Source organism: Dipteris shenzhenensis, chromosome 16 (assembly GCF_047967505.1).
Source record: "Dipteris shenzhenensis isolate YYH24624 ecotype China chromosome 16, Dip_SZ_1.0, whole genome shotgun sequence".
Taxonomy (NCBI): domain Eukaryota; kingdom Viridiplantae; phylum Streptophyta; class Polypodiopsida; order Gleicheniales; family Dipteridaceae; genus Dipteris; species Dipteris shenzhenensis.
Window position 1 is genome coordinate 3,908,306 of NC_141611.1, and position 72,089 is coordinate 3,980,394.

At 42.1% G+C, this 72,089-nt stretch overlaps 1 protein-coding gene across 1 annotated transcript; it reads left to right on the forward strand.

The window, feature by feature from the left end:
* The first annotated feature begins 7,802 nt into the window (after positions 1-7,802).
* Positions 7,803-38,073, forward strand: LOC147892427 (putative HVA22-like protein g). The gene is made up of 6 exons (XM_087387012.1): positions 7,803-7,919; positions 8,030-8,128; positions 9,526-9,582; positions 10,011-10,074; positions 23,445-23,657; positions 37,173-38,073. The coding sequence occupies exons 1-6, from the start codon at positions 7,888-7,890 to the stop codon at positions 37,521-37,523; spliced, it is 816 nt and encodes a 271-aa protein (XP_087243138.1). The 5' UTR covers positions 7,803-7,887; the 3' UTR covers positions 37,524-38,073.
* The last annotated feature ends 34,016 nt before the right edge of the window (positions 38,074-72,089 follow it).

Consider the following 72,089-nt stretch of genomic DNA (forward strand, 5'->3'; position numbering starts at 1 on the left):
GATCTTCTTTACTTCTGGATCCCAGAGACGATAGCCCATCTCTCCACTTTCACCATAACCTAGAAAGAACTAGACTTAGGATCTAGCTTCTTTCGAAGCTCTTTTGGCACATGTGCATATGCCTCACACCCAAATATACGCAAATGAGAGTAAGAGGGCTTCTTTCCACTCCATGCCTCTTCAGGAATACCACCATCCAAACTCTTACTAGGTGATCTATTGATCACATGCACTGCAGTCTCCATTGCCTCAGCCCAAAAACCATCAGAAAAACTTGCATTGGAAAGCATGCATTGCAACCTTTCTTGAATGGTACGGTTCATCTTTTCTGCAACTGGATTTTGCTCTGGAATACGAGGGGATGTGAGCTCCCTCTTAATCCCACGTGTATCACAGAAATGCTGAAAGTCATGAGAGAGATACTCTCCACCATTGTCAGTCCGTAGGCATTTAAGCGTTCTACCTGACTGATTCTCAACCAAGGCCAGCCATTTCTGAAATACCTGGAACACATCACTCTTCCGAGCTATAGCATAAGCCCACACTTTCCTAGTTGCATCATCAATGAATGTCACATAGTATTCAGCCCCGCCTAATGACCGTGTAGGCATGGGACCACATACGTCTGAATGCACCAAATCAAGCATTTCAAACTCTTTCTTTCCCCTTCTTTTATGGGCTGATTTAGTTTGCTTCCCATAGAGACAATGCTCACAAAATTCAAAATCAGAGAAACTCAAATGCGATACATAACCCAAACGGCATAAGAGTTTCATTCCATTTTGGCTCATGTGCCCCAACCTGCAATGCCACAAAGAAGTGCTTGGCTGCTCGGTTATTGCAACAACATGATCAAATACCCCTGATACATGTAAGGGATACAAAGTCCCACACTTGGCACCCCTAGCCAAAAGCATAGAGCTCTTTTGAATTTTCCAACTTTGAAAGCCAAAAGTGGTGTGAAAACCAGCATCATCTAGCTGACCCACTGAAATAAGACTCTTGGTCAGCTTAGGCACATGTCTCACATGTTTCAAAACAAATGCAGACCCATTTGCAAAAGAAAACTTTGTGTCACCTGCTCCCACTATGTCACATGCATAGTCATTTCCAAGATGCACACAACCTGTCTTTCCACTATCATAAGTGGAGAACCATTCCCTATGGGGAGTAACATGGAATGAAGCACCAGAATCCAAAATCCAATCCTGGTAATATGCATCATCTGAAGTGGTAAGCAACTCTGCAGATAAAGTAGACATGAAGAGAACATCATTGTCACTATCACGTGTGACTGCATTGATCTCCTCGATCTTCACTTTTCCTTTGTCCTCCCTTGGACTCTCTTCCTTTTGATTTGCACCCCAATTTGCATTCTTTTTCTTATCCTTTTGCTCTCTTTTCAGCTTGTAGCAATCCTTTTTCATATGGCCCTTCTTGCCACAATGGTAACACTCAATGTTCCGTGCCCTGGATTTGCTACATGACTTCACTCTTTCTTGGGACTTCCCCCTGAACTGTGATATGCCCCTTTGCACATTTAAGGCTGCATCCTGCTTGTTGCCATCCATAGACTTCCGTCTAATCTCCTCGGCCAACAAGCTACCCACAACATCATCAAATTTTAGTACTCCACCAGGTGCAGAGTTACTGATAGCTGTACGGAAGGTATCCCATGAGGATGGCAATGAACATAAGAGAAATATTGCCTTAGTCTCCGCATTAAAATTCATTTTCTGAGCCTGAAGCTGGCTGAAAATAATATTGAATTCATTCAAATGAGAAGCAATGGAGACCCCTTCCTTCATCTGCAGCTCAAACAACCTCTTCATGAGGTAAACTTTATTAGAGGCAGTTTCCTTTTCATAAGTGGCACACAGTTTCTTCCACAAATCTTCCGTAGTCTGCACATTTACTACTGTGAAATAAACTGACTCTGCAAGATGAAGTCTAATAGTAGACTTTGCTAATGCATCCAACTCATTCCAATCATCCTCAGACATATCCGCAGGCTTAGCTTCAATACCTGCCAAGGGTTTAATTTGCTTCTTTTGAATAAGCACATCCCTTATTTGTTCTTTCCACAAAGAAAAGTTTGTCCCATCAAACTTTTTAATGTTGAAAAATTCCTTTTCAGACATGGAAGAGGATGCCATGATGCGAATAAAGCAAAATCCCAAATGCTAGTGCCTGCAAGAGAGAATCACACCAAATACCAGGTGCACCCAAATGTGTATGCCACAATAGTGTGAAATATCACAAAAAATCAAAGCTCAAAACATCTGACTCATGTGCATATACTATGCATCCATATGAGCAAATCTGGCCCAAAAGAAAATGCCAATAAGTGCCAAATGACTCAAGCATAAACACAGTCCACTGGCATATGCATCAATTATATCTCATCCAACAGAGCATAGCACTATCAGTGCATCACCAACAATGTGTCAAAGCTGTCCCTCAGCATAAAATAGCATCCATGTGCAAAGCGTCCATAAAAAATAGCATCCCACAAGGTAATTTGGGCCTATCAGCGCATCCAACAAGGACCGCAATGCATCCAAATGGCCTATAAATCATCCATTACAACCCAATGCATACCACGAATGAGCGGACATTGTTCAAACTGCAACCAGAGTGATCTGCATAAGGTATGCTCAAGAAATCATAGTCCCATGGTAATGACCGCTACTGAAAATAGAACCTGAGATGCCTCAAAACATGGGCGCCATTGCATAATCGGACTCGGCAAGAAAATCTGCAAATATCTCTCTTCTGCCAGAACTCCAAAATCCCAACCGATGAGTGAGAAATGGGAGTCAACACTTATCCACTGCCATGTGGCATAAATCTAAGGTTTTAAAACCTTAGTATGAAAAATGCATAACAGAGAGACGAAATCGAATACACAGAGATTTATAACTCTGAAAATCCTCCACCGAATCATGCAAGAACTGATAGGTAGGGGTTTTTGGGCGTCCGGAACGCAATGGGACAGACGGTTTTGGAAACCGTGGTCTCAATCACTGGGTCCAACACATGGATTGAAAAACGTTTTTGGAAACAGAGCTGTTTGTAAACTCCACCGGAGTGCGAATGATGAGCAACATAGAAGTTTTAGGACCTCCTGAGTCCACCGGAACTGACAGATCTGCAAATGGTTGCTCCAAACTTGAGTTCTAACACTCGGGCAAAAAACGCAGGAACTGACACAGTGAGTCAGAAATCCACTGAAATGATCCCAGATTCAGGAATGAAGGTGTTTCCAGGCTCCTAAAGTAATGTGGACACCAAAAGCAAGCAAAAGTTGCCTCTACAAGTCAATACGGAGTCTCTGTCATCGAACGGAACAGGGAAAAGCTCAAAAAATGACTTTTTCTTTGAAAGCTCTTAACAGGCTCTCAAAACCACTTCGCAAAGCCAAAGTGACTTTTCCAAAGGTTCCTCCAAGGTCTCTGCACACTCGAATGCAAGTAAAGTCACCCACAAAGCTTCCCACAAAGCTTCTCCTTCCTCCCATAGAGCTGCTGAGCTTCCAAGCATTCACACACGCTCAGCTAGATCACTCGGGCTCTAATACCAGTTGAGAGTGCTCTCAACGGAAGCAAGAACGGAAGAAGGAGAGAGAGAGACAGAGAGCCACACAAGTTTTGGTGGGTGCAGAACCACCCTAATCTTCTTTTTCATTCCTTTATATATGTGTTTGAGTATTGTACATAACCGGGGTTAAGGCACAGTGACCTTTAACCCCCACAGTAATGGCTACTAATGCTCCAACTAAATCCCTCATGTTTATGGAAGATTTGTTATATAGGGAAGTTCATAGTACACTTTATTATCAATATTTTTGTCTATAGTAAAAGTATTGCTATTGATCATAGGGAACACTTAAAAAAAGTGTCCAATATCTTGAGACAAGCTAGTCTCTTTGTTAACAAAAGGTAGACCGCAGTGCACATGGCTAAGTTAGAATATGTGGGGTTCCTTATAACTCCTGGTGGGGTTGAAATGGATTAAAAGAAGTTGATGGCCATTTTAGTGTGGCCCATACTCAATAATGTGACAATGTTGTGATCATTCTTAGGGTTGTTAAGTTCTATGGAAGACATATTAGAACTTCTTTGATATTGTCTCACCATTAGTTAAGTTGATCACGGATAAATTACTTTTTGTTTGCAGAAGGAATTAACAAGAAAATTTGAATGTAGTCAAGGTAGCGATGGCTAATATACATGTATTCAAAGTAGTCAATCCCTAGAAACCATTTTCACACAAGTCATCATGCGGTAGGAGCAGTTCTACTACAAGAGGGAAGGATAGTTGCCTTTGAAAGCAAGAAGCTTTCTCTCTGTCAATGGAATTGGTCAACTCATGAAAAAGAGTTGTATGCTATTATTCATTCTTTAAAAGCATGGAGCATTATTTATATAGTTTAGAGTTTTATGTGGATGTCAATCATGATACTTCGAAGTATTTTTATACACAACCAAAATTGAGTGGCCAATAAGCTAGGTGGGTAGAACTCATGCAAGAATTCCATATGGAAATTCATAACCAAAGATGGAAGAAGAATAAAGTTGCTAATACATTGTCATGCATTATTCATAATATGAGTTTTATGGTATTAGAGAGTAATCTAACAATTGACATAAAGAAAAGTAAAAAAGAGGATGAATATGTTCAAAGCTTTTGGCCCAAGGCTATGTTATATATTATGTGAGCATATATTACAAACTACCTATTTGGGAATAGAGAAAAATCGGATTGTTGTTCTACTAATCTTTTATGCATTTATGCTTGATGATCTCTATCTTTCACAAATGATACCTTTAGTTACATTCTTAATTGGTTGATCCACATGTTCGCATTGTTCAAAGGACAATATGGGAAAAACCCCATTTGATATGCTTTCTTTTCTAGTACATTATTTTAGTTTCCTTGCTTGTATGAAATTTGATATTCTAACATGTCAAAAGTCCTCACTTTGTATGAAGGAACAAATGAATGAAAGAGACTAAAATACGTAAAAACTTATCCCTTCAAAGATGGTAAGTACAAATCTGTGTCTACTCTTCGTTATGCTCTTTGGACTTTAGCATCATGTGTGTATATGGGAACTTTTTTCGCTAAGACGATTAAGTACATGGCACATCAAATGATGTATGGCAATAGGCCCACCCCCAAAAGCAAGGATAAAAAAAGAGCAACATGTTATATTACCCATGTTGGAATTTTTTAAAGAGGGAATTATCTTAAATGGACATCGGGATGTGGTTTAATGTCATCTTCAAAATTGCCTATAAAAAAAGAAAAAGCCTTACTAATGACTTTAAAACCAACATCCATGAAAATTTGTTAATTATGAAATGTCACAGTTTTGAATTTCCACATATAAATATTTGTATACCAATTGCTAGATATTATTATTTGACACCATACAAAAACATCAAATATGGACAATGTATAGTGTCCAAATGCAGCTTATCAACAAGGATAGAGCATGTGGCCATTTCAAGAAAATATATTGGAATGTATGAGGCTTATTTCATACAAAATGCTCATAAAATAGCTCAATAAAAAGACATATAGAACATACGCTCAACATAAGGAGCAAAATAAAATAATAGTCAATGGAAAACCTTGACGTGTATAGCAAATTGAATGACATTAAATACATGGCTTTGATTACTAAGATTCTATGGTCTATCTTTTGGGTATTTTGTTGGCATCTCTCCGTGTGAATATATTAATGGTTTTAGAAAGAGGCTACAACGTTATTATTTCCAGATCATGACAAATCAACTCTCTAGATAATGAGCATGGGAAGTAATCATACACATAATAAATAAAGAGGTTATGATGTTATTATTTCCAAATCATGACAAATGAAATATAAATAATGGACAAGCACATGCACATCTTTACTACATGGTTACAAAAGATATGAACGTCCTCAAGATTTGGAGAAAAGTGAGAAAAAAGGAGGTGGTTTTACATGGCATATTTGTAGTGATTCTTTTACACTTATTTTGTGTACCCTGGTAGTCCCTTTCTAAATGAAATTATTGGTTTTATAGTAATGGTTGAGGTGTTGTAGAGGCTTAAAAGAGAAAATGGGATGGGGAATGGGCAAATTAAAGATTGTTGGCCAAAGGGAGATAATGTTATTGAAAAAGGGGAAGAAGGGGTTGAGAGTCTTGGGGGCATGGTGGGAAGGGATATAATGGTTAGATGGAAAGTGCTTCAGGGGCACTTTCTTGGGAGGGAAATTGCAAGAATGCGGCGAGCAGACGGAAGGCTACGAGCCTTATTTTTTGGCAGCTTTGTGTCGTCAAGGGTCGGAGGGAGGCGGCACGGGTGGTAATTATGGCTTTGCGGCATTGTGATTTTGGTTTTTACTAGCAGTGATAGTAATTTCGACACTAGGAGGTAGGTGTGCAGGCGTGTGCACAACAACTCAGTCCAGTGCACCACATGTTGGCGTGCTTCCCATAAATTTTGCCATGGGCTGCGTGTGCGACGTCTGCCTACCATGTCAGCTGCATCCGCGGCTCTGCTTTTGCTTTGCTGTCAAACTACATATGCTACTACTTTGCCTACCCTATTTTGGGCCAGGCATAGTCAAACTGCGAGCAGATGGGATTGCAATGCTCTTAGGAGGCAATGATATGATGTGGCACAATTAGATTGTGTAGGGGATTGTGAGATGAGTAGGCAATGTGATGTGGTATGGTGATGCAGCTCGCATGCATGAGTGCTGGCATATGTCAGGTAGGTGCCATTTGTCCAATGGTAATTTAGTCATGGGGCTTTTTCCTATTTCTTAATTATTGATGTGTCAATATTTCGTGTGAGAACTTTTGGTTTTTCACTTTTCGAATGGGACTTTTAACTTGATTGCGATTTAGAAGTTAGTTTGATCTAACAGTTCAAATTTATTTTATGTCTACCTCCATTCGTGATTGATAAAAGAATGGGAGAGGAAGGTGGGCTTGAGGGAAGGGGGTATTTGGGAGTGACCATTAGAAGGGTGTTGTGTAAAGCTTTTCTTAGAGCACCACAAGGCACCTCTCTAATTGAATTCTAGAAGGCTCTCAATTCGGAAAGGCAAACTCTCTCCTTGCATAGCATCCATTGCCTTTCCGAATTGAGAGCACCACAAGGCACCTCTCTATTTGAATTCTAGAAGGCTCTCAATTCGGAAAGGCAAACTCTCTCCTTGCATATCATCCATCATAAGGGCATCTCTCTCTCTCTCTCTCTCTCTCTCTCTCTCTCTCTCTGTGCAAGTCCCTACTAGTACATGTAGTACATATATATATGTGTGTGTGTGCGTGTGTGCTTTAAGGACAAGTTGAAAAGGTTGCTTTCTATGCCTTGTGTTGGAAGCTACTTTAGAATGTGCTTTAGAAGGCTTGTGAAAAGGTAACTTGTGCTCAAGGCTCACATGTCAAGGCACTTCATAAAATTCTCCTTCGTAATGAAATGATGAAAGCTGTGTTGAATTGGTGGAGAAGAGAGAGACGCCATCACCAACATATGACACGATGACACCATCCTAGAAGAAGAAGAAGAAGAAGAAGAAGAAGAAGAAGAAAAAGGCCAAAAGGCACTTGAAGAAAAATAAGCGCTTTTTCGAAAGAGGCTCCAACAACAAAACGGGGGGGAAACAAGCCGAGATGAGAAGTCAAGTATGAAAGGCGTAGATGGTGCCACGTGGGGTGTGATCGGACGGCGATGAAGCAGCTATGGGTCATGATTATCAACGTTTAAGGTAAGCTGTGGGATAACCGTAGAAGAGGTTTCTGTTGTTGTTGTTGTTGTTGTTGTTGTGTCATTCTTTCAGGGACGAATGATCTTCAACTGGTTTTCATCTCTCCCTCCAAGATGATGGGATCTTTCATCACCAGGGCCATCATGTATGTGGTGACTTCCTCTACCCTTTTTCCTTTCAACAACGTTTCCAATCTTTGTTTCCTGCCGTTCCTTTTAGTTTCTCAACAGTTTTTCTGCATCTTTGCCATTCTAGTATGGCTGTTGGATACGTTTATCCGGCGTACGAGTGCTTCAAGAGCGTGGAAAAGAACCGGCCTAATGTCGACCATCTCCGTTTCTGGTGCCAGTACTGGTAATTGCAACGCAACTCTTATAATCGACAATTTACCTCGTTTCGCTACTCTCTAGCACTTTTTCTGGCTTGTAAATCGAACGAGGGGTCACGGAAAAGCTTCGGGGAAACATGTGATCTTCCGATTAGATCTTTCGCTGTTGTGTCTTTTCTCATTGTGCAACACAGAAGACTACCATAGTTATAGTGTACACGGTAGAAGATTAGAAATGGTCTTGCCGGTCTTCGTTTGCTCAAAACATTGCCGGCTTCTACTTCTGTCTTTTGTAGTAGCGCCCTTCGTAGCTTCTTACGTACTCAGAAAAGATATGCTCTGAGATTATGACTGATCGGGATCTTAACATTTACGAGCTTTATTAGAATTTTTGAACTGACGGTTTTTTTTGGACGAACGATCGACAGCCTGCGCAGACCTGGTGAAGGTTAGCGCCGATGCACTATAGAGAGCGTTTTAGCAGGGATTCAGCCAAGTTCTTCTCCTTTTTGTTCCCATGTACTGCTAGTACAGAAGAAAGATGGCTCATTCCGTATTATGTGAGCAGGCTGGCTGGTTTCGTAGATATTCTGTGGTGCCGTTTGGACCCCCACAAACCGCACTGTCAGGCCCGCAGTTGCGTGTCTGATCGTATCAGTAGGCTATCAGTTTGATTTCCATATCCTATACTCGTACGTATGACTGAGAGGCCGGAGGCGTTTGAAATTGCCAATCCTCCACAATTTCACAGCGTGTTCTCTTAAGTGGCTTAAGCCCTTAATAAGTGCTATGTGCCGCTCCTTACACAGTCCAATGTTTATGTAATCATTCTCCCTTTGTTGTATATTGGATGTAACGTGCCTGATCTTGTGGGGCCAACGATCTGTTACAGCTTGACATTAAGCGAGCGTGTCTTAAACTTTTTGTAGTGATGTTGGGATCGTTTGTACGATGAAAGAAGAGAACCTGAGAACTTTAATTGTGCAAACATTCACATGTGCAGAGTCTTTCATTTAGTCCCAATGTAATATACAAAATCGCATCAGTATTTTCCAACGCATGACGTATATCAGCTTACATTGGCTTATTTAGATTTACTCCTTCAAACTTGCTTTCGAGCAGCATGCATAGCATTTTTCCATATACTTATGTGTGTGATGCTTGCACTTTGCGTTGACTAAGGCAAGTAAGACTTTACCTACTAACAACCGTTGCAAGTCTGGTTTCTCAGTGAGTTCTGGAGGATCATGATACGGGAAAAAAGCTTGTTTTTCAGCGCTCATTTGCTTCTTCAACTTCTTCCCCTCCTTCTCCCGCAGACCAAGAGAAAGACCTTTCTTTCTCCAGTCCAGCTGGATGATAGTTTTAAGTAACAAGACCTGAATGCTATAGTAATGTTGTAATGGATAATTGTTTGTTCCAGGATGATTATCGCAGTTCTCACGGTGCTGGAGAGACTTGGCGATACTTTTATATCCTGGTATATCATTTCTGCTAGTATCAACCTTCAGTCCTCAGAAAAATTATTCTTTTTGTAAGATTGGTTATCGGTTCCGGAATCTTTCAAAACCCAGATGGCTGCTTATGCTTGGGTACCGATGAGAACATAAGCTTAGCTTTGCTTTGTATTTGAATTTTTCTCATTTATTCCTAATTTGGTTTAAATTTCCACAAATTTCCTTCTTTACTCTACTCTTTTACTTGTTTAAAAAAAGAAATTATTTGTAACATTGGATACATTCTAATCTTATGAAGGTATATAGGATTTAGTCGTTTGAACATATGGATTTCTATTTGGCCTGGAAGGAGTGAGTGGTTTCAATTAGTTATTATTTTTACTAACATGCACTGCTTTATTGCAGGCTGGGGATTTTGTTAAATTTTGTGTTGCTATTTGTTCCTTTGCAGGCTACCGATGTATAGTGAGGCAAAGCTTGCCTTCATTATCTACTTATGGAATCCAAAGACTAAGGTATGGGAAATATATACGTTTGTTCGTTTCTTCATGCAAGAAAATGAGTGAAGTGTGTCTGATTTAAATAGTTTGAATGTTTTAGTTTGCCGTGTTTTCTTTTGAGCCTATAATGGCAGATTGTAGAAGTCAAGGAGCGGAAAGGGAAACCAATGAAATGCTGCTCTTTAGAGCATGTGAGATCTGAGCTGATGAGATGTGAAACTTTAGGGCAGCAACATAACACTTGAATAACCAAAGCACTAAGAGTAATGGTTGGCTACAAGTGTGAAGGCTTGTAACTATGCATGCTTTCAAACACGATCTTTTCTTTTTCATCTTATAGGCTTTAGATGGTGCCTTGTACAATTTAAGGCTATTTTGTTCTGCCAGTCAGATTCGAGTCAAAGAGAATTGTTAGGTTTTGGCTGGAAATACGGAGCAACTCCATATTAAACCAAAGCTCAAGGCTTGGCTCTGACAATGTTTTGTCTGTGCCAAATTCCCCAGCTGTGTACTGCTGTATGATTTTTCTAGGCTCCCAATATAGGGGCTGAATATTGGACATCATTTCCCAGCTGATCCAGGCTAATGATATGGGAAAATAAGAGTTATTCTTCCCACGTGTGCCCCCAAGAGGACAAGGGGAGAGAGACAACTGATAGGGCTAGGGTTCAGGGCTGCCATAAGAGCGGCACAAACTTGCCACATGGCAGGTGAGATCATGCTAGATGGTGGATCTGAAGGCTGTGTAATGCTATGTGGGCAGTTCTCTATGGTGACATGTGGGAAGTAGAACATGCTTCCACTTGGGCTGAAGAAGGACATACTTCTTGAGTTTGGTTGAGCCCCAAGACCTACAATCGAGGTACTGATCAATGAATGCCCATGGCCCAAGCCCTCATGTCAATATTTTCCCTAGGCTCGGCTAAATATATTATGAATTCTTTTTACTTGATAGACCTCTAATCCAGGTGGCATTTCTTAAACTTAGCCCCAACGTTTTCCACCCTAGGCTAATAACCTCGGTCTCTAGAGTCTCCCCTAAGGTCCCTAGGGCTAGCTATTGGCAACCGACGGTTGGCAAGGGATCTAACATACTTCCCCCCTTCAAGATATTTGCATTCTTGTTAATGGACCAGGGGAATCCTTTTCTTAGAACTAGCAATTCGCTCTTCCATTGGATCGACCCAACATATATTCGACAACATAATGTTTCTTGACTTATCCTCAAACTTCTAGAAGTTAGTCTGGTATTGCATAAATAACTCCTATCCAATCCTTACGGCGTCCCATACCACTGCAAGTCACCCCTAAGAGGATGCTTAGGTTAGACTGTGTCATTAACATGTTCTAGTCCAACTTAGGTCTCTAGTTGATTTGAACACGATATGTGATGCCACTTGAACTTCTAAATTCCTACATGAATTATATACTAGATCTTCTAATTATTTTCAATTTATCTACAAATTGTCGATATCTTTCTTTCTTCTTGCTTACAAGTAGATGAATTCTGAGAAATAAGAGAGAATTCTAATTCAAGGTAAACTAATCAAAGAGCAAAGTCATAACCAATGTCATGGGGATACCATAGGATACGTTCCAAATTTTTATACACTGTAAGTCACCCCTAAGAGGATGCTTAAGTTATACCGAGTCATTAACATGTTCTAGTCCAACTTAGGTCTCTCGTTGATTTGAACACTCTACGTATGTGATGCTGATACATTCTCGATTCTAACTCACACTCAGATCACGGGCGATGGCATCACAATTGTTCCACCCAGCCATACTCTCCTGGATCGCATTTTCCAATTCATACATCTTTCTTGTTTTCCTCATGCATATCCACGAGACCCTCAACTCCCTAGATGGTTACCCTTGCCACATGTCATCATTTTAGCCTTTCACTTGGTGCACCATTTACCCCTCTCTTGGGGCACATTAATGGTTAACCATTTGCCCCTTGGCATTATTGCACATTTAGGTGCACCTAGGCCTTAGCACTCAGAACCACCTAGTCAATGCCATTTCACCCTCACCTAGGACCTTGGCAGTTACTTCTCTTGACCATTTCATTTACGCACATTAATTATTACAAAAGTTGGTCATCTAAGAGAAAATGCCCACCGATCTTTCCGAGGTCATGCTATCTCGGCTAGCATAACATTCCTTCCCTCTTCAAGCAGCAATGTCCTCGATGATGAAATCTGGGAACACTCTCCGTAACTGGTATACGGATTCCCAGGTAGCTTCTGATAGAGGCTAACCATGCCATGCAACCAACACCGTGGGTATCTTTAGATTTTGTATTTGCATTGTTCCTCGGTCCAGGATTCTTGTTAGTCTGCGTCTTGCATTATCCTCTATCTCCTGAAACAAAACCATACCTTCGATTAGTGAGTCACCAATATGCAAAAATTTCTTTAAACGAGAAACATGAAACACTGGGTGCACCTTACACCCCAGTGGTAATTCTAATTTATAGGCTACCTTGCCTATTCTTTTTAGAATTAACCACGGCCCACAGTATCGAGGTGATAACTTAGCACACTCTCCTGAAGTCAACGACTTCGAGTGCGAAGGAACTTTGAGAAAAACTTTTTCTCCTTCCTTAAATACTCTTATAGACCGATTTTCATCCGCATACACCTTGGCTCTATCCATAGCCTGGCGGATATTAGCTCTCGCAAGTGCTAGCATCTCCCGCATCTGAACCACAAAGTTCGTGGCACTAGGCACTTTCTGAGGTACTCCAACTATAGTTGGATTTGCTGGTCTATAACCGCTCCAACGGACTGAACCCGATAGAGGAATGTTTTCTATCATTGTAGGCAAACTCTAACAATGGCAACCACTTGTCCCACGTATGTTGCCTCAATGACACATGCTCTCAGCATATCCTCTAAAGTCTGGTTGACTCTCTCCGTCAGACCATCCGCCGTCTCAGGATGATCCCCACTACTCATTACCAACTCAGTCCTTAGTGTCTTGAATACCGCTGTCCAAAAATGACCGGTAAATCTGATCTCTCTGTTTGACACTATGGATCTAGGCAATCCATGCAGACGAAATATATGTCTAATGAACAAATCCGCCACTAGCGGGGCACTAACAGACTCTCTAGTCGGAATGAAGTGAGCCATCTTGGTTAGACGATCAACCACCACAAGGATAGAATCATACCCTCCTTGTGTCATAGGCAGCCCTACAATAAAGTCCATGGAAAAGCTCTCCCACTTACTTAGTGGTACTTCCAAGGGCTGTAAAAGTCCGGGTGGCTTCACCCGCTCGGCCTCGCTGACCTGACACGAGAAACACCGTGTCACATATTCATGAATATGCTTTTTCATCTTTGGCCAAAAGATCTCGCTTTACGAGATCATATGTCTTGTTGACCCCTGGATGTCCCGCACACGGGCTATCATGGCACTGTCGAATGACTCTCTGCCTGAGATCATTCTGACTAGGTACTACAACCTTGCCATTTCTTTCTAGCATATGGTATATCTTGCATAAGTTTGGCCTTTTTTGGATGCTAGGTCATCCTTTTCATTTTCCTCGAGTTTTAACACATGAGCCTTAGGCCATAAGCTCTGGACAAACATGTCCACCTTTTGAGTTTCTCTGATCTCGGTCATTAGAGCACTCTCTAATACCGTGAAACTCAGGTTGTGCATAATGCGAGACAACGCATCAGCAATCTTATTGTCTTTTCCTCTTCGGTACCGAATCGTTAAATTAAACTCCTGCATGAGCTCTGCCCACCTAGCTTGGCGGCCCCTCAAGTCAGGCTATTTACAAAAATGTTTCAGAGTATCATGATCCACATCCACATAAAACTCTGAACCATACAAATAATGCCTCCATGTTTTCAAAGCATGGATAACAGCATACAACTCCAATTCATGAGTTGGCCAATTCCTTTGAGAGGGAGAAAGCTTTTTGCTTTCAAAGGCTACTGGCCTTCCCTCTTGAAGGAGAACTGCTCCTACCGCAATGCCACTTGCATCGGTTTCTAGGAACAACGGTTTCTGGGGATCAACTATTTTTAACACCGGTCCTGTGACCACAGCTTGTTTTATGGTGTTAAAACTTTCTTGTTGATTCTGTCCCCAAATAAAAGGTACTTTATCCGAGGTCAGATTAGTCAATGGCGATACTATTTCGGAATATCCTTTGATATGCCTTCTATAAAACTGGACAAATCCCAAGAATGATCGCAACGCGGTCAGACTCTGAGGGATTGGCCAAGTGAGTATTGCAGCCACTTTCTTCGGATCCATTTCTACCCCCTGTGGAGTAATTATGAACCCTAAATATTCAAGCCTAACCATACACAGTATAGTTTTCTTTTTATTTACATAAAGACTGGCTTTCCTCAAAGTACTGAACACTATTCTTAAGTGTTCACGATGCTCAGTAATACTTTTACTGAATATCAGGATATCGTCAATAAAATGTACTACGAACTTTCCGATACACGGACGTAGCAAATCGTTCATAAGCATGACGAATGTCGCTGGAGCATTGGTGAGTCCAAAGGGCATCACCAAAAACTCATAATGACCAAACCTGCTTCTGAAAGCGGTTTTATGCACATCCTCGGCTCTAATCCGGATCTGATGGTAGCCACATTTAAGATCTATCTTGCTGTAAATCACGGCTCCATGTAATGCATCTAGCAAATCATCAATCCGAGCCATCGGATACCTATGCTTAACAGTGATGTTATTCAATGCTCTGTAATCTATACAGAGGCAAAACGTATCATCCTTTTTCTTCTTTAATATCACTGGCGAAGCAAAAGGTGAGAAACTTGGTTGAATCTGCCCCAACTTGAGGTATTCTTCCAGTTGTCTACGCACCTCTGCCTCTTCAGTAAAACTCATTCTATAGGGAGGTCTATTTACAGGTTCTGCCCCCGGGATCAGTTCAATCTTATGCTGAACTTTCCGCTCTGGAGGTAACCCAGAAGGTAGTTCATCCCTAAAACATTCAGAGAACTTCTCTGATATCTCTTTAGCTAACTCGGCCATCTTCCCATCTTGGGTAGCCTCAGTGCTAGTCGATGCATCATCAATCGACTCTACCGATGCTATACACAGACACAGAAACTCTTTCGGAGTCCTCCAAATTTCCATGGCTGAAATCAGTGGTCCTCGAGGTAAATCCTTCTCATCTCGCAAAACATATCCTACCCCGTTCATCTTGAACTGGTAAATATGCTTCTTCCAATCAATGGTTGGATTTTTTCGAAAATGCCAAGCCATGCCTAGGGCTATATCTGCGTGAGCAAGTCTGGTCAATTCAAAGTCCAGCTTCTCAACATAGTCCTGAATTTGAAGTTCCAACTGGGTAACCCTTTGGTCCCATACTTCAGTTGAACTTCCGTCCTCTATCCTGACCGTATACTAGTTTTCAACTTGAGCCTCTTAATAAGCTTCGAGTTAATTACATTGTGTGTTGACGCTAAGTCAAACAACACAATCACATCATGACTGGCTACTTGTCCTTTCATTTTAATCAACTCGGGCTCATCGAAAACCGTACACCCCGTTGCTGCGGGCTTATAAAGGATGTTATCAGGTGCACCGCTTACTAACTTAGTAACAGACATACTTAACAACACAGGACTAACCTCCGAGAAGGTCCCGCCAATTGTATCTGCATATGTTCCGCATTGGGACTCTCCTGCATTTCCACGTCGCATTCAGATATTATCATATTAGCCATGCGACGGTCTTTACTCAGTGGACAATCTTTCCACTGATGTCGCTAAAGGCAGCCGAAGCACAATCTTTCTTTTCTAGCTTTCTCTTTTTGTTCAGGGGTCAACGAGGACTTTGACCAAGCTCGGGCTGCCATTGGAGTTATTTTCCTTTTCACCCCAACGGTGGTACTTGTTTTTGCTGGTCCCTCAACCGGCTTCACCTGCTTGGTTTGGCCACTTGGCTGCGAGACACTTGTCTTTGAAGTCCATTTCCTATGAAATCCCCCTTTTCTCGGGTACTCATACTGAGTCCCTGCCTGCACAAATCCACTAGATCTGCCTCTGGCATCCTCATAGTTCAGGGCTACTGCAATAGATTCATCTAATGTAGTCACATATTTAGCCCGAACTTCCATTTTAATTTTGTCGTTCAGCCCATAGATATAGTCTTTTAACTAAACCGACATAGGGAGAGGGTCTGTTATTTTCATGACACATTCCCTGAATTTGTTAGTGTACTCTGCCACCGACAGACTCCTTTGACGAAGATTTCTGTAAGCATCCCAAGCTCGGGAGTCTTCATCAGGTAAAGTGTTTCTTAAATTCAGCTTTAAACCCTTCCCAGGTGGTAGGAGCAACTTGATCCTTCTGTTGCTTTATCCACCATCTATCCACTGCCTCAATAAACAGGTGAGTGGCCTCACGGATTTTCTTTAGATCAGATCTGATTTCACAAATGGCGAAGGCTTCTTCCCACTTGTGTAACCAAACCTCGATCACATCAGAACTGCGCTCGGTCATTCGACCAGCGTACTTCTCCGGTCTATAATTAGCAATATTAGGCACTTTGACCCTCGCGCGCTCTGGTGAATGTATACTGGGCTCTGGCTCTGCTGGAGCTTTGCCCTTATCAATTCTAGACGGTCTAGCCGACAAGGCTTGCATCATCTCCCTGATCTCATTCTGACCAGCGTTCACTTGAAGCTGCTGGTTCATAATCTGTTGTAAAGCATCTTCTAATATCGAAATCCTATCGACCAAAGTAGGTGTTGTGTGATGTGACATTTGTTGTGTAGACCGTACTCTAGACCCACTAGGATTCACCCTAGAATTCTGTCCTTCTGCCTCCGTAGTTTCACAAGGGAAAATAGATTTTTTTCTTTTCAGATCTCCCTTTTGTTATGCAGGAAATTAAACGACAGCCTCTGTTGTAGAAAACAAATCGACAACCGCCCAAAATTTGTATAGAGGGGAAAAAAATGCTCCCGGGAAGCTCCACGCAGATTGAGTATGCGCGCTTCGCTCTGAGACAAGCTCGAAGAAAAAAATTGATAATTTGTGCGCCTCCCGCTTCCTTATTTTCCCTGTGTGCAAATCTGTCACGTCAACAGCGTTCACTGCCAATTGCGCTCAGAACTAAACTGGTAGACATATGGCCTGCAACGGCGTCTTCGTTCAGACCCTTCCAATTCGTCACGTCAACTATGATCCGCAGGTCTTCGCCCCGTTCCGCCTTCACTTGTCTCCACGTAGTCGCCCGTCGATACTCCACTAGGGGTAAATAAAAAGGATGACTGACCGAGTTCCCAAGACTCGTTGACGGACCACGTTCTGATGGAGGAAGGCTTGCAACAAATGTCCGTCAATCCTACGCCACTCCGTCCCAGCAGAACGTCCACCTGAGACGCCCGTCAACACTTTATCGAGATCTTCCGCCACCAAAGGTTCCCCGTCACGGACAGCCCCGCGTCACCTCCGTGCTCCCAGCCTACGATTGTCTTCTGCATGGTCTTTGTAGGTGACGATGGTCTTCGTGGAGCACGTCGAGCCACTAAATTTTTTTTCTCTGCCTGTTGTCCATCACAGCCTACGATCCTCCTTCCCTTACCTTCAGCTCTGATACTAATTGATACATTCTCGATTCTAACTCACACTCAGATCACGGGCGATGGCATCACAATTGTTCCACCCAGCCATACTCTCCTGGATCGCATTTTTCAATTCATACGTCTTTCTTGTTTTCCTCATGCATATCCACAAGACCCTCAACTCCCTAGATGGTTCCCCCTTGCCACATGTCATCATTTTAGCCTTTCACTTGGTGCACCATTTACCCCTCTCTTGGGGCACATTAAAACCATTTGCCCCTTGGCATTATTGCACATTTAGGTGCACCTAGGCCTTAGCACTCAGAACCACCTAGTCAATGCCATTTCGCCCTCACCTAGGACCTTGGCAGTTACTTCTCTTGACCATTTCATTTACGCACATTAATTATTACAAAAGTTGGTCATCTAAGAGAAAATGCCCGATCTTTTCGAGGTCATGCTATCTCGGCTAGCATAACAGATGCCACCTGAACTTCTAGATTTTTACGAACAATTATATGCTAGATCTTCCAATTATTTTCAATTCATCCACAAATACCGAACTAGTGACTAGGAACCGAACTACATGAATGACGATCTGAAACTCACTACTGAACCATAGGGCTATTCTAGCTCACCCTTGAGCACATAGAGGCCACGGGTACGATCTATGGCTTTGGTGGACATCCGTGTCCCATACCACAGATATCTTCTCCACAAGAGGCATCAAACTGGCTGTTAGCTTGCCATGCCTAATGCCAATATCTACAACCCATTCCCATGGCCCAAGGCCTAGGCCATGGTTGAATATATCATGAATGCTTTTACCTCTTAGACCTCTAATCTAGATGGTATTTCTTAACTTTATCTAACTAGAGACAAGGAACTGAATTACGTGTGACATGTGGAACTCACTACCGAACTATAGGGCTCTTCTAGCTCACCTCATAGAGGTCATTGGTAAGGTCTTTGGGTAGACCCTAGCCGGTAAACATCCATGTCCATACCACAGATATCCCCTCCACAAGAGGCATCGAAGTAGCTTGTCAACTTGTGATGCTTATGGTCAAGATCTACAATCCAAGTACTTGATCAAGGAATGCCCATGGCCCATGGCCTATGCCATGGCTAAATATAGCATGAATGCTTTTTACCTCTTAGACCTCTAATCTAGATGGTATCCTTAACTTTATCCCTAGGGCCTTCCATCCTAGGCTAGTAGGCTTGTCCTCTAGGGTCTCCTATAACCCTAGTGTTGGGTTTCTTGGGTCATCTCCCGCCTGTGAGCCCCCCATTGAGGACATGGGGGAGGTAGGGCATAAGCCTAGGAGAAATGCCACGTGGGCAGAGAGAGGACTGCCACGGGGGCAGGTTTGGGATGGCATGTGAGGCTGCTACATGGGCAGCATGCAAGCTGTCATGTGGTCAGTATGGACAGCAAGAAAAGCTGTCAGGAGACTGCGACTAAGGAAGTACCAGCCTGATGCCTTACAAGGACATTCAAGCTGGCCTGTTACAGCCAAATCAGATGGCTGAGAACAGATCTGCAGACTTGTGCAACAAATATGTGCAGATTGGAGCTGCAAGACAGGTCGGGGCAGGATGGAAATGTGCAGCAGACAGGCACCACTCTTATTATTGGGCAGACACATGCCTGTAAAACAGGATCGTGCCAGTCTTCAGAGTGTCGGGCAGACTGTATGGCATGCCCTATATAAAGGGCCCTAGGGGGGGCATTCCATACTCATCATTCAGGGTTCCAGGTGCCGTAGTTTGGGCTGCCGACACAGCAGCAGCAAGGGTCCAGAACACCTACGACAGGTCCTCATAACAGGCTGCCTACATACGCAGCAGCAAGAAGGACAAGAATCAACGGAGATCTGTGCCTCACCATTGACTGCAATGTCAGCAGCAAGGAGGTCAAGGTTCAAGCAGCAAACACTGCATTACCATTGGCTGTGCATTGGAGTAGCAAGAATGCGTGTTTGCGGGGCATCACTACGCAGCCCACTGAAGCTCTAGGAGAGCAGACAGGCTGAGAGTAGGTAGGAGAACAGTCTTGTAGTCACAGGGGTCCGTATCTAGGCAGCACCTTGCTGCGGCTAGATGGTGGCACATTGTGCACACCACCTACAAGGCTTTGGTCTATCTTTGGGACAATATATACTTGTTAAAGACGGGTTGGAACAGACCTTGGGAGCGTGGTGCTTGGCAGGATTGAGGCTGTCCTTAGATTCTGAGGGTGACAGCTGGATAATGTTTGTGCCAGGATTGCTTGAGAACCTTGGCACGTTCGTGATCGAGGATGGTGGTGCCATTGATCTTTGGAACTTGTGTACCAAGGTGGTTTGCTTGCACGGGACCGGACTTGGAGGAGCAGGAGCTGTGGGTTCAAAGACCTATGAAAGAGGACATCTCCAACTTGTTCTAGAGTGCTTCTCCATGGAGCATCTGCATCAAATGTGTGGATATTGGTCCATGGTGGGTCAGTGAGAGGGGTCTAACTAGGTCACCTGCCCACCTATCACCCCCCAAATGAGGAGGACATGAGGGATGTAGACCATAAGCCCGAAATGCCACGTTGGCTGAGAGAGGGACTGCCATGGGGCCAGATCTGGGATGACACGTAAGGCTTCCTCATGGGCAGCATGTGAGCTGCCCTGTGGGCTGCATGGACAGCAAGAAAAGCTGTCAGAAGACTGGAACTAAGGCAGTTCCAGCCTTGCAAGAACAGCCAAGTTGGGCTATCAGGGCCAAGTCAGATGGCTGCGAACAGATCTGCAGACCTGCGCAGCAAACAGGTGCAGATTGGAGCTGCAAGGCAGGTTGGCTGGAAGTGTGCAGCAGATAGGCACAGCGATTGGGCAGACACTTGTCTGCAAGACAGGGTCAGGCCATTCTGCAGACTGATCAGGCAGATTCTAGGGCATTCCAAGCCCTATATAAAGGGCTCCAGGGGGGGAATTCCATATTCATTGTTCAGGGTTCCAGGTGCTTTAGTTTGGGCTGCCTACACGGCAGCAGGAAGGTCCAGAACACTTACGGCAGGCAGCAAGCAGGTCAAGGATCAAGCAGCAAACACTGCCTTACCATTGGTTGTCCACTGGAGCAGCAAGAAGGCATGTTTGCAGGGTATCACCACACAGCCCACTGAAGCTCTAGGAGAGCATGCAGGCTGAGAGTGTTTGAAGCTCCCAGGAGGAGGTAGGAGAACAGTTTTGTAGTCATAGGATACAGAGTGCCGACAGAAACTCAGTACGAAGACTTTGTATAAATGGGTGCTCAAGTATGTGTGGGTGTGTGGATTTGTATGTGTGAGAGCATACTTTTATACTATGGTCTACACCCACTGTTGGGCGCTGATGACGTCAGTGGGGATGTCATAGTAGCTAGTCCTTGCTATGCATGATGGAGTTTATGGTTTTCAATCTTATGAGTGACTATTGTGAGATTGAAACTGCACTATGTTGTGCTTTTAGAGGATGAGTTTGGGAATATTCCTGGATTCATCTAGGTATATAGCACCTTGTTGCTAGATGGTGACACACTGTGCACACCTTTTGTACAAAGTGTCGATCCATCTTTGGGACTATATATATCTACTGTTTCTAGACATAAAAGGTGAACTCGGAAGAGTTTGGGGCTTGAGAAAACAAGGGTTGTCATAAAAAGTAATGGACCTCAAGGCTCATATAGACATGAAAAGATTTTGATGCCTCAGATTTTTCTAGCAGAACATTGTTCAATGAATCTTTGTGTGCTTTCCAAGAGCTGTATTTATTTTTTTGCATCTATTCTGTAGGGTTTAGCTATCTTGGAATGTGCATCATGTTCCTATGATTGTTTGTAAATGTTTTTAATTAGTTGCCTTCTCAAAACCTTGTGGGCTACTTTGGAGACAACATAAAAGGATCACCTCATCAATATGATGAGAAACTCTTATTTTTTGGTTAGCTCTGGTAGTTTGTGTTGGAGTATAGATGGTCACCTCCCCATCTATGAGCCCTCAAATGAGGAGAGCATGGGTGGAGGTGCACGAGGGTAGGTTAGGAGTCATGTGGGCAGTAGGAAAGACTGCCACATGGGCAGAACTTACTGAGAAACCCAGGCTGCCACGTGGGCAGCACATGGCCTACCATGTGGGCAGCAAGCATACAAAGAAAACAAAGGAAACTTGCCTGCCATATGGGCAGCACATGCGCTGCCATGTAGGCAGCACATCCAGAAGCGTACCTGGCTGGTTGGAGCTTTCCTGAAGGATTGAACCTATATGGAAGAGCCATGTGTCATGCAGGACCAGTATGGTGCAGTCTGGAGCAAGTTTACTGGTCTGGAACAGGTCGTCAGCAGCCACCTGGGATCAAGCAGAAGCTTTACAGAATATAGATGTGTGTTGTACGAATTGCTAGTGGTGGCTGTACGGAGGTATGCCACCGTGCTTGCAGGCAGATTCAGGTCCAGAAGACAGGCGGGGAAGCTGGAGCACATAGGAGACTGTCAGGAGTGAAGTTCTGGAAGATACCTTCTTCTTTTAGTCATCCCCATCAATGACCAACTCATCACCGCATAGATAAGCTGCCGGGCTAATCGCGGCTAGGCTGGGAGATTCCAAACCCGGCTGGATACAGAACGTCGTGAGACAGTTCGTCCATATCCGGTGCGGAGAGATGTATCGATAGTCAGAATTCTCATCGATTCAATTAGGAACATGGTTGGGGTGCCAAAAAGCGATTCCAAACACTCTGACTTCACCACACTCTTCGATTGGCTTGGCAAGGAGGCAGAGGGCCTAGAAACAGACAGAATCTATGCAGGTAAGGCCCTGGTCCAGTGGCAGGCTGTCACGTGGGATGTCGCCAGGTGGGGTTTGCAAATGCAGCAGACTAGGTTGGGTGTACAGACTGAAACACTCGGCTGTTTCAGTCCACTGTTTTGGGCTGAACATCAGCCTATAAAAGGGATCCCTTCACGGCTCGTTAGTCATCCATTTGAAGAGCAAATTGTGGAGCAGTCCAGCCTGCCTCAAGGTCCAATCTAGGGGTGTTCTGGTGCAGCAAGGGAGGTGGCTGACTGCAGGGATCAAGGAGCTCAAGAGTCTTCACCATTTGCTGTCCTCGAGCAGCAAGGAAGACGGGATCATGGAGGAAGTTTGTGCCTCAAATTGGGCTGCATTCAAAGCAGCAGGGAGGTCAAGGTTCCGTAGCAAGCACTGGCCTTACGAGAGGCTGTCCAGGAGAATCAGTCGGAAGTTGTGGTTGCTGCGGGGCTGCGGGCACACTTATGAGGCCAACTCAAGCTCTAGGAGAGCACCACAGGCCAAGTATTTTGGAAGTGCCATGGAGGTAGGAGAACAGACTTTTGTGTTTTCGGGTTGGACACATCTAGTCAGCACTTGGCTGATAGAGGGTGGCACACTGAACATAGCTTTTGTATTGTTTCCACATTGGACGGAATATATATCTTGCTGGTTCTAAATCTCTCTATTGTGCATTGTCCATTTACTTACTGCACATATATGCATAGTACACATAGAGGGTGGCACACTGAACATAGCTTTCGTATTGTTTCCACATTGGACGGAATATATATCTTGCTGGTTCTAAATCTCTCTATTGTGCATTGTCCATTTACTTACTGCACATATATGCATAGTACACATAGGTTTGGATTTGAATATACCACTCCATAACTGTGCATACCTTCTGTTGTGTTCTCTAACAGTTTGAGCTGCAGGATTACATGCTCATGCATCTGGTTTTGCTTGCTTTGTTTACTGTTGCTAAGACATATTGTTTTTGATACTTACTCAGGGAACCACTTATGTTTATACAACATTTTTAAAGCCATTTGTGGCGAGTCATGAGCTGCAAATTGATCGGCATTTGAATGAGCTGAGAACAAGAGCAGGCGTTCTGGCATTTCATTATTGGCAGAGGGGTTCGGCATATGCCCAATCTCGATTCATGGAATTACTCCAGTACGTAGCATCGCAGTCACCTTCTTCAAGGCCTCAACAAGGCCCGGTAAGCTACTTGTTGTTTTTCTGTTGATATCTTGAAACTGTTCCTAGTAAATTGATTTAATGTTTTAGTCGTGATGACATAGAATCACCTCTTTAAATATTCAGCTAGAAAACTACTGTTAGCTCCCTTCTTTGTTGTAGGATTTGATAGGAGAGAGAGAGTGCAGGTAGCTAATGAAGCGATGAGTTAGCCGTCACGTCAAATCTTGGATAAACCAAAAACAAATGAGTACAAGGTACAAGTACCTAGACCTAGGACTAAGTGTCCTAGGTGTCACATAGGACTAAGTGTCCTATGTGGCCTAAAAGACACTAACACTATAAGTGTCTTTATTTATGCCTACAAGGCACATACCATGGCCTATAGGGCATCACTAGAACCACCAGAGGATGGCCTACAAACCCCCCTCCATGGGATGGGCTGAAGTACTCTGGAAACGTCTCAGAATACCTAGTATTTTCTAGTCATGGTGGCACATGTTCATCCAAAAAGATATAGCCACCTATGAATGTACAAGGGATGTCAGATCATGTAACAAAGGGAACCAAGTGTAAAGCCTGTCGAAAGACTTCGAACTTGGGACGAGAAAGCGCCTTTGTAAACATATCTGCTATGTTGTCCTCTGTGGGAAGATAGGACAACTCTATGTCTCCTGCTGACAACCGCTCCCGAACATAATGATAGTGAACTTCAATATGCTTGGTACGCGCATGAAACAATGGCCAAAGCACTCTGGCTGTCAGTGTAGACAGTAGTGGAGGATGTCTGGCGAATACCAAGATCTGTAAGTAACTGTCGAAGCCAAATACACTCTACTGTAGCGGTGAAAGCTGCCTTGTACTCAGCCTCACAGCTAGATGTGGCAACTGTTGGTTGCTTCTTGCTGAGCCAAGAGATACATGAATTGCCAAGCAAAAAACAATTGCCAGTATGTGACACTCTGGTGTCGGAACATCCTGCCCAGTCACTATCCGTGTAAGCATGCATGGTAAGTGAACCCTGATCACCATACCCCTGATCACCATAGAAGAGGGCTAAATCCTGAGTGCCTTTGAGATATCTGAAGACTCTCTTCACTGCTTGCCAATGCTGTGTGCATGAATCTGCTGAGCTGAGATACTGCATACTGCAAGTCAGGTCTGGTGTGACATAAATAAATAAGGCATCTAACAGCCTGCTGATAAAGAGTGATATCGCATGGTGGGCTCCCATCATGAGTTGAGAATTTGAAGCCAAGGTCCACTGGAGTAGAGATTGGCTTGCAATCCTCAAACTGAAAACGATCAAGGAGCTGTTTAATATACTTGGACTGAGACATCATGATACCACCCCCCTCAACATGAGCAAACTGAATGCTCAAATAATAATGGAGCCGTCCCATGTCTCACATGTCAAAAATCTGCTGCAAATCAGCCTTGAAAGCTGCAATTTGCTGAGTATCTGGGCCCGTGATGAGCATATCATCCACATATAAAATTAGCACTAAAAAATCAGATCCACTCCCACGGACATAAAGAGTGGGTTTTGTGGGACTATTCTGAAAACCAAGGGATAGTAAGTGTGCATGAATTTTGGCATACCATGCCCTGGGTGCTTGCTTCAAACCACAAAGGGCTTTTCTAAGCCGGCATACCTTATTTTCAGAATTAACAACCTCAAAGCCAGGAGGTTGTGTGACATAGACTTCTTCCTGCAGATCCCCATGAAGAAAAGCAGTTTTGATGTCAAGCTGGTGCACTTGCCAATGATGATGGGCTGCAATGGCAATGACACATCTAATGGTAGTAATCCTGGATGTGGGAGCAAATATCTCCTCAAAGTCAATGCCTTGTTGTTGGGCATACCCTTTTGCAACAAGACGGGCTTTGTATCGATCTATGCTGCCATCAGATTTTCTTTTTTAATTTGTAGACCCACCGCGTTCCAATGGCATGCTTGCCGGGAAGGAGATCTACTAATTCCCATGTGTTTTTTTTGGCAATAGATTCTAACTCAGCTCTCATTGCATCCATCCACTCTTTGCTGTCAAAAGCATCTTTATGGCACAGAGGCTCTTCATTGCAAGCTGTAGCAAGGAGTGCAAACTCAAGAAACTGACCATGCTGTCTATTCCCTGATCTTATCTGGGCAGCAAAAGGCTGATCTTGTTTGCTGTCCCTCAACGTATCAAGAAGCCATCTGGGAACTTGCCTTTGTTGTCTATTGACAGCTCTTTCTTCAATGACTGCATCATGAATAGTGGGATCATTTTGTGCCGGAAGAGAAACTTGCAAATCAGCATGAGGTTGTGGCTGATTATTGCTTAGTGGAGGGCTTGCAGGAGGCTCATGTTGCTGGTCAAAATCCTCTTCTGATGATGGCAGAGGTAACCAAGATTCAAAGGCATCAAACATGTCAACATCTGGCTTTGCTTTGCAGTCCACAAGAGGAGAAGCTGAATGTTCAGCAAAGATTACGTCTCTACTGACAATAATCTTCCCAGTATTTGGTTGATATAACCGATACCCTCTGCTCTCTTGGCTGTAACCAATAAATATGCATTTGATTGCCTTGTCATCAAGCTTATGTCTCAGCTGAGATGGTACATGAACATATGCAAGAGACCCAAAAACTCTCATGTGTGAAAGTGAAGGCTTCCTGCCTTTCCATGCTTCATAAGGTGTAACAGTCTTCAATGCCTGGTCTTAAGCATGCATCTGGCCATCTCCATTGTGGACCTGTTTTTCCTATCAGAAACAGGATTCTGCTGAGGAGTGTAAGGAGTAGTGCATGAGTGAATAATGCCTCGTGAAGACAGAAATGCATCAAACTCCTTTGACATATACTCTCCCCCCTTATCTGTGTTGAGGGTGACAAGCTTGCATCCTGATTCATTCTCAGAGTCATGAAATACTTATACCCCCCAATGGCATTTGTCCTCATTGGGCCACAGACATCACTGTGTACTAGCTGCAATTTCCTTTGTGAGAGTTTTGGACAATTCTTTTGAAAAGGAAATCGATGCATCTTACCCAAAAGACAACCCTCACACACATGTTTGGAAAGTTTGTGAGTCTGAGGTACATCATTTGCCATTTGCTGTGAATGTAGCTTTGCAAGAGCTCTATAATTGAGATGGCCCATTCTCTCATGCCAAAGATGAGTTTCAGCAAGCTATGAATCTGAAATAGCCAATGCTTCAATAGAAAGTGCAGCTGAATGATGATCAAGGTGATAAAGCCCTTTTTGTAAAGTGCCAGTGAGAACTATGGCATTGTCATCACGAAGATCATAAACTAGGCCTTTGTAGCCATAAAAAATCACTTTGAAACCTGAAGTAGCAATTGCTGAAATTGAAGTCAAGTTGACTTTAATTCCAAGCACAAAAAGAACATTTGTCAGAGTGACAGGATGGCTTGAAATGGATGTGAGCTGCACATCTCCAACTCCTTTTACAGCATATGAAGCATTATTAGCACATGTAATAGTCCCTCCTCGAGGTGCATCATCTAAAGAATGAAACAACTGTTTGCAAGATGTGACATGCTTGGAAGCACCACTATCAAAGTACCAGGACTGAGCATCATTAGCAGTAAAGAATGCATCAGCTTTGGAGGGATCAAATGAGCAATGGACAGCCCATGCCCAATCATCCTGAAGAGCATGTGCATGTGAAGCATCTGCTGGCTCATGGGATTCAATAGCATGTGAGGCATTAATTGTCAATCCTGCTTTCTTTTTCTTCGAAGCAATGCGCTGCCTGCATTCTGAAATGTCATGTCCAGGCTTGCGACAATAGTTGCATCTTTTCTTCTTTGACTTATCTGCTGTATTTTTAGATGCATGGGAGGAATTGCAGCTGCTATGCGCAGATTTTGGCTTGCCCATAGGCTTGGAAGCGTTGCCTCTTCCTGTCTGCTGTGAAGCAAATGCATGATCAGGAATAATGGCTTGTCTATTAGCTCTACTTTGCTCTTCCTGCAAAAGCAAAGTAACTAGCTGATCAAAAGAATAGTGGTCTGAATTACCCATGGCCACTAATCGAAGGGTTGTAGCAAACCCTTGATATGTATCTGGTAGTCCATTCAATGTGGTACTGACAAGTTGTGAATTTGGCACCACCTCATCAATGTTGGCAAGTTGTTCCATGAGGTCCTTGACCTTTGTCAGGTATGCATCCATAGACTCACCTTCATTCATATTGACTTCCTGTAATTGCCTTCTCAAATATGCAACACGAGCTTCATTGCGAATCTGATAGAGAGAAACCAATTTATCCCAAGCATCCTTTGCTGTCCTGCAAGACCGGATGTGTGGAATAATGATTCTCTTGCATGATAAAGCAATGCATGAATGTGCATTTGCATCTCTTGCATCCCATCTTGACTGTTCTTGAGTAGGAAGAGCAGCAACAGGCAAAAGCCCCAAATTTATTGAGGGCAAATGCATAAAAGCCCCAATTTTTGCTGAAATTTTTGCAAATGTGACCCAATGTATGCAAATCTGACTCAATGCATAGTTACGGGAAATGGAAACGGAAACGGCAACAGCAACGGCAAGGGGGGAAACGAAAACGTTTCGGGATTGTTTGAAAGGGCTGAAACGGGGAAACGCCACGTCAGCAAGGGGCTTTTACGAGAGGGAAAAGGAGCCACCATTTAGTACTCACATTTGAGAATACATGAAGAAAGACAACATTAAAGTTCAACCAATGATCAATCATCAATGCCAAATTCCAATACATTATAAACTATAGTATATACACCACATGTGTCATGCATTTACAATTTGCATAATGACTCAAGAGTAACAAAATGGCATTGCAAAATTCCAAGTTCCATCTCAGCCTCCAGGACAAAAATGAAAGAGTACATACTACAAAGGTAAAAAGCCCAAAAAGTGTAGACCCTAAGCCTACACTTTTTGGCCCATAAGACCTATACATCAACATCTGGCGGATCTATGGGATCCTCCTCTTCAACCTCAACCTCCTCCTCTGGCATGGAATCATCATCATCATCGTCATCAGTACCATTGGTCCCATCTGGTCTATGAAAACCAATATACTTGTCATGTGTATACTCCTGTCTCAATCCACATGTGTATATGCAATCCATAAAACCTGCATCTCCACTTACGAGCTCCTCCTTTTTTGGTATCGTACTTGCCCTCAAGTTCAACTTGTTGCCACCAATAATCCGACTGCGTGACTTCGCTCACGGTGCCTCTCTCAGCCATGGCGAGAACAAGGCAAGCGTGCAAGTTACGGAGGCTACAGCACAAACATGCAATTCAAATCTGAAAATTGGAACTTGAAAGAGGAGGGTAGGATGGGTCAAGACTCAAGAGTCAAGAATAAAAATAAATTCAGAAATGAGAGCTTACCTTCACACGCGATCGAAGGGGCCTTTGGGTCTGCGCACCGTGGAGGACAAGAGTGAAGAGAGGGCTGAAGGCTGAGGGCACTTGAGGCTTGAGCCTTGGGCACTCGGGAGGACACGGCTTGAGGCTTGAGGCTTGAGCCTTGGGCACTGGGGAGGACACAAAACGGGCAACAGCAAGCAAGGAGGGAGCGGCGAACAGGCGGCAACAAAAGTGACGGGCTGCGCAGGAATTTTTTTGTTTTGTCAGGGTTTGCAGGCAGAAACGGCGCGTTTCCTCTCCGGGGAAACGTTTCCCCTCCGGGTGAAACGGGGAAACATGCCTTTTCCCCCAGGGGGAAACGTTTCCCACAGAAACATCGTTTCTGTTCTAGATCAACCCCGAAACGTTGTTTCGCCTATTTTTTCTCTTGAAACGCGCGTTTCCCGTAACTATGACTCAATGTCCTGCAAAAGTGTCTCAATGTCTTGCAATCTGACCCAATGTACTCCAAACAAACAAGAGATTGCAGACCAAACTCCAAAGCCCCAATGTTCTTGCAAGAAATTGCAACCAAAGAAGGTGGAAAGAACTGGAAGCCCCAAGAACTGCCAATGTTCGTATTCACGGCCAATGCTAGCTAGTATGGATTCTGACACGCTGTACGGAGCACTGTATAGTGAATGTACGGAAGTACAATACCAAAAAAGGTACGATGCCTGTACGGAAGCAGGTATTGAACATGTACTGTGCCTGTACGGAGTGCAGGTACAGTTGTACGGAATGTACGACGAAGGTACGAAAAGCAATACGGAACACTGTACGGTGACGTACAGAACAGGTATGTTGTATGGACAGCTGCTGTGTACGGTTGTACGAAGCAGATCCAATGTACGGTATACAGCGTAGGTACGATGTACGGACGTATGGTGTACGAAATCACTGGCACGAAGAAGAGCGTACGGTTGTAGCATGTACTACGAGTGAGTACAACGGCTGTACGGTGCATGTACATAGTACGGAGAAGCACGAAGCGGAGCAATACGAAATCGTACGGTTGTACGACGTAGGTACAAGGGACGTATGTAGTCCAGTCGAAAACATGTATGGAGCTGTACCGTATGACTGTACGGATGAAGGAGTGGGTGCAAATCTAAACGTGGCTCTGATACCACTGTAGGATTTGATAGGAGAGAGAGAGTGCAGGTAGCTAAAGAAGTGATGAGTTAGCCGTCACGTCAAATCTTGGATAAACCAAAAACAAATGAGTACAAGGTACAAGTACCTAGACCTAGGACTAAGTGTCCTAGGTGTCACATAGGACTAAGTGTCCTATGTGGCCTAAAAGACACTAACACTATAAGTGTCTTTATTTATGCCTACAAGGCACATACCATGGCCTATAGGGCATCACTAGAACCACCAGAGGATGGCCTACATTTGTGAGGGATTTTGGATGACTGGTTTACTCTAAAGTAGGAAAGTAAGAGTTTCTGATTTTCTCCTTTGCGATTCCATTTCTTTTTTGACACATAGTATTGTGGTCAAGCTTACCATTCAACAATATCAAGACACTCTTTTATAGAAGATTAATGGTGCCCAAAATAGCTTCCTAAAAGTGAGAATTTGTTGGAAGACACGAAAATTGTGAGAGTGGAGATTGTTAGATTTTAGGATATCATGAGATATTGCAATTTTCTGTTTTGAGATAGGAGGTTGGACAAGTTTTTCAATGGTGCAAGTGTCTTCTAATATATTATGTGTTAGTTTTCCCTTTCTTTTGGAGAAGAAACAAGGGATCCGTATTCCCTCGGGATACATTGCATGATAGTGATGAGGCTGCTCAGCATGGGCAATTGCCTTCCACAGTGGTTGCATCCACTGGTGGTATAGAGATCCCTACAAGTCAACCTCTCTGTCCTGCATCTCGAGAAGCGCAGGCCGCGCAGACAGTTTTTGGATACCCTTGCTTCTATGCCCCAAGGTGCTTTCCGCCAGATGGGACAAGAGTTTAGTCGGTAGCTTACCACGGCCATGGCTATGGAAGATATGGCTCTTGCCCAGATGGGACATCAGCTGGAGCAGTAGATCGGCCAGGCTATGCAAGACAAGGGTAAGCAGCCCGCACCCCAGCACGGGGACCACTCAGACAGTCAGGATGTTTTGTTTGCTCCATGCAAGGGTTTTATGGCAGATGCTCGCCGTGCCTATGAGCATCAGTCTTTTGGACCGTTGCATGTACCTCAGCATGGGGATTATTTGGACTTGGATGATGCATTCTCTGTGCCGTAGAGCACCTTCTTGGAGGATGTCAGGCCATCTTTTGGCTTACAGTTTTTTGCGTCCATGCAGGCCGAGCCGTCTCTTTTGGGTCAACGTGTTCGTATGCATCCGGCTAGTGCCCCTTTCACATCACCATTGAGGATGCCTGGAGCTGGTTTTGGTTTACATGGCAGCCCACACCCGTGGGAGAGAGGTCAGTCCTCTTCTCAGCCCTTTGGCATGCCATCATTTCGGAGAGATGCATTTGGCAGAGAGACCCAGCCAGGGGTTCATGCACCTATCGCTCCGCCAGTGAGAACAAACAGCCAAATTCAGCCAGTGCATCAGATGGCAGCAGCTACTACGCAGTAGGGGGTTAGTGGTGGGCAGCAAGCCACTTTTGATGAGATGCTGGCAGATTCCTTGCATTCATATAAGGCCCTACTTGAGGCCATCAAACTTGAGATGTTTTCAGTGTGCAATTCCCAATGCAATCGACAGTTAGACAATGCAAATTTTAGCATTAGACAATGCAAAGCAACATACAAATTCCTTTCGAAACACTAGTCGTCGATTCTTTTTGCTTTGCCTTCATGAAAGTGAAATCTCTCTCTCTCTCTCTCTCTCTCTCCCCCCCCCCCCCCCCCCCTCGTCCGTCACTCCCCCCGTCACTCCCCTCGTCGCTCAGCCCGTCCGTCACTCCCCCCGTCCGTCCCTCGTCGCTCCCCCCCATCGCTCCCCTCGTCGCTCAGCCTCCGTCGCTCAGCCCCGTCACTCCCCTCGTCGCTCAGCTAGTCGTTGCCCATCCCGCCGCTCTTCACTTCCCCACTTCCTCTCCCCACTCTTGGCTGGGCTGTACCCCAGGCCCAGCCAAGGGGTTAGTCCAGCCAAAAGGGGGATAGTCGATATGGCCAGCCCATCCTCCCCTCATCCCCCCAAGCTTTACTCCGCCATGGTAGCCACAACCCCTGCTCCCTTTGACAGGACTTACTCTAGGTATAAGATTCAACCTCCCCCGACGTCGACCAAGCCGCAAGAGCAGATTTACCATCTCCAGCAAGAAGTGCGAGACCTGAGGTCCCAGCTCACCCAAGCCCTAGCTCGTATTGCAGCTTTGGAAGGCCCAGGGAAGCAGGAGATTATTGCAGCAGCGGTACAAACATGTAAAGCTGAGCCCCCAACATCACAGCTGATTTCCACGGTTAGAGAGCTTATCCAGGTGAAAGTGACAGCTGAACCCAAGGTTGACATCCAAACAGAGATCCAAGAACATCACCTTCGGAAAGAGAATGCTATGAAGATTCGAATAGGGGGAATACCCGATTGGCAGCATGAGGATGACACTTTCGAGGAGGCAATCGAGAGAATCAAGGCAGCAGTCCCGGCTATTGATTGGTCAGCAAGCCCAACTGATGACAAGAATGATGATGAAGAGGAGTCTTCCCCAGTTTATTTATCGCCCAGGAATGGACACGTTGTCATCACCTTCAACTCGAAGACACTCAGGAAGAGGATTCTACGACAATCCTATAAGCTGAAGGGGACAAAGATATGGATTGCTGAGGAGCTTACAAGAACCCAACTGAAGAACAAAGCTACCGAGCTTGCTAAGGTTCGGGCAGTCAAGGAAACAGGAAAATGGGCAGTATATCGTGACGGTCTTGCAGTGATTAGAGAATTTAAGACAAAATCTAAAGACCCTCAGTCTTAAACTGATGTAATGGCTAGCGCTACACACCTTTAGGACCTGGTTGGAGCCGAGGGAGCTTCTAGTGAAGCTTAGTTTCTACAGAGATTACTGTCTTCATATTTCGGAGGAGGGATTCATCACACCACCGGGGTACACTGAGCTTCATATGCCTCACTTACTATGGATCTCCATCGGACAGTTTCGGGTATCACCACACACCAACCAGGTCATTCAAGAGGATCTCCTGCAACTACACACCTTTAGGACTTGGTTGGAGCCGAGGGAGCTTCCAGTGAAGCTGAGTTTCTACAGAGATTACTGTCTTCGTATTTCGTAGGATGGATTCATCACACCATCAGGGTACACTGAGCTTCATATGCCTCACTCACTACGGATCTCCATCGGACAGTTTTGGGTATCATCACACCGCCTATGCATAGAGAGTGGCAGAGCAGAGGGGATTTCTGGGGAGCATCGCTTATGCATATTGTGCGATTGTCAGGAGGTTGAATCGGAGGAGCATTTTATTTTCAGGTGCCCAGTGTACTACGAGATCCGAGGTCGCTTCCATTGCCTCTTCAGAGACGGCTCCGAGCTTCTTTTCAGATTCCTCACCTACCTAGATCAGAGATGCCTCGCGGCCTTCATTCACGAGGGGGTCCGACACAGAGAGTACTTACTCAAGCGACAGGGCTTGGCCACATCATCAGACACCTCTCAGAGCAGGATCACAAAGTTCTTCCCATTGAGTGACATTGATCGTCCAGTCTCTAGTCGCAGACGTGACAAAGATCTCGACCCGACGACCGCAGCACGACACACGAGACATTGAGGGGAGACACAGATCCTCTGGGAGACCTCCCGTCATTGTTTAGACTCGGAATACGTCCCACGGGAGTCACGGTGGCTTTGGTCTTGCGTTGAGCCTCGTCCAGGAGACCGAGACGCACGGCATCCCTTGACGGGCACCAGCGTCCCATCATCGGCTATGCACCAGCCGGGGCGACATGACATATGGAGAATTCCGCTCTGCTCTAGTCCTTTTCTTTTCATTGTTACATCCAGATGTATTTGATTATGTATGATCAGACTTAGGATTCAGCACGGGTGATGATGCTCGTTTCAGTAGCTCCACCCTTACTGTGATTTGTATCAGGTTTTCTTTCAGTCTCATAGACCCATCGGTCTTTTGAAGACTCTAATAAAATTTCTCTCTTTCTTTCTTTTTTTCTTTCTCCTTGCACAATACAAGGGCCCAAAACCAACATGGGCTGGAACCCCCTGTAGGTATCTCTATTTCAGAATGAAAATTCAGAATACTAAGGCTGATCATATATGTTCCAAAGTCCGATTACAAAAGAGATGGAAGTCCCAATGGGGTAATTGCCACATGTCGAATGCCTAACAATCCACTAGTTACATGCAAATGAATTGGCAGTTGTAGAGCCTTCCAAGCCCTTGGTCACATGCTAATGTAGACTTCTCTTTGCAAGCAGTCTTAGCCCCTTACAAGTAGAGCAACACAACTCTTGTACTTGCAACAATTAATTGTAGCACATAACCATAGCACCCATTAATTATTAGCTCGTGCATGCAAATATAAATTTCTAGACTAGTCCTAGTCTTTGTGGACGTCCCCACCAAGCAAACCAGTGCACACTAAAATAAAAGTATTTTGGTTGATCGACCATGGTTAAGTACCTTTACCAAGGTCAAAATACTTAACCCTAGTCATATCTCTCTAACTATAGTCAGCACAAAAACTTTGGTTGATTGTAGTCAACCCTCATGGCCTAAACCAAGTCTGTCGACTAAAGTCAGGCATACTCGATGAGTCAAGTGTCTTTGAGGAAAGTCAATGCTTTGATCAATTAAAAGAACTATTTGATCATAATTAAAATAAATGAAGATTTTTTGACTATGGTCAAATAAGATTTTTTGACTATGGTAAACTTGGTGACACCTCAGGTCAATAATGGAGAGATCAAGGGCCGGAGCCTACAAGAATTATATCGGAAGATCTGCTAAAAGTGGATGAGTTGGAGGAGATCCTCAAGATAGAGCAGATTGTATATTGTACGGTGCGCAAGGGCCCCCAAAGCAAGGTAATTTATGGGTATCTTGTCAAGTTCAAGAATTATTCGGCACTAAAATGCCAAGTGGATGAATGAAGACATGCTGTTTGACTATCCACAAGTTTTGGATATTTACAAAGAGGCTTTTCAGTTGAGGTCAACTGATTAGAAGCCGAGGGGATGTCACCGAGTTGTAAATACTCCAAGTAAATATAAAGTTGACCTTTTATTTTCTATGGTCAAAGAGTTCTTTTATTTTGTCAAAGCATTGACTTCGGTCAATGAGGCATGGCTTCGGTCAAGGAGGCGTGGCTTGACCAAGGAGGGTTGACCTTTTTAATCCAAGATAATCCGGCCTCGTTCGGAGAGAGGAGCCTTGATTATTGGTCAAAGCCCTTTAATCATGGTCAAAGAGGGTTGTCCCTGATCAGCCAGTGAATTAAAACGTGTGCATTAAATTGCATGGTGGGGGCGACCACAAGACTAGGACTAGTCTAAGATTTTATTTTACATGCAAGGGCTAACAATTAACCAGTGCTATGGTTGAGTACCTTGAAGTAATTGTGCAGGTACCAAGAGGGGTTGATTGCTCTATTTTTATGGAGCACAGCTATTTCCTAGGAGAGGCCTACGCCCACGCACTGACTCCTTACCACCTCATTGTAAAAATGCAAATGGAATTGCAGAATGGAAAAACAGGCATATTGGAGAGGTATCTCGGGCCATGCTAAATGAAAAAGATCTACCAGATTGCAAATCCACTCTTTTACCACCTTCATCGCCTTTGTGCAAATTTCAGCAAGGACCCCTGAAACCCAACAACAATTACCTGTGAACGAATCAAGGGTGCAATGCCTTCACAATCGAACTATCCTATGCCCATGATTGAATTCACTATGGAGCGAAACGAAACCTTCCCGAATCACACACACTAGGCCCACAACCAAATAGCTGGATCCCCCCCCCCCCCCCCCCAAAAAAAAAGGTATTCTTTTTTTCTGAAGATTTTGCTTAGTACGACAAGCAGACTCAGCTCAAGCTGTGCTTAAAAAAAGGGCAGCCATGCAAGGCCATACTGTCTATATCATGACGATCCCTCACACACTCAAACAAAGGCACTCAGAAAGTAACAGAAGCCTCCACACAGGAGAAGCGTACTCTGTCTATTGCATGCTAGAAGTGTTTTGGGACATTGTGCTTCTCACTACTCGTCATCGTTTATGTTGAGACACATTAGAGCCCAGAAACGGTCTACTGATAAATATACATGGCAGTCCACATACCAAGAGGAGGCTTGCACATTTTGGGAAGTTGCTATTTGGTTCACACCTCTGTACATGATTGCAATCGTAGGTCAAGACAAGCATGCACACATGCACACATGCAGATCTGCATTAGGGACCCTCGCCCACAGATGTCTATTTTTGCAGCCTATTACTTGTTTCTAGATACCTCTGACTAAGACAAAGTTGAGATAGCATCACCATTTATGGCACTGTACCCTGACAAATCTTACAATGATGGCCCAGATCTGAGGGTACACATACCAACTAAATGGTGGAAGACCAGGGGGTTTATTAATAGCCTTCGCTTCACAGATTACCCATTAAGAGTGTTATGCCATGAAGCAATCATTCCCATCTATTCTCCCACCATGCCCTACCACACCCTACATGGACCACTCCCACAAGTGCTTCCACATAATTATACAATGTTTCAAGCCCTCCCAACTTTTCCTCTGCCTTTCAAATGTCAAGGGAGACTGATGTACACACAACAATGCAGTGAGGGGTGGACTATGTTTGGGTTCTCAAGAGTTAAAGATTATTTGGTTGCTCCAAGATGTTCAATGGAACGAATACTATTGTGAGCTGCAACAAGAGCTGAGGCCATATGGTAGATGAATCAGAGCTGCTCATTACGATACAAGTATCTGTATGCTGCATAGTGAATACATCAGTTCTTCTCATGGGAAAAAGTTGATCTTGTTAATTCTTTTGTTTGAAAGAGGGGTAAAAGCATATTTGGTTGCGGAGTTGGTGTTATATCTGTCTGTGTGTGTGTGTGTGTGAGAGAGAGAGAGAGAGAGAGAGAGAGAGAGAGAGAGAATATGACGCAATTCATTGGTGGTTGTTACTTTGCTATCAGAATATTACTCAATTTCAGCCACCTCCAATTCCCCCTGGCTACCAGCAGCCACCATCAGGGTACCAGCCCCAACAACCTCCAGGGTACCAGCCCCAACAACCTCCATTGTCAACAAATCAAGCCTACCAACCATCTGCGCCAGTGCTGCCTACAGGGTTCCAGCCACAGCCTCCATCACCGCCACGTTACTCACAACAGCAGCAAGGTCCGCGCCAACGACGATATTTTGCGAATGAAGAGGATGCAGATTATGAGGTGATGGATGTAACAGAGCATCCACCCGCGTCAGAACCCAATGTGGATATGCCTCCCCAAAGAAGAGGTCGACAGCGATCTCGGAGGCAGCAATGAGACTCTGCAGTGCAGTTCAGCATTGCAGGGGATGACACACATTAGAGTGGTGGTTGTGCAGAACAAACATCTATGTGCTGATGCAAAGTCGACTTTCAGGTTTCCTCTGTGACTTGGCCATACGAATGTTTCAAGATGCATCGCTCATCTGTCCCAGGCGACCAAATGCCCCACATCAAGTACTTTTGGTGGATGCACACAAGCGACTGTCTTGATCAAGGCAACACTATGTGCAGGCGGTTCGTTCTATAGTATCACATCAAATCTTTACTCTCCTAGGAAATCTGTCTTCGTCAAGCCATCATGACAGTTTTGTACTGAGGGTTTGAGAATTAAAAATGTTAAGATCTTCCTGCCTTGAATATGTACATCTACCTTATATTGAAGAACTGTATTGTTCAACTGTAACAATACAGCTGTAATTACAGCCTAGACACTTTTTGTGTTGATAGTACATTCTGAGAAAGCCCAAAGAGGAAATTCTGACAAGGGTTTTAGCATACCATCAGCAAGTACATCAAACATTATCGAAGTGTTGGTTTGTCGTGGGCGTTCTACAGTCAGTTTAATTTTAAATTCTTAGGTTCCCTCTTGTGGAGGGCTATGGCATATGATGAGCTGTGATGCGAAAGGCTTTTCTTCTGCTGCTGCTTCTTTGTCTCTGCCTCTGCCATGGACCACACAAACAAGGGTAAGGAAAAGAGCAGCCCATCCAGGAATCTAATACTGGTAAGGCTGCTATTCCCAACACCTGATCAACAGGAGGTCACTCAAGCGTTCTTCTTTTGCAGTAAGTGATCCCAGTTTGTAGGGAGGAGGCAGGAAAAAAACAAATGAATAAATAAAAGGGGGATAATTAAATAAATAAAGACACGCAGGCACACACACGCACAATAAGTGATCTAAGTTTGTAGGAAGGAGGTGCGAAAAAAACAAATGAAATAATTAAAAGGGGGATAATTAAATAAATACACGCACGCACGCACGCATGTGTGCATCTACATCTCTCTCTCTATATGTGTGTGTGGAGAGAGAGAGAGAGAGAGAGAGAGAGAGAGAGTTTTTATTGTCATTACCCCAAAAGAAAAAAACACAATGACCCTTAATGCAAGTGCAGCAAGGAGAACCTCGTGTTTCCTTGTGCTAAGAATAAGAGTAAAATGCGATACCCTTGGATCAAGCAAAAAAGGCGATTGGTTGTGTCTTGTAGGTGTGGATCGGTGTTGGTATTTTGTTGGGGTGGCGGTGAGTATTGGTTGGTTGTGTGACATGAGGAAGTTAGTGAAAAAGGTACATTTGTTTGTGAGGGAGCTCTATCAATACATAGTCCAAAGTGCATAGAATCATGGGCATTGATGAAGAAACAATTATGTAGTGTCTCACAACCTTTCTTAGAGGTGAGCGCCAGAGTTGAGGGGTCACTCTTGACATTGTGCGTCGAATACAAAAGTCTTGGAGACCACGGCCCCCCTCCCTCCCTTGGACATTGCGTGAGATGATCGACAGACTCAGGTATAGGATATCCTCGCATCTCATAGGAGAGCCACCATGGCTTTTGGATATGCTTCTTGAGTCTTTGAGTTTCCTACGTGTACTACTTTTGAGTTATGGTTTTCTTCGAGTTTGCACTTTGTAGGGGTCTTACAATGGCTTATAAAAGTCATTCTTGCGATGGTATTGTCTCATAGGCTTGCGAGGCCTCCCAAAGACGTTAATACATCTCTCTCTCTCTCTCTCTCTCTCTCTCTCTCTCTCTCTCTCTCCCCCTTTCGTCATTTTTCTTTTGGGGTAAAAGAAATTTCGCATTAAGAAGGTATTTGCATTCATAGTCGTCCCAGAGTGGGTCAACTACTTCTAATAGCAAAATACTCACAACTAAAAGCAATAAGAGCTGCTCCAGTAAAGAACAGCTAGTACAAAAGAACTAAAAACACTAAAAACACTTCTAGTTGGCCCGTTGAAAGATCTTTCAGGCAAAAGCAAGGAGGAATTGAAGAAATGATAAACATCCACAGCAGAGTGTCCATAGAGCCGAAAGTGCGGGCATGATACAATGACCATAGAGCTTAATAATAACACAATTGAAAGATTGAATGTAGTCGAGGTGGTGGTATATCTCCCAAACAACCAAAATTGCCACCCAAAAGCAATATGAGGAAAATGAGCACGAAGATAAGTCCCCAATTTGGGAAGAAAGTCACGGCCAATCATGCAAGTCTAGAGTACATGAAGGATTGTCTCTCTCAGATGCGAACAAGATGGACAACGTGAAGACTGAATGTGCTTGGCAGCCAAGAAAGAACCCATTGGCAAAGCACCAACCAAACATCGCCATAAGAAAAACCGTTGTCTAAGAGGGAGGTTATCGTTCCAAATACGGCCAACACAAACCTCCCACCAAGCAAGTGGTTTGTCAAGATGCTAGATAGAAAGACCTCGCTCATGAATCCAGGGCCTTGGTAAAAGAAGATAAGCTTTCTTGGTAGTGAGATTTGCAAGGGAGAAAGTAGAATAACCCAGAGGCCTCGATCAAATCTCCAATCCAGAAGAGAAAGATCAGTAAACAAACGGGGAATCGACAAGCAAGGAAGTAGCATGGTAGTGAGAACACGCAAGACAGGCGTGTGATGCAGGACAAATCACATTTCATACAAAATGTTTAAATGAACCAGATGCCACCATGTGCTACTACCCATTCACAAATCACGTCTTGGCTTGTTGAAAAGGAAGAGTAAGGCCCATTGTCATCCGCCACATCATTGAGTGTGAAGATACCTAGTCGGTTTAGAAAGTAGGCCTCCCTAGGCTGAAGTTGAGCCAATGGCGGATCAAAAACCTAGCTCCAATGAATACTTTGCAGATGGAGGGTATTTCCAAGATCCGAGGGATGGCCTGACCAATGCAAGTGTTACAGTAGAAATTGCCAATCTCGAAGCAGGCGAGTAGAAAATGGAGTAGTACCATGTTGATGCCCAAAGATAACATCTGATAGAGCTTAAATCCATTGTCCAAATCAAGACGAAGAGAAGCAAACATAGAAGAGAGCATAAGTGTCCATGATTGATGCTACTCGAGAAGAGTAATCAAAAGAGTAGCCTTGCGAGCTATCACATGTGTAAATATTTCAAAATATTTAAACCCCCATGCATCTTGGGTGAACAGACATAGCTGTACTTCAATAGGCGACGAACCGCCTTATGATACGAATTTCTCAATGTTTGTAAAAGGCCAAGGAATCAATGGCAAATGAAATTGCACATAGGCCATTATAATGGATTGCACTTTTCGAAGGCGAACATGCAATGGCCATGTCAAGAGCTTCCAATAATCTATCTTATGAAACAACTTTTGCAAAACTCATATTTGTTGTGGTAGAGAAATATGCCAACCATGGGATAGCCCAAATGACAGACAATCTGATTAGCAAGAAAAATCAATCCATGCCATAAAATCCGGTGTCAATCACTTGCATGGAGAGGAAGGAGTTTGGATTTGGCAAATTTCACTTTCAATCCAGTTGCAAGGCCAAATGAGTGAAGAGATTGTATAAGATGGCGAACATTTGAGGCAACGTTTTTGAGAAAAAAGAAGGAATCCTCGGCATAGGCCTGGCTGACAAAAGGTGCAGCCCTAGGAATATCAATGCCATGCAAATACTGGCGAGAGACCAAATCATCCATATGCATCAGGAGGGGATGCGTAGCAAACTGAGTGGATAGCCTTGACGGACAGTGTCCCCTAATGATCATGAAGAAGAGAGAGCATCAAAAAAGGTAGGAAGTTGTGCCACCGTTAAAAAATCATTAAACCACTCTTTGCATCTTATATCCGACATGCAATGAAATCCCATATGATAGTATCAAATGCTTTTTCAATATCTATCTACATGATCAGAACATCCTGATGTGTGTATTTGGCATACTCAATACCAACATAAGTATTTGCGATATTATCCATGATTTGACTGCAAGGCACAAATCCATATTGCGCAGGATGCAAGCCTCTATATAAGATTTGCGAGATATGTAACACTAGCATTTTAGAGATGAGCTTGTTAATCATAGGCATCAAGGTGATCAGCCTCCAATCCGATAGATGGGCTTCTTGGGAACCAGATACCAGACCTTTCTTCCAAGAAGAGGGCAAAGTACTAGAAAGCCAAGCATCATTGATCATGCGTAAAAGAAGAGGACTCAATTCGTCCCAAAATTCAGCAAAGAATTCCACCATGAGGCCATCCCAACTGGGGTTTAGAATGTCCCAATTTAGCCAATGCCCCTTTAAGCTCAACATCGGTGAATAGCAATTCCAATGAATCCGTCCCCTCAGAAGAGAGGATTGGACGGACATGTTGACGAAAACCATTTCGAGCAACAAGCTCAGCAGATGAAAAGGGCAAAGGAGGAGCAAATAAATCCGCAAACTAATGCTGAACCAGTTCATGAAGCTGCTGATTATTTATTGTCCAAGAACTATCTGGACTTAAAACATGATGTAGGGAATGCATTTTGCGAGAAGCATGGAGGCTTTTATTTTTTTTTAAAGATGAATAGCCCATATCTTGTATGGATTTTTGGCAAGAGCGGAGCTGCCATTTCCTTAATTTCGTTTGATCTTTTGGAGCCAAGCAATTAAGAGCAGCATGAAAATCAACTTGCTCAATGGAAGACAATCTGTGCTGCTGCATCACAGTAGTAAAATGTTGAATTTGAAGCTTTGCATCAGCCACTTCAGACCGTAGATCACCCAGATAACACTTACCAAACTTTTTAATCAAAATCTGCATTCCGGAAGAAAATTGATTCCATGCCCATTCCAGATCTACCGGAGAGTGCAGGGTGAGTTTGGCAATGAGACCCTTAACCATGACTGAGAAGGGGTAGTGCTGTAAATTGTTCACCAATAAAAACGTTTTGAAAGGCATCACATCATTCACTCGCAAGCCAAATCCCAATGTCATGAAGATAGGAAAATGATTAGATAACCTCAAGGCATAATCCACATTCATGTGAGAGGTAAAATTATCAAACTGCCTTGCATGAAGCATATACCACCGGTCCACGTGAGCCCAATGTTGGGTACGTGCATTATGATGAAATGTGTACTCCATCATTATCAAGCATGACCTGTCCCCATTGAAGCTGCAAAGAATCAACCATATGGGACGAGGCATCTTGTTCCCGTCTCAGCATATGAGATCAATGAGTGGTACAGTCAGTAGTGGCAGGGGAGTTGTTAAAGTCTCCATAGACAATATGTGGCTTCTGAGAAGTGATGTAATCCCAAAGTAGCCTCCATTTATTTATGTTACAGAGGCCTTGAACATTATAGGAAAAACACTTGAGTGGTATATATATATGTATGTACAATATGGGATAAACCAACTTCAAACTTCAGGATTCAACCTGCATGGCTGCACCAAGTGTTGGTGAGCCAACATACCCCTCATAAGCATTTCCCTGCTCTTGATTTGAACCAGGAGGAGAGACCAGATAATCTGGTGAAGGAACAACCATATGAGCTAAAAACAAAGGATCAGAATGAACAACAGCAGACCAAAGGTTGCCAACCCCAAAACCATTAGGCAAAAGAACATCCTTAGATGTAGAAGCAATCTCTGTCCAACTTTTACTAGCCATGATGTTTTCTTGGGCTGTTGCCATTTAGAAGAGGAATCTTTCCCTCCCACAACTTTTCGATCCCCTGATTTAGGAGGAGTAGAAGCAACTTTTTGATTTACCCTTATCATTAATCTTAGGTGGGGAAACAGCCCCTGAACTACCAGTTTGTTGCATGACATCTGGCCTCGGAAAGGAGGATTCATTAGGGGCTGTAGCTGCCGAGGGAGGCTTCAATAAAAGTTGAGGGCACTCAGATTGCATATAGCCAAACTTGCCACATTCAAAACATGCACATGCAAAGTTACTTAAAAAACATCTACTGAGAAGGCATACTCTGCATCTCCACTTGTAAATCAATAGGAGGTGATGTGGGTCTATCAGTATCCCAAAGAACATAGAATTGATTGGCATTTCCAGGAGAGTGTGGAGGATATACAACTTTCCCCAATGCTTCAGCCACATAAGGCAAGACTGGCCTGTAAAATCTACCACCTCCACCACAGGGCATTTATGGTGAATAGACTCTGGTAATCCTCTGTGGGTATCCATGGATACACATGCACTAGCTAGTTCCCAAAAAACAAAGGAGATTTTTCAATTAGAATGTAGATAAGAATTAAGGAAATGTTACGGAGCATCTGGAGTAAGCATCTGACGGCACTAATGATCCCCTCGATGGTACTAAAGTGTCTGTAAAGAGATGCAAAACTTGCAAGCCTAACTGGATATGGATAGCAGAAAAGGACAACAACCGAGTATGGAAAAGTGTGTTGAGAATTCCAGACCACTTACAGAGGTTATGTGCAAGAACAAAAGGGCAAAGCGAAGTGAGAAAAGGAGATTGAAAGCAGCCCTGCAAAAGCTAAGAGAAGGAGTATATAAGCGGAATGAAGCAAAGGTTAGGCGAAAAAATCTCCCAGACAAATGAACGACTGCTAGCAGCACGAGAAAGCAGAAAACAGGAACCCTAAAATGAAGAAAAGAGCTACACAGGCGGAGGAAACCACCCTCAAAAGACCTAGACCCATTGAAACACACACTTTTTTTTTGTGTGAAACTAATAACATTATATTATGAAACATCCATTTTACAACAAGGCAGTGCTCCAAAAAAGTATTTAGACCAACTGCCAATCCAAAATCAGCAAGGGTATCCATCAATAAGCGAAGCTTCAGAGGACAATTCTTTGGCATGAAGAAAGAATCATCTACATAAGCCTGTGAAATGAAAGGCCGTGATCCAGGAATCTGAAGCCCCACAAGCTGTCCAATATCTACCAGATGATCCATATAAAGAAGCAAAGGATGAGAAGCAATAACATAGAGCAAAGCACTGAGAGGGCATCCCTGTTGAACTGATCGTCCCAAAGTCCAAGACTCAGACAAATGATTCCCTATAAAGCATTGAGCAGTGGAATCTGAGTAAAGCCAATAAATGACATTAACTAGCTTTGGCCCAAAACCAAGTCTAGACATGGTTTGAGAGACATAATCCCACTATACAGTTTCAAATGCCTTTGCCACATCCACCTGCATGACCAAAACATCTTGTGCTGAATATTTAGCATATTCCATTGCAATGAGAGTATTGGAGATATTATCATGTATATTCCTTCTTGGAACAAAACCATATTGCCTGGGATGAAGACCATCATGAAGAATATCCTTTACCTGGTGAACAAACATTTTGGCAATAAGTTTATATATAATAGGTATCAAAGTGATGGGCCTCCAATCAGCCATAGTCTCACATAAGAGTTTTTTGGGCACAAGCTTGACCAGACCATGCTTCCAAGCTGAAGGAAGATGTTGCTGCTGCGAGGCTACATTAATGAGCTGCAAGATTGGACCCTTCAATTCAGCGTTCAACTGTCAAACCATCCTAGCCAGGGGATTTATGTTCACCCAAATGTTTGAGAGCATCATCCAATTCAATATATGAAAAAGACACTTCCAGCAATGAAGCTTTTGGCAAAGAAACAATAGGAGAGACAAGATCAATAAATTTGCTCGGAGCCAATTTAACTTGAGAAGTAGAAGAAGATGGCTGAGAAAAGAGAAGCTGCAAATGATCCAGACATTGTTTTTCTAGTTGAGATAAAGTTTGGGTCCAAATACCATCTGATTTTTTGACTCTCATGATAGATTGACTTTGTCTGTATGCATGTAAATTCCGAAAAAAAGATTTTGAGGAACAGTCCTTATCTAGCAATGGCTTAACTCTAGCCCTTGTCAGCCATTTGGAAAGCTTACGTTTATCATTGGCATCAATTATAGAAGAAGCAAAAGACAATGAACTCTGTTGAGAAGCAGAAAGGGACCTTTGATGGCTAATCTGTACCAAGGACTGCTTTTGTGATTTTGCCCACTGGATATGATGCCTGGTTTCTGCCATGTACCATCTTCCATATTCTGTAATGACATTTTGGATGCGATGCACAAAAGAGTTCCAAGCAAAGTCAATGTCCTCCCAAGCATGTGATAACAATGGCTTGGAAGCCAATCGAATCATTTGCTGGAATTTTTCATGAGAAAGATATAATTGATTGACCTGTAAGTGTCTGACTGGAGAGAGCTGCATATCATCCAGAGGCATACCAGATGAAAAGTTTAGCCAAAGAGGAGTGTGATTAGACAGTTGTTGAGAATAGTCAGTCCACATTTGACATGTATAATCATCATATTGCTGAGCATGAATAAGATACAATCTGTCAAGCCTTGCCCAATACTCTGTAAAAGCATTATGATGATATGTAAAGCCCAAAACTGAAGGGTGAGTTGCTGTCCATAAATCTGCGATATGAAGTGATGAAATCATATCTTCCCATTGCTGAATTTGAGAGGGTAGCATATGGGATTTATGAGTAGTATTATCCTTCCAGTGAGGAGAATTATTGAAATCACCACAAAGTATAGCATTAGTGGACCAAGGATATTGCTTTATGGAATCCGACATCCGAGCTGTACTAGAGAGGCATACAAGGAACCAATTTCAAAAATCTCTCCATTGATCATGAATTGGATAATCATCCATCAGCCACAAAGATCATTATATGCTACACAGGGCTGCAAATCATGTTTGGCTAGAACGCACACCCCAGAGAATTGATTAGAGCCTGCATAAAATATATCATATCGTGAAAAGAACCCATGTTGGCCAGCAAAAGATTGCTGATTATGCTCTTGCAGACACACAACATTTGCATGAGTTGTATTTATATAGTGCCAAAGGAGCCTCCATTTATTCGGGTTGCAGAGGCCCTGTATATTATAAGAAACACATTTAAGAGAAGCACGCATGAAAATATGTACAAGAAATGAGTAATCCTAAAAAAGAAAGGGAGGCATCATGCCTCTTCCATTGCCTTAGGGTCTTGCTGACCCCCTCAGAATCCAATTCCCTGACAAGATCATTTTCTTCACAAAGCGGAATACCCTTCTTGACTGCATTGACCCATGTCTTTGAGATTGGGCTATTAGAAGAGGTAGATGGTTGGCCAGGAGGAGGAGCAGAAGCATCCCAATTACGGGATTGGAGAGGTCTTTGTTTGAGAGGCACTGTCTTCTTTGCATTCTGCCAACCCTCATGAGAAGATGAATTATTTTCCACTTGCTTGCCCTTTCCTTTATCCTTGTTTTGAGGTGAAATAACTTGACTCCCTATATGAACTGATGGCTTTGCCCCTTTGGCTTCTGTCTTTTCCACATAAGTCTTATGACCTCCTTTATTAAATGGCTGGGGAATGGCAGCTGGAGGAGGAGGATGAAGGATAGAGGGACACTTAGAAGCTAGGTGTCCAAACTTGTGACAAGAAAAACAAGCTCCAGCAAAAATTTCCCATTTCAAAGTGAAATATTTCTTTCCCAAATTAACACCCTCAATCTCAACAGCAATAGAAGGAGGGGTTGGTCTATCAGTATCCCATAAGATGCAAAAGCGATTTTTATTACCTGTGGGACGAGGGGGACAGATCACTTGTCCCAATGTAAGCCAGGAAGCTCCGTCCTCATGTAATCTGGAAAATCAACCACTTCAACCCATACTAGACAATGGTGCTTGATGAAATTCTGAAGGAGACCAAGGCATGATATGCACCATTTGACGGCCAAAAAATAAAGGGGACATTTCAAGCATCTTTTGTTTTGTCAAGGCATCTAAGAGATGAACTTCATAAAACCCTCGAGATGCAAAATATACTCCTTCCACATAGCAGCCACCTAATAGGGAATTTACCCATTGTCCCACATCATTAGCCAAAGGTAGTTTCCCAGGGAAAAAGATGATGACTGCAGTCTGAGAGAGCTTCTTCAGAGGATGCACAAGAGAAGGCAACATCATTTTGTAAGTGAGTTCTGAAGCAGGCAACATCCATTCTCTTCTACTTTGTTGAAATTCCTCATTCAACATGTCAAACACATAGGAAGCATCTTCAGATGAAGGGGCTATGAAGGGTAGAGTCTCCCTTGACTGTCTTTTGGGTTCTGGAGAGAGCGCCCTCTTTGTATAACACTTATTTGTTTCTGTCATATTGAAGCTATTCGATTCAATAGAAAATTCAGCGCGCTAAAATTGCAGTCAGGGAATAAATTATGAAATAGAGGGAGATGAGGGCCAAGGTGAAATAAACAGACGGGCAGAATATTCATAGTCAGGGTAGATAGCAAGCAAACAAGGAATTGACAGTCAAGGCACAAACCAATTGAGAGAGGGAGTAACCAGACGAGATGCGAACTAGACTGGTTGGGCTGAAATCAAACTAGGGGTGGTGACGCTGGAACGGCTGGGCAAGGGATCTTGATAGAAGGGCACGAGACTTGTAGCGAGGAGAGATGGGCATGAGACCTTGATAGAAGGGCACGGGACTTGCAAGAATACTATGGGCAGCCGGGACCTGCACCTCACTGTCGGAATTCTTTCAATGACAGGTCAAAAGGTTCTGCGTCGCGAAGGCTCTGTGAGAGGCACTACACACACCACCACCACCGTCTCGACACCATAGCAGTGCACACCACAACAGCTCCACACCACAGCCAGCGCACCTACACACACCACTCACACACACACACCCCACACACACACACACACACACACACACACACACACAGAGCCCATTGAAACACACACACACACACACACATTTTTTTTTGGGGGGTAATTACACACACACAACACATTTCTTTTTCCACCCCTTGGATACATTTGCCAAATCCCTGACTATATGAATGATAGGATTGCAGTCAAAACTAACACGATAAAGTCAAGGAGAGTGCTCCATTAAGTATTAATGATCCACAGAGAGAAGACCATGGGGAGCCTACATGATATAAAACTATGTACCACTAAGGGATAGCAAAGGCGGATTTAAGATACGCGCATAAACACAAAAATTGTGATAGAAAAGAATCGAATAGATTATATAAGTGCTACCAATAGAATACCAAGTTTGGAACCCACATTTTCCCATAATTATATGACCCTATTGATGCATTCTTCATTTAATTAAACGTAGCCATATGATAATACTTGGCCGAGATGGTTAAATTATATCCTAGAGGATTTTTGGTGTCACATACATGAAAGGTTAGTGTCATGCTAACCATGATGAAACGGGAATGCCCCCTTTCCCTCTATTTTTGAATGTTGCATTTACCTTGGATTCCCTCGCACACCAAGAACGACTTGAGAGACCTTGCCATTCGATAAAGTTAAAACAGCAGGAGAGACGTTCGTTTTCAAACACCCGTCTGGTAGTTATGCCATGCACAGAATCGACTGTTCACGAATGCGCACAACCGTAGTGACCCGGAAGCCCTTGATATTCGAAGTTCTCCCCTCTCGTAAAACTAAAGAGTAACGGACCCCGTGGGCATGTTATTCTTCGAGGACGGCATCATAAGCTAGCCAAAGGACTATCCTATTTGGGGTATGATGGTTGCGCCGAGAAGAAGATCCCACCCCAGCAACCAGATGACGGAAGAAGGCTAAGCTCTCGGGTATATTCTACGCGTGAGACCAGTTCTTGTTCGAATAGTCGGTCGGTTAACATGTCTTGGTAGTTCTTCTGTAACGAGGCAGTCCCCTTGCATGTATTACGAAACGACGTGAATCTCTGAATATAAACCGCCTTGGAAGTTAGTCTACTCCAAGGGACGATCCCAGTAGAAGGGATTCGATGGGTGCGCCCCTAAACTAATACACCGTCTCGAATGAATGAAACAAGAACGTAAGGAAATGCATATTACGAGCAAATAGATTGCGCTTCTCTATAAGATAGATGCTCCATAGCATAGAAGTGCTTTAGCTTAACGATTTCTTGTAGCCAGTTCTCTGTCAAATTGCCGTTTAGTGAAACGGAAATATATCGCTGCTTACAAGGTGAGATATCCAACCGCGTAAGACCAGTCATTCATTCAAAAATTGATGCCTCTATATGAGGACCGAATGGGTGAAATGTATGCTCCTTGGCCCCCCAAGATGGATCAGAAACAATGGTGGATTTGTGATACCCACCCCTAAGGGTAATACTGCACGGGCTCAGGAAGGAGTAGCCTAGATTCGTCCTTACTTCTTTCATTTTTACCCCAAGCCCCCAAACGGGTGCATCTTGCAGCTATCATGCCCTATAGTCCCTCTTTACTACGATAGCCAAACGACATCTATCCTTCTTCTACACGAGTATGTGGGGCGCAATGCACTGGCACCAGGATTGTGCCCTTACAGTGCTAACTCTTGGTCTACATCAAAATAGAGAAAGCGTTTTCATATATCTGCTTTATTCAGCATGAGAATATCTAATAAGAAATGACCTTCTTGTTCTAATACGGAAATGTAAGGAAGGATATATGAACAGAAAGCAATCTTGTACTGAAGTTTGCTCTCATGATTCTTTGGGTAGGACATAGATAATAACAATTGCGCATTAGCATTGAAGCCTGTAGTCCCACCCCACATGATTTTCATATTCTTATATGCATGTGTGGATGGATGGATGCAAGTGAGTTGATGCGCTTTACCCCTAGATTTATGGAAGATACTGCTCAGCATATGTATGGAAATTCCTGCAAATAACCAGGAGGAGAGATCTTTATACATTGATCATGGAACTACCCGTGGCATTTTGGCATTATTTTGGCCACTGTTGCTGTTCTTTTTGAAGAAATCTTGCAGTTCTCAATTTACTGTCAGACTTGCCAATAGGAGAATTCCCTGATGTTATTGTTTAAAATTTTGGAACATATTCCATGATCCTGCATGGATTTATTCAAATATAGAGTTTTATATCGGAAGCTGTATAAACATATACTTAAATATGTGAGCTTTAGAAGCTTCAGAATGATATTGAAAAATGTTATGAGAAGAAGTCTCCCCTTAACAAAGTAGGTTAGATTTGCTTACTAATGCACTACAAAATCATGAGGATGTGTTAGAACACTTGGTTTCTCATGAAATATTTTAAGTTATTTGACCTTTTATGAGAGCATGGGAGCATGTGTGCTTTGCCATGATAATGGCATGGAAGTGTACTTAAAGATAGGATAGATTACAGCCTAGGAAAAACACACACACACACACACACACCCCCCCTCCCCTTGGGGACCCTTGTGACCCCAGATGGGCATGATGGGTCCACATGAATTTCATGCTACGGCCCCACATTGGTGTGGGAGAAGAGTATCCTGGCACTTGTTCAACACTGTGATGACCTTGGATATTATTGTTGAATGGCGGAGAAAAAGGTGCCTTTACTTTGTATTTTTTGGTCCTTTATATGTACTATCAGATTTGGCAAATTTGGAATGTCTTTTTCCCAAGGTTATTAATCAACGGGAATAAGTGGATAGTGGTTTCACATACATAATTTTTAGTGATTTCTAAACATGACAAGTGGGAGCTAGAAATTGATGGGACCATAAAGGATATTGTTAAGGAGGGGGATGGAGGAATTTTAATGGACATGCTTGGCTTATAGGCCCCAAAGAACCTAGATAAGGTTATGGGTACGATTCTTTACCCCCCACCTTTGCACAACTATTCTCACCGTCTATCTATGGACTTCATGGTCCAGTTATCAAGCGAACTCCCTATGATAGGAGGGCATCCTAAAGACAACTAGGTATGTATGGATATTCCCTTGTTTTAGAATCATGGGATCATGATATTTTGGAGGGGACCCCTCTAATCATAGGGTGTTCAAGGACCAATCTAATGGACTACTAGGAGACGTGGGACTATACATGGACCACTAGGATCATCTAATGGTGGGGGATATTATGCTAGTGGGTACATATTATTGATATTGGACCACCATATCCACACAACATTGGATATTTATGAGGAGTTGAAAAGTGGTACAAGGGACAATCATGGAGTATCTATGAGGAGTTGAAAAGTGGTACAAGGGACAATCATGGAATACGTAGATAAGGTTATGGGTACGATTCTTTACCCCCCACCTTTGCACAACTATTCTCACCGTCTATCTATGGACTTCATGGTCCAGTTATCAAGCGAACTCCCTATGATAGGAGGGCGCTAGTGGGTACATATTATTGATATTGGACCACCATATCCACACAACATTGGATATTTATGAGGAGTTGAAAAGTGGTACAAGGGACAATCATGGAGTATCTATTTTGAAGAACGGATGTTACTTGAGAGACCTTTGTCCCAAGCCTACATGGACCACATCGACTACATCTCACTAAAGCATTAATTGGGGCAATAACTCACCCATGCATAGATTGATGAGCCTAAGTACATCCCTACCAACAGTGGCAACCAAAGTCGACTGGCAAGAGTCATGGACTGTTGAGTGGGTGACTCCCCTTGGACATGCAACTCGTGAACTGGGGGATCTCAACCATTTTCTAGTGACTTGTTATAGGAAGCTAAGGTGCAGGAGGATCCTTAGGTTTAGCTTCTGTGGGTAGTTTTTAACTGCATGACTTGTCAGTCCACAGAGGAAGCAGGAATTTGGGAGATTTTTATATAGAAGGGGTTGCTCTTTGTACATACTATCACTAGGATTAATATATTTTTTTTTCTCAACACCCACTATCTCTCCAAACCCACTGCACAGAGAGGCAATTTGGTTGTAGAGAGGGGCAAATCTGGGAGCTCAACCCACATAGGGGTAATGGTGGACCTAGGTAGATCAGGATTGAAGTTCTGCTTCCACTTTTCTAAGTAGAGAGGTTGGTGTCTGATAGTCCATAGTTGAGAGCCGTGGAGGCCATGCTAGGAGACTCAAAGAGGAAGACAAAGAGACCTTTCCTTAGAAACCTAACATTGGTAACATTGATGCCTTGCCTTACGCAATTTGTTCTCACCCAACTCTTAATGAAAGCTAAAGGAGGTATGGGCCTTGGAAGAAATCCTATCAGAGCATGAGTGCTAAGCCAATCTATAGATTCAGAGAGAAGATATTCATTGATAAAAGTGACGATTTGCTTACCTCTTGCAGATTTTTGGCTCTCATTAGCAATAGTGTCTTTCTCTTCAGCAGGTGTGGAGCTGTTGCCTGGGGTCTATGGATCATTCTTTTCTTTCTCGTTGTGAAGGTTCTTTTTGTTTCCTTCATTTTCTCCCCCATGCCCCCAATCTTCCCCACTTCGGGGGTCTCTTTGATTTGCACTTGCGCTTGGAACACCTCTGGAAGAAATGGTTCCTTCTTTGCTTCCTTCTCCGTCGTCGGCTCTTCCCTGAGTTCCCTAGTTTCTTGTTGCTTTGCTTTGGAACTGTCTCGTCTTTTTGTGTCTTTGACTTCTGTCTGTCCTGAATTGGCAAAGTGAGAAGTAGTATCCTTTCGCGTTGGAAGGGAGGAGAATCCGCCTCTAGCTTTTTGAGCTGTGACTGCGTAAGATATCGTGTCCCCTCTCCCAGCTCAAAGAGCTGACGGGGAGTGTCCATTTCTATCATGTGGCATTGGAGCTTCTTTTAAGATGGAAGATGCATTGTCTTGCCTAAGGGTCCTTGTATCGCTTTTCAGAATCGACTAGCGGCATTCGGATGAGAGTATTCTTTTTGGCAACTTAAGGGAAAGTGTCCTCGAAGGTCAAATCAGTTGACCATTTTTGGTAGGATTGAAGATTCGGACATGACAGGCCGCCACTTCTGTCTTCTTCTTCCATGTAATCATCAAGGTCTTTTTCAAAGTTAGGTCTAAGTGTGGTGGGCAGGGAATCTAGCTTGTAGATCTTCATCCCCGTCTTCGTCTCCATCCTCTATTTCCATCATCCCCCTCTTTCATAGCTTAACTCCATAATTGGGATAGGGTCAAACTTAATCATGTAGGCATGAGCATATAAACAGGATAAATGCTATAATATCCTTATTAACCATTATTGTACGCAACTTTTTGGTTGGTGTAATATAGAAAAATGGATTCTTAGCAAAATTGGTGGGTTTAATAATATGACTCTTATAGTAAAAGGAAGGGAAATACTTATTTCCCTTCTAGGTCATCATGAACGTTGCTCACCTTAGGGATTGGCATTTTCATTACTTAACTTTGACTTGGCATTCTTTGATTAGCCATTCATGTATTTATTTTGATATGTGGTGATAATTTGTGTGTGTAGGGATGAGGAAAATTTTCAATACTTTTTATTTTTCGTGGATTAATATTGTACTTTGCTTTGGACATCGATAACAAGTCCATCAATGCTATGACACTTGTCTTCCCTTCGGGTTTAAGGTATGTTCCTAACTTAAGCATGTTGGATGGTGGCAGGTATTAGCATCGCTGGTTGAAGTTTGGTACAAAGATTTTGTCATGGAAATTTTCTTTTTTCCTAAAAATATTAGGATTCAACCATATTTTGTCTTTATAAATACCTTTTCTCATATATCATTGGATGTTAAAGTGTTATTCATATATTCTTGGACCTTCTTGAGGGGTTCTAATCTAATCTTAACACACACACACACACATACTTTCTATCCCTTTCTCCTTTTTTCTCTCTTTTTATCTCCCCCCTTCCTTCTTTTTTTCCTTTTTAAAAATTTATCCCAAAAATTTTTCCTTCATTTCCTTAAATTTTCCTATATTTTCCTCCTATTTTTTCTTTTTTCATTTTTCCTTATATTTTTCCAACTCATTCTTTCATCCTAGATTGCTTTTATTTTATTCTTATTTACTCACCTCTACTTTCCTAGTTTTTATCTTCAAATTCACTTCTTATATGTCCCTTATTTACCCTTTATTTTTTTCTCTTTTTTGTTTCCTTTTCTTTATTTCTTTTATTTTTTCTATCTTATCCTAAGTTTTTCCTTTAATTATTTTTTTCCTTTCCTATTTCTTCCTTATTTTTCCTATCTTTCTCTTTATTTGTTCCTAAATTTTTTATTTTCATATTTTCTATTTTCCTACTTTCCTTGGTTTTTTCCTTCTTAGTTTTTATTACTAGTTTCCTTTTAAATTACTCATATTCTAGTTTCCTTTTAAATTACTCATATTCTCTACCTCTTATTTCCTATTTTACTTTTTCCTAATTTAGTTCCTTTCATTTTTATTTTCTTGATTTTTTTCCTAACCTACTTCATACACTTTTTTCTATTTGTATTTCACTTCCCTTTATTTATTCTTATTTTTATACTTCACAAAATACATCCCCTCCCCCCCCCAAAGTAAGTCCCTATTTTTCATCATTTTTAATACCTTTTCAACCCCATTTTTTATTAAACCTGTATTATTTAAACACCCCACTTGCTCGTCCCATCGTGTATTTTGCTGCCCCTAAGGTTTGCACTTTGCATTGAACCCTCCAATTTTCCCCTTGACTTGTGCATTGCACGCTTTTTTACCTTCTAGGCACTCTGACTCTCTAGTTCTAACTTCCTACCTCCTTGATTGCTCACTCACCCCCAAAATGTTTTTTACCCAAACCCCTTAAAATTTTACCTAAACCCCTTAATTTTTTATCTTTTCGTTATTTTTCCTATTATTTTCTTAATTTCACCTTATTTTTTTCTTATCTCCTCCCTATTCGACTACCTTGGCCCCCATTTTTTAAACCTTATTTTTCCTTTTTTATTTCTCCAACGTTTATTTTATTTCTTCTTAATAATCTCCTATTTTTTCATTAATTTAATACTATTCCTATCTCTACCTTCTACTAAACCTTTGGTATTTTCTAAACTCAAACCCTCCCACCTAACCCACATCCCCCCCCCCTACCCTCCATGTGTTAAGCATGTTGCCTCACCCTCTGACTTACCATTGACCCTCGATCTTCACACCCCATTAATCATGCAAATGCCTTTGACTCCCCTCATGCTCAACCTCCTTGACTACACTCATTACTAAGCTATCCCCCCCCTCCCCCCCCTTGTGTCTCCGACATATGCCGCTTCTCTTCCCCTCTACTGCTCGCTTCCCCTCTCTCATTTTTTGACCCCTTCATTTAAATCGACTAAGTGACTTCATCCTTTACATTCCTACCTACTTTCCCCCCCTACCTCCAACCTGTTGCAAACTCCTAAGATCCATGCGGTGATTTCACATTTGTCTGGTACCTCTGGTAGCCCCCTCACCCCCTTGTGGCCGTCTTGCCTTAAGTGCAATACTGATGCCTACATACCAGCTCCCTTGCTGACCATTGGCCCTTGTGCGCAGACTCGCCCTTCTAAATCCTCTCCATGCTACAATACCACTTGCCCTTACTACCTCCTAGGTGCCTTGTAAACTGTACCTCCTTTCGTACCTCATGCGACCTGTCACATCAAGCGAGCTTGCCATGATTTGTGCCCACCACGTCTTTTCACTCCCTTCCGTGCGCAATGGATTCATCGGTTCTTCTTTTCATTTTTTTTAAATTTCATTTTTTCTTTTTCCCTTCTTTCTTTTTCCTTCCCCCTTCTCTACTTATATTAGTTCCCTTTATTTTTCCCTTGATATTTCCCTTCTATTTTCCCTCCTAATTTCCCTTAAATTTCACCTTCTAATCCCCCCCCCTTTTTTAAAAGCTTCTTTACTCTATCTAGTTTCTTTACTAAATTTCAAACTTTAATAAAAGTTTTCCTTTATTCAACTTTATTACTTTATCTTTGTTGTTACTTTTATTAATTTTTACCACCTTTTCCAATTATTTTAAAAGTTTTTTTACCTTTCTTTCCCTTAAATTTTTTCTTTCCCCCCTCTTATTTAGTGTCATTCTCACCTATCCCCCTCCCATCAACCTATCACCCCTTAAGTTCTTTTAAAGCTCCCCCTCTAGTTCTTTGTTGTCCTAACCTATCCCTCCCGTTGCACCACTCTATTCTCCCTCCTCTTCCTTTTTAATTCGTTTCTTCTACACTTATGTCTCAAATTCAAAATCTTCTACCTTCCCTTTCTCTTATAGTTTTAAACCAATACCTCATTTACCCTTCTCTCTTATGATTATCTCCATGATCCTCCTTCATGCATTGTTGTAACCATTTTTTCTTTTTCCTCCATATTGAAAACTCTCACTCACTCTTGTATATCTCCATCCAGTTTTTTCCACTTTCTCATTCCATCTCACACTCTTTAAACACATCTATTTACACTCTTACTTTTACATTGAGCTGCTTAAGTTCTTGGTGGTTAAGCCTTTTTTTATTGTGACCCCAATAACAAGGGAGGAGTGTTTATGACACCTATCTTCTCAACTAAAAGTAAGTTGGTTCTTATCATGTTTTCTTGTTGGACGGTGGCAGATATGCAGACTCTCCTCTTCAATAAAAGCTACGCTTGCCAGGACTTTTGCAAGCTCAATATTTTTTGCAAATATTTTTTTGTCCTTCCTTACCTAAATTATTATGTACTTTTTATAAAAATTACTAGGTTTTTTACCTACTTGCTAAATCTCTTCTTTAAACTCTATAAGTTTCTCTCTCTTTTCCATTGTCCTCGCTCTTTAGTCATTGCACTATGCAAAGGGGTTTTGTCTTGTCTTGCACACACGTCCTTTCCCTTGCAACTCTGGACGATTGCACATAGTACAATTAAGTCATTTAGGCCTTTTTGGCTTCTTGACTCCTTTCATTAAAGTTATTTTATGTAAATTTTACATAAATTGTGTTACTAATCCTCTTTTGTCTTTTTAGAAGTATTCCTAGGATGCTACACTCTTTTCATTTATTAGAACTCACGACCTCAAAGCCCTTTCAAAAAACTCGTGGTTACTCTCATCAAGACTCTCTCCCTTAATGCATGGATCAGACTCCTTAAATTCTTGCATAGTGAAAGTGATGGCACCCTCGCCAGACTTGAAAGAGCTGCCCAAACCTCACCGCTATTAATCTCAATGATACTAGTACCTTGAACGAGTATCATTCCATCATCTTTGGCCTCGACAACGACATCCTTGTTCCCAATGGTGCTTTTACCCTCCCCATCCCTGCTGGTTTAGCCCCTTCCAAGACCAGTGTTCACAGATTTATTAACCTTGATCTCTTATCCCTTGAAGACAAGGTTTCCTTCGAAACCCTGTCCTAGTCTCTCTTGCAACCTCCTAAACCTCTTAACAGTAGAGAAATTGAGAGTTTTGCTTCTTGTGTGTCCCTTCTTCCTCCTAGACACATTGAAATGAAAGTTGCTTTTTGATCATAAGATTGGTGTCTTCATAACATCAGCTCTCTAGCACCATTTAGTCCCTTGCCTTCATTTGTGACCTCTCGTCAATAGAGTTGTTCAATGCAAGGAAGATGCCTATCAAGGGCATCAACATATTAACTTAAATTACTTCTTCAACACCACTTTTTTTCTAAATTCTATTGACCATTCTAAATTTGGCCTCACCAAGTAAGTGTTCTTTCGCTCAAAAGGTGCTAATCGTAATGATGCTAGCTCTTCAAATAAAGATGACAATTATTATTTCAAGAATTGTTGGAATGTCTTCAGGCCATACATAAAGTGTACCTGCCTTATTAAAAAGGCGAACATATTGTGCAAGTACTCTATCCTCTGGTTTGATCAGGTTGTCTGTTACATACTCAACCATATAGACATTTTTTCCCCTATTGGTTCCTTACAAGCTAAATTATTTGCCTTCTTAAATTGGATGTCACAGTTACCTAAAGAGGTCATCTTCTCCCTTCTAACCTTTTATCACTTTAGGATCCTGCTCCTTGAAACGGCAAAGTCCCTCTCCCCCTTAGTTCTCACCCTCCCAGGTCCCTCTTTAGCCCTTAGCATTCCTTCCCTCTCCTCTACTTCTAAACTCAACCCCCCCCACCCCAAAAGAAGACATATCTCCCCCCCAAAATACCCCTAAATTCCAAAAAAGTATCCCTTCCTCCCTGCTCAGTAATCCCTCTCTCACCTCTCAAGTAAAAGATTCCCAACCGGACTTCTCTGCCACCTCTGCTCCCAAAAGAAAAGCACCAAAGAATGATGATAGCTCACACTACTCCATCGATTGGGATAAACACTGATCGTATCCAACTTGTTGTTTTTTGCAGATCACTCCCTTCGATGCTTATGAGGTACGTACCACCAAAACATTCAATAACAAGTTATTCTAATTTCAGTCAATTCCAAAGGAGAAAAGTTTGAAGTACTTTCATGTTCTTTATTCTAACAAAATTTTAACTAAAATTCCCCCTAAATCTCTTTTTAGAGATACACTTCTTTTTACACTTTCACATTGATTTTGACATTCTCCACACTTTCGGCTCTTTTGCCTTTAGTTGGAAGTACACGCTACCCCTTAGATCCTTACTTTACACACCCAAGCTCACCTTCTTAGCAAAATATTTTAACTCCACCTTTCACCGTAACTCACTTAAGAGATTTACACCTTTTCTCAAACTTTTGGTTAATCAGTTGCACGTCTATACCTCTGACCCCAACTACTTTCATCATGACTTTCTCCATTCTCATATCCTTCTCGACCTCAATCACATTCCCAGTACCCCCTTAGATCCTCATACTGTACTTCAATCACTTACCCTAACCTTCCAAGATGTTTGTCTTACTCTCAACTTGGATCACACCACTTATGAATCAAATCTTTGCCACCTTTTTTGGAAAGAATTTTGTTTGATTTTCCCAATGTTAAAACCCAACAATCCATTCTAGAAAACAAAAATCTTCTCGATGAAATAAATTGGCTTTCAAAGCATGTGTTTATCACTGGCTTGGATAAAGCATCCCAAATTCCCATTTTTCTTTGCAAATATTTAGTACAAAAGCTCACACTGGTTAGAATAAACTCACCTGAGTTTACCCCAAACTGCATCCCCATTTGTCACACTAAAATCCATTTCAAACATGCTTGATTCCCTTATGCTTCCTCATAGTTCCAGTAACATTCCTTATCTCATGTGCACTTATAAGGCACACAAACACAGTTTTCGTTGGCTTACCAATGCACAAACTGTATCTTCTCCTCTCTCACTGACCTTATTTCCTCAGGACTTAAGGAGCTTAAAAACGTAATCTCCATTCAAGGAGATAAACTCCATGCCACTTATAAAAATTTCCTTAAGGTTAACACAAATATGTCGTGGGGCATCAATTCAAACTTAAAGTTCCTTGTTAATCTACCCCAAGAAATCCACTCCATCTGCTGGCATTGCACACTATTATGAAGCCATCCCCACCATGGCACCTTCAGTCTCATGGCTTCTCTCTCTTACTTTGTAAGCTTGATACCAAACTAGGTTTCAAGGGATACTTCCAAAAAAATGGTTGTTTCTACCTCACTAAGTCAACAAAGGTTAAAACCCTCTACTGCTTAGTTACAACCATCTCCTACAGTTGGTAGCCCAAACTAAAGGTATCCCTATGGGTTTCTCATGCTCTCCTCTTTGGTGTCACCTTTATCTTACCTTGTTTGAATTCAAATTCATAAAGAAACTAGCACAACTTGGTCATTCCCACTTCATTTCCCTCTTCCTTCATACCTTTAGATATGTTGATGACATCCTCTTTATTAATAATCCTATCATCACAAATTTTCTTGACCCCTCTAGGCGTAAGACAACCCATTTAGCATTTATCCACTGCACATTATCTCCCTTAAATGTAGTCTTTCCTCTTCCTTTGTCAACAGTAATCAAAATCTCATCAGCCTCTCTACCACTTTCTTCCTCCCTTCCTTGGGGAATTTTTTACCACGTATGTTTGGAAGAATAAACTTCCCAAATTTACCATAGTTTCCCTGATCAGTTGTCATAGTAACCAACCTCTCTCCTCCTCCTACAAAGTCTTCCTAGCCTTTGTCGTTCCCATCCTCTATTCTTGCTCGAATAGTTTTGAAGCTTTTTTTCACTTATCCATTCTTATTGACATTTGCAAACATAATGGCTTCCAACCTCACAAAATTACAAAAAATATCCATGAATACATCTCTTCCAATACCTTTCTTGAACTAAAACTAGATTTATTTACACTTCTTTCCCTTTTTGGTAGATAGTAGGTCATCACACTAGGTGATGACCTGGTGGGTAGACACACACACACACACACACACTTTCTAACCCTTTATCATTTTTTCTATCTTTTTTCCTTTAACCCCCCCCCTTTTCCTTTTTTAACTTTTCTCTTAAAAATTTTCCCTTCATTTCACTTAAAATTTCCTATATTTCTCGACTATTTTCTCTTTTTCCATTTTTCCTTATATTCTTCCAACTCATTCTTTCATCCTAGATTCCTTTTATTTTATTCCTATTTACTCACCTCTACTTTCCTAGTTTTTATCTTCAAATCAACTTCTTATACTTCCCTTATTTACCCCTTATTATTCCCTCTTTTTTCTTTCCTTTTCTTTTACTTTTTTAATTTTTTGTTTTTCCTTTTATTTAGTTTTTTATCCTTTATTTAATTTTAAAAAATTTCCTTTCCTATTTCTTTTTTATTTTTCCTTATTTTTCACATGCACATGCACGCGCACGCCCGTGCGCGCACACACACACACACACACACACACACACACACACACATACACACAGACCTCCTATACTCCCTCATAGACGCACAAACACACATATTCTTACACAGGTTCTCTTACCATAGAAATCTTCACTGATGTAACTTGGGAAAGCATTGCTAACACATAATGTACCTCTTAGCATTGTATGTCTCTACTGCATGTTGTCCCAATCAATTCCTCACAAATGTTTAAATAGTTCTTCTAAATGTTTTTTTGAAACTACTGGTTAAATCCAATACTCTTGCTTTCCTCCCCCCCCTTGAAAACCCTGATAAATAGATCCCTTATCAGTCCGAGCTACTTATTGTAGATAGGTTGGCACTTACCAGTACCATGGATGGTGCTCTTGTGTTCCTAGATTCAACTCTTGTGTAAGTTTTGGAACTAACTGTTAAGTTTGTGACTGTTACTGGTACTTCAGCAATCTCTCTTTCTCCCTCAATATCTTTCTTATAATTCTTATAATTGCTCGAAAAATATCCTTCTGTTTAGCAATCTATTCTCTGTTTCTCCCTCGATGTCTTCCATATAATTGCTCAAAAAAATATTCTTTTTTTTAGCAATCTATTCATCTCGCAACTTCTGCTTGATGTCTCTACAGGTACTTGAAAAATGCCTATCTCACCCAGAGGTAGGATATGCACCTCCATTAATTGGGATTCAACACTTGCAGAAATGGATCCTTAACTTCTAGATTCTTGGGGCGACAACAACTCGGAACCTTTCAAGGATTGGTCGATATACACACATCTTGAAATTCTGTCTTAATAGTCATCTCTTCGGTACCCCAATCATGGAGTATTTTTGCACTTTTTGTCTGGAAAGCTCTCCTCAATAACATTGGGTAGGCATGCTGCTCCATAGCGATCACAATAAAATTGACTATACAATAGATGCCATCTATCAAGATGACCACATCTTGTACCATAACCCTTAGAATCAATTGGTTGTTGATCTACCATACCCATTCGGAATGGCGATGGTTTATGTGACTTGAACTTTAGCCTTTGGGCAATTTCTTCATAAATGATGCTCACTCATGATCCTCTATCCACTATTACATCTGGTATAGTCTGCTTCTTAATCTTAATAGTGATGGACTCGAACTTCTTTGTCCACAATTGGTGTATCAATCACAAGCATGGCGGCTAAGGTTTGCACTTCCTTGGGTTACTCGATGGATTCCTTGATCTGCTAAGCAAAGAAGTCACAACAGTATGGAGCTATTTGCATTATCTCGACAAAAGTTAGACTGACTTGCATATTTTTGAACGTTTCCCATGCTTGGTCTAGCTCTGTGCTAGTTTCCAGTGGCATAATGGGTTCTGCTTCCTTAGAGATAGATCTCAAGGATTCTCCTTGCTTGGTAATAGAGTGCTCGAATTGCTCCGGCATGCCAAAACTGGAGCTTTTTCTTTCAACTCCCTTGCGATCTTACAATATCTCGAATATACTATGTTGCGTCTCGTAAGGCCTCCTCATCTCCTTGCTCTTCTTTAGAGGGGTTTTGAAAAATCATTGAAAGGTACCCATATTTACAGCCATTTCTAGGGTTTTTGGGCCTTCTGAGCTCATTTCTTATGACCAAAAGGCCAAATTATGCATAAATAAAAAGTTTTGTTTTTATTGCAAGTGATATAGAGTAAGAGCTTCTTTTAGTGGAAGAGATTTGCGCATTGTTGTGCAAGTGATTTCGTACCTGGGATGCACTATCAATCCCAAATGTATATTTACTTAAACACAATGCAAAGCAAGCACCTTTCAATGCTTTTGGGTGAATGTTTTTAACTTGGAGCTTTCTTCCATTGTTAAACATGTGCTCGTCCATGCTCTAGCAATTCATGGGATTATTTTTTGTCTTTTATTGGTTATCATGAGACAAATTTAGATAGATATTTTTCATTGCCCAGTTGCTCGATTTAGACTTCGGTCGTTCTCGGTCGCTCGTGAAATGGACATCCTCTCGATCTCACACTATAGGTTTCTATGACTGGTTTGGAGCTCAATGTGTGTATGTTGCAATTGAATGTGTGCATGAAGGAGCTCATCATCATGAACTGCCCTTATGCCCTTGAGTTGCTCTTGTAGAGACTTATACTTGGCAACCCCTTCTGCCCTATGCAAATTGGGGGATGTGTGTTCCTCAAAAAATCTAGTCACCTTCTTTTGGAACCTGGCCTATAAGAACAAGTTATGCTCCAACACTTGCAGGGGAATCCAATGTTTGGCCAGATAGTTCAAGGACTGCACCGCATAGACCATGTTCTCTCTCAGCACCTACCACTGACTTTGTGTGACATTGTGATCCAGATGCTCATCTTTAGTCATCAGTAGAGGGTCGAGAGAAAATGTCTCTATAGGATCAAGGCTCTAGAGGAGAGCAGGAAGTGGAGGTAAGGTAAGAGGGCTGAGTGCTGAGCCAATTCCTTGTTGCTTGGCTCTATGCATCAGCTAGGCCTCATTTGGTGGTTTTTGATCCACCGTGTCCCCGTCGTCGTTTTCCTTTGCATCGGAGGTGCCCTCTTGGCTGTAACCCTCCAATTGTTGCTGCTTCTTGAGGGTGCCTCATTGTTCCCCCCTCATTGTTTTGCTCGGAGGTGCCCTCATCACCGTTTCTCTCCGGCTTCTTGTCACCCTATTTTTCACTTGCCTAGCTATCATGTTGCTCCTGCTCCTCTTGTGTCCCTTCTCCTTGTTTGTCTTGCTATTCTTTGGCTTGCTCCTCTTCACCTTCCTGCTCCTTGTCCTATCCCTCTTGGTCATTCTCTTCTTTCTTCTACTCGTCATGTTCCTCTTTTCCCTTGTCTTGTCCACCTACTCCCAAGGTCCTTACCCCTCTTGATGGTAATGCACCTGGTCATGGTACTCGCCCAGACATTAGCCTGTGGTGGAGCATACATAGGTGAGGCCCGAGCTTGCAATGGGTTTGTCTCGTATTGATGGCTCGGAGCTAGTTCTCAAAAGCCTTTTCAAAAATTGTAAACTAGTCCACCTTGTCCTCTACCACCGTGACAACTCGGGCCACGTGTTGTTGGGACACATGCCCAATGCTCTTCTTGAGCCTAATGAGCTAGATCAAAAATCTACAGGTTGTCTTCAGTGCTTCATCCTTTGACTTGTTGATGAGATAGTCATGTGAAGACGAGTAACTACCTACCTCAAAGAATGCATCACAACATTTGGCATCTTCACCTTCTTGAGGTCAGACCATTACTTCATTTGGAATGCCTTTTGTAGGAGCTCAGAGGGAATCCAGACATGAGTGTCATTGATGATGAGGTTGTGGTCATCCTCGTTATATGAATCTAAATCTCTTTGGCCAACATCGTAGATAGACATCCTTCCAAGGTAGTTGAGCAAATTAAGACATCATCTGAGAAGTCTTCGATGGGGTGTAGAGGAAAAATGCAAGAGCTATGCTTCCTCTTTTAGCGAGCTTGACGAACTGCCATTATGATGAAGATGATGAGGCTAGATACAGAGAACAAAGGCTGTGAGGAAAGCTATAGGCAAGGAATAGATTGGCTTGATGAGGATAGGAAGCTGAAAGAGGTAAACGGAGTTGTAAGAACAAAAGCACAGAAGTGTTTAGAGGTAGTTGTTCAAGATGATGAAGATGATAATGATTGCATATAGTGAATTTGCAATTGGTATTGGTTTTGATCAGTGGAACTTCTGATCAACTATAGTCATTCAAACTCTGTGATTGCAGTTCCTATCAAATCAGTAATTGTATGGATGTCCCTTAATTTAGCATGATGCTTCAGCATTAACAATCCCTTAATGTTCATCATGCCATGCGGCAACACACATGATGCACTTGGTGTACCACAATTAAAGAGCTAGCTGGCACACTATCTTATGAAAAATTCTCCAACCCACTGATAGGCACAACTACTTCCAATAGGTCAAAGGCCATATGAAAAGGTGTAAGGTTGGTAGTAACCTTGTAAGCCATCCTATAAGCCCACAAAGCAAAGTGTAGCTTGATGTCCCACTCACCTTTAGCAAACTGTATTGTCTTTGTGAGGATAAGCTTCAAAGTAGTGGATATTGTGTGCATGATCTTGAACTCCTTTTTGAGTAACTGCATCACATCATTAAGAAAATGTGCACCTTGGTCACTGACAAGCTGTAGAGGAAGCTGAGTTATCTCAAAGTGCCTTAGCTTGTGCCCACTTTGTAGAATAGTTAGTGGCAATGAGTACATACTTGTTTTGAGTGAACTCAACATATTTGTTCTCACAATAATCAATTGCAAACAAATCAACATCTGGTAATTCCATGTTAGCACCTTGAGTTTGCTCAGATACTGGTAACTTATATAAACAATCAGTGCCCACATGGGTCTTAGCTAGTTTATGAATAATCTTGAAATTGAACTCCTATAGCAGAAGCATCCAAACGAGCAAGCCGTTCTTGAATGGGAATCTTGTTATTATTAAGATAGAGCAAGGCTTGATGGTCCACATAGAACACAAAGGGATTCTTGAGTAAGTAATTCCTTAGTTTTGGCACACTAAAAACCATTCCAAGAGCTTCTTGCTTGGTGGTGCTATAGTTTGACTTTATAGGTGTAAGTAACTTGCTAGCATAATATACTGGATAATTCAACCAACCATCTAGTTGTGCTAAAATAATACCCCAATGCATAACCAAAAGCATCCACAAAAATGGCATCCCATCTTGGCTGTCTGAGAATTGGAGTAGCCATTGCTCAGTTTTTTAGATCATTGAAAACTATAGTCAACTCGGCATTCCACTCAAACTTAGCATTCTTTTTTTATAATTCATACAAGGGCGCTACAATCTTAGCAAATTCCTTGATGAACCTATGATAGAAAACGATCAACCCCACAAAATAATCGAATTGAGTTAAGTTCTGAGGATCAGACATCTACGAGATGGCTTTGATTTTACCTAGTTTGGTTCTGATTCCATCCTTAGAAATAACATGACCAACTTGAATACCAACTCGGATACAGAATGCACTCTTAGCAAGATTCAAAGAGATACCCACTTGTTTGCATCTCCAAAAAACCATTTCAATATATCCTAGGTGATCAATATCCGAGGAATATAGGTAAAAATCATCTAAGTAAATTGCAATGAATTCAGTGAGGTAATCTCTGAAGGTAAACTTATGAAAAGTAGATGTGGCATTTCTCAAACCAAAGGGCATCACTTTGGTAGCATAAACACCCCATGCTATAATAAAAGCAGTCTTTGATTGATCTTCAATAGTAGCCACCGTAATTTTATTATACCCCCTATAGCCATCCATAAATGAGTATAGCTTATGGCCTACAACTTGATCTAAAATTCCATCAATGAAAGGTATGGGAAATGGATCTAGAACTATTTAAGAATTAATTTTTTATAATCCACCTAGCCTCAGAGTTTGTCATTTTTCTTAGGCACAAATACAATAGGAAAAATCCAATTACTTTGGTCTATGGCATATATAAATCCAACTTGTAAAAATTGATCCAACTCATTTGACTTGCTTGGCATAATTGGGATTCATTCTATATCTTTGCTGCCAGATTGGCTTAGCATTTGGAACTAAAGATATCTTATGCTGATATAGTTGAGGAGGAACTCCTCTTAAATCTCTGTAACTCCATGAAAAGACATCCTTATCCCTCCCCCCTTTTTTTTACCTCTTTGGTCTCTCTAACTATGCTTTGGCGGCTACTCATGTTACCCAGGAATGTATTAAAGGTACTTACTTTGTCCTACATTGCCTTATTGATCTTGACTCTTTTATTTAAAAAAGAGATAGAGGGATAGACTAGCTGGTGGAATGGAGGCCCTCATTGGCTCATGATGCTCTACATGTGGGCGCCTTTATTGTATATGAAGGTGCAACCTAATATAATATAAGATCCTTGCTCCATCTCAGCTAGTCTATACTATCCTCACGACGTCTCTCCCCCTTACGCTTTTCCACTCAACGAGCATGGGCACCTCTCAGCTAGATCTACTCTTTCTTTAGCTTCATTACGTGCTGCTTTTCATTGTGACTTGGGCACTTGTTGATAGTACTCTGCTATGTTGCTATTTTGATGATCGCTCCTCTCCCCTTTCATTGATTTTTTCCTTAAGCGTTCGTCTCCTTGCGGTAGCTACCAGTGCTATCCAAGAAGCTTGGGTGCCAGTGAGACGAATCGTGTCCTATGGTCTCCATACCGACCTGGGTGCTGTCGCCCCTTTCACTTGCTCATCGGATGCCAAGACACCATAGCGCATCTGGCTATGGCTCGCCCAACCTAGCTCTACACCCTCCCTTGACCCATTCCTTGTTCTCTATCAATTTAGCAGAGACCTTTATGCCATTCTTCCTGCACTATACTCTGTGCAGGCGCATCGCCATTGTCATTGCGCTTCGGTACTTCGTGCCTAGTCCATGGTTGCCACGAGCTTGCTTTATGCGTCGTCGAGCAGCATGCTCCATAGTCATGTCATGAGCGATAGCTACTTGTGCTTTAGTATGTTTTGAGACTTTCGTTTTACATAATTTGCCATTTCATAGTCTTCTAATGTTGGGTTTTCTATATAGGCTTTTATCTTTGGCTTTTCCACCCCCCCTTTACATGTACCTTTACAAGATTTGGCTTAGACATTTAGTCTTGTAGTAAATAAATTTTCTTTTCATTGGATTAGTATCACTAATTACGTATGTTCCCCCTTATTTTTTCTCTTGCAAGCAATGGTTTAAACCTGGTCGTGCTAACCCTTTAGTTATATGCTTTCATGAAAGTATATAAGATGTTCCTTGTGTCTAAAGTTTCCTATGGTTACATCCTCATATCTATATGGATAATTGAGCTCGTAGGTTTACAATTTGGTTTACTTACTTATAACTTTAATTTTTTGCATACACTTTTACATACTCCAACTTTTTCACACCTCTACATTGGATACCTTCCATATATACTAATGAATGTATGTCTCATTTTTAGGACACATCTAGCTCTTGTGCCCCTCGCAAGATAGCTCACATGTCTATTAACTTGGATCCTGCCTTTATTGTCTATGTCAATAAAAATTTGAAGGCTGCCAAAAAAGATGGATTAATATTGCATCAGGCTAGAACACAACCCTACCTTCCTCAAAAAACTAAGAAGATGTTTAATTGAGACTTTTTTAATAAAGTTAATTTTCATGCCTCCTCTATGGAAGGCCACTCTATTTGGCTTCAAAACAAGTGTCCCTTCTAGAATGGCCTCTTTGCAAAGTGTTTTCTTGTTTCTATGCCTCTGCCATGGAAGGCTAGGACTCGGTCTATTTTTTCCATTCTAATGCCTCCGACATGGTAGGTTTAATAAATTTGTTCTTATGCCTCCTATATGGTAGGCTAAATGTTGTTTCTTCAAAATAATTATCCATACTAATGCCACTAAAATAATTATCCTTTCTAACGACATTACGTGCCTCCTACATGGAAGGCTTAGCAGTTGATTTTAAAAATTATTGTCCCTACGAATGCCTCTTATATGGAAGGCTTGTACTTCCTCCTTAAACTTTTCATGTTGCCCCCTATTCCTTTTCTTGCTATGGATCTTGATAGGTCTCCTTCTCTTAGGTAAAGCGATAACAAGTAGGCATTACGTGTCTACCCTTTTAAAACTTTGTTGTTCTGACAACCGATTTTATCTGGATGGTGGTAGGTAAGCAGACCCTGACCGTGGAGTATTGGACACCTGAAAGATTGAACTTTGTTCTCTTAATGTACTTGCGAGCTTTATGTACTCTTGGAATATAATAAAGTGGTCACTTGTTATAATTTTTTAAGAGCTTCGAGTGCCATGTCCTTAGGGTATTTTTTTCTGTACTCACACACACACAACGATTGAACTATATATTCTCACTATACACACACAATTAGCCCACTAATTACACAATCACTCACATGTACTTGCATGTCATCTTTTACATTGTACTGGTCTGTATTAAAACTCTATATTAGCACTTTGAGTTCTTTTTAATAAAAAATTTCCCCCTTTTTCTTAAGAATGTAAATAAATTTTCTTTAATGATAATTAAACTTAAGTACCCCCTTGTATTTAGGGAAAGCTATTGTATTCAATTGGTTGGGACTTTTGTAAAAGTCTTTTAATTGAATTATAACTTTCCCTTAACATGTTGCAATTTGTCCTTTACTGTAACATGGCTTTTCCCCCCCTTGTATTTTAGGATAATAATTACCCTAATTTACCCCTCTTGTAGTTGGGATAATTTATATGCTTTTCTAAATATAGTGGTCTTTTAGATGTATTCCTAATTGGGTGCATTGTCTCCTTTTCTTTTAACATTATTATCCTTTCTTTTTTTAATATTTGTTTGTGACATTATTGTGCATTTTATGACTTTATTTAAGGCTTTTTAGAGGCTTTATTCACTATATATAAATATAAATATAAATATATATCCCTTTTTCCCTTTATATAGTCCATTTTGTCCTCGATTGTAACATGGTTTTCCCCCCCTTGTATTTTAGGATAATAATTACCCTTATTCACCCCCTTGTATTTGGGATAATTTATATGCTTTTCTAAATATAGTGGTCTATAACTACTATATTCCTAGTTGGGTGCATTGTCTCCTTTTCTTTTAAAGTTATTATCCTTTCTTTTTTAAATATTTGTTTATGGCATTATTGTGCATCCTCTGACTTTATTTAAGGCTTTTTAGAGGCTTTATTCACTATATATATATATATATATATCCCTTCTTCCCTTTATATAGTCCATTTTATCTTTACTAGTTAATTATAAACCTAATTTAGTGTAACTTTTCCTCTTTTTCATTTCTATTTTTTGCCCACCATTGGTAATATAGTCATAGTTCCTATATTATTATTGACTTTTGCTAGCTTTGTTGGAGGCTTTGTAAGAGCCTATTTTTTAATTAACCCCAAACACACACTTAGAATATAGTCAACTTAATTACTATAAGAGACCTACCTAAGCACCTACACACGTAATTACCCCTCCTTTATGTTCATGTTCCTGTGTACCCCCCCCCACCCCACGTTCTTTCCCACCGTCTTTAGCATGCTACAACCTTCTCTCACTATTTCACTACGTTGACAGACTACTTACTATCTCCCCTTTAGCTCGTTGGCATGGTCCCCTTCACTATCTCCCTTAAGCTCGTTGGCATGGTCCCCTTTACTATCTCGTTGTTGTGCTCCCTTTTACTATCTCCTTCATGGCTTAGTCTGCAGCTCAGGTATCACTTTCTTAGCCTTCTTTGTTAGTGCGATGATACCTTTTATTGTGTGCCAACCCGTTGATGCGGTTCTATTGTCATTGCCTCCCTCTTGTTCCCTTGCTTCTCCTGTCAAGCTTCCTCATCAGATCTGCTACTCCATACCAACTTTGACAACTTCGCCAACTTCGCCAACCTTTTCTTGTGCCCGACTCTCTTCCTTTCGTATCTTGTAAACTCTAACCATCTCCAGCTCTCTGTAATGGTTGCAAAGGCCACTAAAGCTCATTTAGCATCTACATAGCCTAAGCTCTTACATCACTTTCTTTGTAAGTGGATGCGGGTTTACGTGAAAAGGTAGTTTTAACCTTTGACGCCCGGCTTCTTGCTCTTCTCTTCATGATCATCTCACGACTGGCGTCTGTCTCTTCTCCTCATGAACATCCCATGGTTTAGAAAATTTCGCCCAATGATGGCTTCGATGACCTTGGCAACTGCTTTACGTGACTGGTCTTTTTTGCTCTTCTTTGTCGCCTTCATTGTCCTCGCCTTCCTTCGCCCCTTCTTATTGTTTGGCTTCTTGGTTGCACATGGTGATCCGGCAGTAGCTGTGCTCACCCTTGGACATGGATGGATGCAGAGATCATTCATATCCGTCTCCACCCAACTGTTTAGTCGTATGACAAATGGAATCTGCAATAGGCTCCCTAGCACTGTGCAAATATCATCATCTATAAGCTATATATTCTTGAGTTCTTCAAGAACGATGTCCAGCATACTGTGAGCATATTCCATGTCTCTAGATCGGTGATAGTAGACTTATGTATATCTATGGAGCGCCATATCTGTCAAATGATGCAGCTGCTTTATTATAATTAGTGGACTGCAAACTTGCGGTGCTTCTCCTTCTAGCATGATGGCACCGTTCGCCTCCATTGCAACTCCTGCATCGTTTTCTACAAACGTGTTTCACATACCTAGTTTCTCTAGTTATTGCTTGGACACGGCCTAGATATAGATACATCTACTTCCTAACTCTGCCTTAAGATTCAACACTTTTGGCTCTCCTAGTGAGGCTACCTCTTTATCTTTACGTCTTGATTGGCAGCTCTATCACCCTGTGCATTAGTTACTTGCTTGTCCGTGAACTCATCTAGGTTTAGTACAGGTTTGTAAGCCCCTTCATGATATTTTCCATTTTTCTATGATTGAGTTTGCTTGATCTCTTGCGAGACTCTCTTCTTATAGATCGTCTCTTGTTTGGTCACTTTAGGAACTTAGTCGCAACTCTCTCTCTCTCTCTCTCTCTCTCTCTCTCTCTCTCATTTCGTATAGACCTATACGTAGCTAGTTTGTGTGTTTTTCTTTTTTATCTTTCTTGAAAAAACTATAATTTTTTGCTCCCCATAATTGCCTTATTTAAATTTTATTGGCTACTCTCCTATATCCCTCTAGGTTTTCATCTCTATAACTTATAAATAATAATTAATTTACTTGAGTAAAAATTTAAGGACCATTTATCTAGTAGATTTAACTCAGGGTGGAATGTATATTATTCAACTGGTTAGAGTATTAGTTTGTTTCCCTTTCTAAATCCATTCTGTTTTGATTAGTCTAACTTACTTCATAATCTTGCTTCCCATATTTCACCCAAAAGACTCAAGGTGTAACTTTAATTAGGGGAAACATGCTTCCTATCTCTTTAACTAATTGCCCAAAAAATTCTATGATTATTCAAATGCTATATAATGTAAATTATTCTTGCATGGGTATGGAATACCCCCAAGTTTTTCTAATTCTCTAACCAGGGTCCGGACTACCCCTCA

Coding starts and splice junctions, on each gene's coding strand:
- LOC147892427 (XM_087387012.1), top strand. CDS start 7,888: ATGATGGGATCTTTCATCACCAGGGCCATCAT. Junction 9,583..10,010: donor GGCGATACTTTTATATCCTG/GTATATCATTTC, acceptor GTTCCTTTGCAG/GCTACCGATGTATAGTGAGG. Junction 10,075..23,444: donor TATGGAATCCAAAGACTAAG/GTATGGGAAATA, acceptor ATACTTACTCAG/GGAACCACTTATGTTTATAC.